Source organism: Pinus tabuliformis, chromosome 2_2, assembly GCF_031772625.1.
Source record: "Pinus tabuliformis cultivar Carrire ecotype Pingquan chromosome 2_2, CPIR1, whole genome shotgun sequence".
In the NCBI taxonomy this organism is placed as follows: domain Eukaryota; kingdom Viridiplantae; phylum Streptophyta; class Pinopsida; order Pinales; family Pinaceae; genus Pinus; species Pinus tabuliformis.
Genome location: NC_142300.1, coordinates 478,565,179 through 478,637,267, shown reverse-complemented (window position 1 = coordinate 478,637,267; position 72,089 = coordinate 478,565,179).

Below are 72,089 nucleotides of genomic sequence, written 5' to 3'. Positions count from 1 at the left end.
GAGAAACTGAGCGAGGTTTATCTAAAGAACATATTCATATACAATAACCTCTCTCATTTTTTACATAACTATCTCGGATTGAGATATACAAGGGCATGACTGGACCCTATTCTGCATGATTTCAGGAGGAAAATGCTCAAAGATAGTTAGGCCACTTCATCAACTAAGAGTTGCAATTCAATTCGAATTTCTCTTCTCTTTCAACATAGATCCTCAAGGATAGTATAAGAACTCTTCAAATATTTTTAGTTATATTTATTTGTGTTCTATTTTTGTAATACATTTTTCAGATATTTGTAATAGCTCTTGATATTTTTTATCAAGATATTTTGTGAGGAAATTGTATAAATACTTCATCAATTGAAGTAATATGTGTGGGATTTTGATGCCAAAATAAAATCTTAACTCTGTAATAAAGCTTATGTTGTAGTATTTCTAATGAAAGCCTTATGGCTCTAATTTTGACAGAATTTTGTGTTTCGAGTATGTTTTCATTTTTTCATATCTTATTTCTACACATGATAAAAGTGTTTATAGGAAGGTCTGCAAAATCATTATCTTTAGAAAGAGATTTTTTTATTGGATTGTTTTTTCATCATAAGTCCTCTTTAATTGGTTTTTTTTTTTGTGCTTTCTGACAACCATTACAAGAGATTATCTTATTAGGTTATTTATCTGAAATAGCTCCTCTTAGAATTGGTTTCAGTCTAGCCATTATGTTTCCATTTAAATATGTTTTGTTGGGTTGTATAAATCTTCTACACACATGAAAATCTTCCTAGTGGTCAAGTAATCAGTATGGCTACTTAATTATTAGGAATCTCCTTACATTCTTCTGCCAAATTCTTATACAAATCAAGTCATTCTGTCAGGCTAGAAGCTGACACATTTAAAAGTAACCCTATGAGAGAGCCTTTAAATCATGAGTAGGGATTATCATTGATAGCCAACCACCCCCAATTAAAACCATAAATCTGGCCATTGTGCTTCAAATGTTGTTGTTCAGTGACAAGTGAATAGCGTTAAACAAAGCCTCGTAACAACTGAGGGAGCCCCCTCTGGTTCAAGGGCCAGCTTGAACCTAAAGGCTGGTTGAGTTGGTTTCCTGGCATAGTTTTTGCAGCCAAGGACTGCCTATGGGAAATAGGTACAACACCACATTTCATCTGTTTTCATAATAGACGCACAGTAAAAAAAAATGGTTCATATATTAAATTTTGAATGCATGCCTTCGAACACAATCTCAACCATAATCAATACACCACCTCAACATGGTCAATGACATACATATAAATCTACAATACCATGGAAAATATGATATAAAATATACCAAACATCAAACCTCTAGCATACACACTCTCAACACAACTCCATCATTAGCATAACAAATTTTATCACAAAAAATTAGCCATGTCTCAACAACAGCAACCATACAAGACATAAACCATAATGCTATAGCCATCTAAAAATTTTACAATAATAAAACACAATCTACTCAGTTATGATCCCCTTCATATGATGTTAGCAACAAAAATGTACCATATAAAACATGCTAACATCCATTCTCCAAGGTAGCAGCAATATCCTCAAGAAAATGTCTTCATAAACTTACATAAAACATTTGTTGAAACATGCACACAAAATCTGCAATAAAATTGATCTCCTTTAGCAATCTGCTACAATTATGTATCTCCTCTCACCATTGGATCTTAATTTTCTAAATGATCCCCAATGTCTTACTCTCACAAAATAAACAACCTATCCAACGTGAAGCTACCTCCTATAAATATATGATTTAAAGTGATTGAAAAATGATAGCTCAGAGATATGGAGAGACAAACACTCATATTCATACTCTTGTATTTTTTTCCATTACATTATATTCCATCTTCTTCATTTAATGTGAGACTTATCCTTGACTTAATCAACTTCTACAATTAATATCAACTTGAATCGAACCTAAACCGTCAAAAACCTTAGGCAAATACCTTGGGAAATGCCCATGGTAAATTACATACATGCACAATATGAAAAATCCTCTCTATAGTTACAGTCGTGGGGGAAGAACTGGCTCCTAGAGATGTTTGTCGCTTGGATAATATATGAATCCCATCAACAATACTACTATCTTCACTCTTTGCATAACTACTTCATAGAGAAGATGCCTAGACACATGGAAAATCACCTCCTCCCCACCCAAAACTTTTCCATTTGACTTCAATGGTTCTCCAACACTTGTACATCCTCTACAAACATTAGACACACCTTAGTAACACATAATCAAGCCTCTTATCACCATAAAAAATAATCCAAACTTTTTGACATCAATGCCAACACAATTGACTGCACGGTTAACTCCTTAGGTAGACATCCTCGGTTGACATCAATGTCAACTCCATATGACCAACATGTTCCCCCTTTGGCATTGATGTCAACCTACAACCATAATACCAATATGATCTACATAGTAAACTCCTCAAAGTAGTTGTTCGCATTCTCTTATTTTTGTTGTCACTCTTCCCCTTTGACATCAATGGAAAAGGGAAAACAAATATGACCAAAACACATGTTGAACATTGTTGATATCAATTGATTTGCAGATGAAAATTGATCATCTTCTCATGCCAACAAACCAATAGGTCAACACCATGTCTTTATACCAACACCATGAACTTCCTTCTACTGCTAGACTGAACATGCTCCCCCTAAATATGTAATGGGGCTACAAACATCTTCTTTATGCTATTTTACATGCTCTTTATTGTTGTCATTACCTCCTTAACACATGAAAGAGGTCATCAAACGTACCAAGACTACATCAATCAAGACCAAATGGCATTCAAAGATGGTATAGGGATTTATAGAGTGAGTACATGGCAATATGAATGATATTCTATGTTGTTACAATGGCATTAATAGCCAACAAATGGATAAACTATCTCTCAAGACTCTCCTCAAAGTAAGGTAGACACCAAGATTACTACATGGCCTAAATATAAACTACTCAACCACAATACAAAATGATGACATGCAAGAATAAAATTTAAAATCCAATAGGTCATACATATTTGAACTTGACATAGCTCTTTTCATGCTTATCACCAACCAAAAGACATGAATGATTGTACCAGTGACTCTCTTACTTATGCATGCATGAAACTTGAACTATTCCAACATCACCCATATGACAAAGGCACAAATTTTACACAGATGCAAACTTGCACAGACATGTGCTTTACATAGATAACACAATCATATTCAAGCCCACACATCCAAAAACTCATAATGGTTGAAGCAAATCCCATGATTCACTACTTTTCATGCCAACCATGACTCATGAATCTCTCCAAGACATGGACCACTCAACCAATGGACCAATAATCAAAACAACGATGATTACAAGGTTGATCTTGCACACATTAGTGCATACATGCTTGAAATAAGATGACCATTACACAGAATTCCAAACCAAATGACTCTCCTATGCAGGCCTTGATCAAGACTACTAATCCATCATTCCCATAATGACAAGTACATACATATGGTTGACGTACCATTATCCTCTACACATGCCTAAATCAAAGATGCTCTTCTATGCATGGTTGATACAAAATATTTTTTAACCAATTGCCAATGAGAACTAAGAACATATATATGGCTAGAAATGTACTCTTTCACTCATGGAAACATACATGAAGCTTCTACAAATGAATGAGTGAAATCAATACGAGAAATGACAAACAATCCTTGAAACCTTCATATCATGTATAGCTCCCCCTGAGCTCATTATACATCCAATAGGAAGACACATCCTACAAACCTGAATATGCTTTGAGGATCACGATCACATCATGATGTTTTTGCCGCTAATCCCCATCAATTTATCATATTGTCATGCGCTCCCCCTGAGGTTATGCACCTCTCATGAATTTATGATGTCTTCTATGCATATACATGAGGTAACCATGGACTCCAGAGAGGGTTGGTCTCTCTACTTAATAGGTTGTTGTCCCTTCTTCTTCCATGTAGTCCTAGGTTGCTTCTTTTCATTATTCTCTAATTTTCTACTAGATCTTCTTTGTATCTGCTACTTATTTTTCTGATTCTTCCTTGAAGAGTTGGACATCATGCAATCTCTAGCCACATGACCATAGTTATCACAAGAATATCACCTCACATGAATGGGATATTATGCAAGGGAATCAAATCCTCTACTAAACATGCCACATGTTTTCCTTGCATACAACGTGAGTCTACTCCATGGGCTATGTATGAAATCCAAGGCATTATGGTGAAATAGGCTACATGAGAAACAAAATACATTAATGCATAAGTATACCTGATGGTTGATCTCCTTAGCTACTCATATTCTTTCAATCTATGCTAACTAAATATGTACAGTCTTCTCCTATAGTTAGTTACAACATATCCATAATTTTTGCAAGCATAATATTCCACATCATTCATCTAAGGAATAAAGGGGCTTTGAGTCCTTTGAAATTTTACAGATCTGCCACAATATTTAACCCTAGGAGTGAAATATCTTCCAGTGGTATATGCTCCTTGAGGTTTTATTTTTGGTTGATGTTGGATCTGATGTGTCATTCCTCCTTTGATACTCTTTTTGTTTTTATTATTTTCTACAAGACTTTTTGGTTTTTCATTGTTGTTCTTACCTGCATGTGAGCTATACTCTCCCTTTTGAAAGCCAATACTAGATCTGATCATGGGAGATATTTAGCTCTCAAGCAAACTATCCAATGCCTTCATACTCTTTTTCTGCTCCAACCGGTTGTCCCTTTCTTCAATCTTCTTTCTCAATTTGACAATTTCACCTTCAAGCTATTCAAATCGGCCCTCCTTCTCCTTTTGTTTACTAGCCATAACATATTCAATCCTTTTGGCTTCTTGAAGTTGAATCTTCATGCTAATAACCTCTTATCTCAACTCATTTTATTTTTCAACAAAAGTATGCATCAACTTGTCACATCCCCTACATGCATTTGTCAGTCTACTAACTTCAATGGATAATTTCTCTATTACATCCATCTCTGAGTCATATTCAACTTGAAGAAGTATCAATTTATCACATTTATTAACATGAGTGTCTGACTCAACAAGAATAACATCATACCTGTTTAAATCGTAACTCAAAAATAGTTCATTTAAATTTATATATTCATATATGTTGGATTGGAGTACACTTGGCACTTCCTTTTATGATCTCTTTTCATAATCTGTTAAACCATTCACACTATAAGGATGAGACTCTTTTGTTTGAGATTCTTGCTTCTAAGGGCCCTTCATCTTTTTCTTCTTCTTACTATGATTTTTGGCCTTTTCTCTCTATTTTTGTTTTTATCACCTCCAAACAATGCTTGTAGCCTGTCCCAAATCTCGTTGATAGATTTCAGATCTATTGTTTTCTCCAAATTTGCATTATGGAGATTCTCATAAATAATGCATCTTGCTTGAGCATTTTGTTGCATCACTTTAGGTGAAAGTGAATCCTCACCATATCCTTCACAATATACCATATTCCAAATGTTAGATACACAATCTAATAATTGAGATTTAACATTTTCATGCCACACCTTAAAATTTGCAACGGTGAAGATAGATACTCCTCGAGGATTCATCTTTAAAAAAAATCAATTTTTTCCCAAATATTGCCCAATTCAACTCTCCACCAATTAAGCTACAACAAAGAGCCCATGCTTTGATACCACTTGTTGGAATAATGAACAATAATGTGGGGGGGCGGTTGGGGGGGTGAATCAGTATTGTGCTCTATGGATCAATTATACCACTTTTTTCCTTTTCTTACAAACCTTAGTTTACTAATTCATTAACAACGTAATACATGAGAAGATATATGCATAAATCATAAGTGGCTAGTAAACATGAACCATGAGTGTATCAACAAACATTATCATCAACACATCAATGAACACATGAGACACAAGGTATAAGGTGGAAACCCAAAGGGTAAAAACCATCGTTGGTTGATAGTATTCATCTTCGTCTTTCTTATTAATCTTCAAAACTTATTTTACATATGATCAATGGTCACCCCATTGTGCAAGCCATAAATTTCCAATCACGCAAGCTGCTACTCACTCTAGGCCACTACCTATATGAACTTTACAAGGCACGACCTGCTGGAAACCACCACTCCCATGACTTTGTAGCCCTACACCTATTGGACACTCCAATGCCCAATAGTTTATCCAGCCACCATTAGATGGAAACCACCACCCCCAACTTCTTAAGCCTCTTCCTGAAGGATGCTACTACACCCTGTCACAGCAAGCCACTACTTGCCTCACTGAAGGCCCCAACCCTCAAGCTCTCCTATGGATTAGGTTTCATAATGTTTCATACTGGATCCACTGCTCCCTGCAATCAAACACTTTTGAGCCACATTTCATCCATTTTGATTTTGGACACACAATAAAATAATATGCTCATATTATAAACTTTGAATACATGCCATCCAACACAACCTCAACCACAATCAATACATCACCTCAACACAATCATCAACATACATATAAATCTGCAATGTCACGACAAATCTGATATAATATATACCAAACATCAAATCTCTTAAATTGGCAACTGGGGCAAAACTTCATGTGGGTCATCTTATTCATGGCTGATAATATTTTTATTAGATTCCTCTCGTCGAGAGGTGTAGGATTGATATACAGATCATTGATTCCTCTAAGTATTCATGGAGATATGAATTTATTTTGATTATGGAATTATTATCAAGCTGACCTACAACTCATGTAGGCTTAGAAGCCCAACAGTCGCATCTATTCAAACACCAACGTTGTGTATAAATACAGGAGGAATTTTCCTCATTTGGACTCACTCATCTCATCACATCTCTCTCTCTCTACTATGCAGAAAAGAGTCTCTTCTCTACTGCGCAAAAAAGGGTCTCTCCCTCACACATGTGAAGCCAAAAGCTGCTGAAACTAAAGCTGCAATTGCAGAAGTAAAGTTTGACCTGCGTGGACCAGAAGATCTCCTCATGTGAACTAATTTGTAGGTTCATCTAAACCTCCTCTGAAAGCCACAACTTTTGGTGGTCGAATCAAGTCAATCCGACGGACGGTTTACAAGATATCGACTGCCCTAGTTTGAAGGAAGCTGCTAAAACTGAAGCTGCAACTACAGAAGTGAAGTTTGACCTACGTGGACTAGAAGATATCCTCATCTGAACTACGCTATAGTTTCATCTAAACATCCTTTGAAAGCCGCAACTTTTGGTGGTGGAATCAAGTCAATCCGATGGACAGTTTGCAAGATATCGATTGCCCTAGTTTGAAGGAAGCTGCTGAAATTGAAGCTGCAACTGCAGAAGTGAAGTTTGACCTGCGTGGACCAGAATATCTCCTCATATGAACTGCGTTGTAGGTTCATCTGAACCTCCTCTAGAAGCCGCAACTTTTGGTGGTGGAATCAAGCCGATCCGACGGTCGGTTTGTAAGATATCGTCTGCCCTAGTTTGATGATGAAGCCGCTAATGCTGATGCTGCTAATCTAGGGTTTTCTACTGTTGATATAAATCAGATTTATTGTACTATTTCTCTCTGCTGAATTATTGAAGATAAAAGAAGATTTGATCAAAGGGTTTCCCCACACATTGTGGGGTTTGTCCCTGGCTAGCCGCCACATCTTGTGTCTCTTGTCTTGGCTTGTTTTCTGTCGATCATTTAATGTTCTATCTGCACTTTAATTTATGTACGTGCGATTGCTAATCTATGGAATATAATAAGAAAGAAAAGTAAACTGTTATAAGCATAGAACATACCATAACTTAACATGGTATCGGAGTTGAGGTGAAGACAAATCCTGAGCAAGAGCAAGAGCAATCACCGAAGAGAAGATTGGCAAGGCTATCCTAAAAGAACTATGGGGTCCTCAACACTCTTTCCTACAGAAGAAAAGCTCCGTGAGAAAGCTGACTATCACGGATGGAAGATGTCTATTGATCTAACCCTAGAAGATCAAGGAGTGCTGGACCATGTAAGAGGCAATATTGTTGAGCCTCCATCAAATGCATCTGCGGCTGCCTGGAACAAATGGAAAAACAGAGAAGTCAAAACAAAGAAGATCATCCGGGACTCTGTCGACAAGCACTTGGTGGCCTACATCTCTAAATTGGACACCTCCAAGGAAATATATGATAGACTAGTGAGTTTATTTAAATTTAATGATGCAAATCAAGTTTTGTTTCTTAGAAATAAACTGAGGGAAATCAAGAAGGGTAAAGATGAGAGTATGCAAGAATACTTCTTAAGAATCACTGAGATCAAGAACGATCTCCTATCTATTGGGGAGACTATTACTGATAGAGAAATGGCACTCATGACTCTTGGAGGATTACCATCCGAATGGTACATGTTCAGGACTACTCTTCTGAACAATAATATAATTCCTGGTTTCGAGGAATTAATGGCTAAATGCATTCAAGAAGAAACAAGGGTAGAAGAACAAGAAATGCCCATGCCTAAAGGTCCTCCTGTTGCTTTTTCTTCTCATGCTAAGAAAAGAAATAATTCCGGGACTAAATCAAAAAGAAAGGCTGGACCTAAGGGTGGAAGAAAAGGACGATGTTACATCTGCGATAAAGCAGGTCACTATGCAAGGGAATGCCCTGATAGAAAGGACTCTCACCATGACGATGATCAAAATCCCTCTCATGGTAATCGAAGGGATGGAAAATTCAATAGCAAAGGTGAAAGGAATGTTGGAAATCAAGGAAGAGGACAACCATTCAAGAAGGCTAGAAATTCCAGGATGTATTAAATGCACCTGACCTCCGAAAGAACCTTGTGTCCATCTCGGCAATGGAAGACAAAGGCTACAAGGTAACCTTCAGCGATGGCAAGGTACGTGTATTGAAAGATAATGTTAAAGATGCCTTTACTCTTGGGTTTCGTGTTGATTCATTATATCAAGTCGATGAAAGTCAGGTAGGTGTCATGTCTTATGACACATCTCTTCAGTTTGAACTTTGGCATTGGAGGTTTGCCCACCTTCATTACAAAGCTCTACCTGATGTAAGACAAATGGCAACAGGGATGCCCGAATTCCAAGTAGAGAAAGAAGGTGTATGTCCAGGATGTGATGAAGGCAAGCTCAAAAGGGGACCATTCCCCTCAAGCCAAAGCAAGAACTCCGATATATTACAGTTGGTTCACTTAGGCATATCTGAGGCTGGCATTAAGAGGGAGACTACTACACCACATACTCCTGAGCAGAATGGTGTGGCGGAAAGGAAGAACCGTATGATTGTGGAAGCTGTCTCTATGGGTAGATGATGTAACAATGCCCGATGTGGAGGAAACAATGGATCCTATTTATCCACCTGAGCCTCCTCTTCTAGGAAGAGGCCTTCATGGCTTAGGGGAATACTTGATGATGATGAAGGACATGTTGCACCTCGAGGAACCTTCCGTGAAATTAAGAAACCTAACAGGTATCAGGGATACCTGACCATCATGAGCACGATCATACAAAATGAACCTTCATCATTCTCAGATGCCGTCAAGCATCAAGTATGGAAGGATGCTATGACCAAAGAATATGAGTCTATTATGGAGAATTATGTCTTGGAAGTAGTTCCCAGACCCTAGGACAAGACAATTGTTACTTCAAAATGGCTTTACAAGATAAAGCTACAGCAGATGGAAGTACGGAATAATATAAGGCTCGTTTTGTTGCTCGTGGTTTCTCCCAGAAGGAAGGTATAGACTATGATGTCATATTTGCACCTGTTGCCAGATATACGACCATCCGCTTGATCATAGCCCTTGTGGCTTCACAAGGATGGAACCTACATCAGATGGATGTCAGGACCGCGTTCTTGCACAGTTCGATCAAAGAAGAGGTCTATGTGGAGCAACCCGAAGGATTTGAGATTTATGATTGAAAATCTCACGTATGCAGGTTGAAGAAGGCTCTCTATGGGATGAAGTAAACACCCCGAGCATGGTATGAGAGGATCAATAGCTACTTGATGAAGCTGGGATTCACTAGGAGTGAAGCCGATCCTAACCTTTACCTTAAGGTTGAAGATGACAAGCCTCTCATACTGGTGTTGTATGTGGATGACCTCTTTCTAACAGGTGCATACCCTCTCATTCTCAAATGTAAGAGGGAGTTGGCTTTTGAATTTGAAATGAAGAACCAAGGACTTGAAGTGTGGCAAAAGCCAAGCGAAATTTTCCTATCTCAAGGAAAATATGTGGTGAAGATTCTGAAAAGATTTGGTATGGTGGACTGCAAGTCTGTGACTACCTCGAGGATCTTAACTTTCAAAAGTTATATGGTAGTGATGTCGGACCATATTTGGGAAATGCCTCTGAGTTTCAAAAACTCATTCACGTTGATGTTCTTGGTGAACCTCCATCTGAACATATGTTTTGCAGTTAGCATTGTGAGCTCATATTTGGTTGAGCATCACTAGATTGGTGCCAAGAATCTTCTGAGATGTCTTCAGGACACAATCTCTCATGGATTGAGATACATTGTCGGAAATATGAAACTGCATGATTATTCGAATGCTGATTAGGTAGGTAGTGTGGAGGATCACTGGAGCACTTTTAGTGATGTTTCTCTTTGGATTCTGCTTCGATATAATGGTTGAGTAGGAAGCAGAATTCGGTTGCCATAAGCACCGCCAAGACCAGATACATATCTACGAGTATGATCTCATATGAAGCTGCCTGGTTGGGGAAGCTCTTCAATGAGCTGTTTGAACACATACCACTGTGATTCTCTATAACAACCAGAGGTGGGATTCGATTATTGAGGAATCCCGTATTCGTTGATTGCTCCATTAGATAGACATCATCTAGGATATGGTAAGTCAATGAGCAAGGAGGATCCATCGCATTAAGATGATGTACAGGTTGATACACCTTTTCAAAGCCCCGAGGAAAGATCTAATCTGTGATTTTCCAAAACGACTTGGATTCATCAAGAAACCCTTGTACAAGGGTCCTGCATGTTGCATACATTAAGCTCTGGGAGCTCTGAGGGCTTGCGGTTCTTACTGGAGCAACATACGACCACAGGGTGACTCACCCTCCCCTGGTGGTGCGCACTGGAACAAGATGATTCGCTCTCTTGTGGGACAAGATGATTCGCTCTCTTGTGGAACAGGATGATTCGCTCTCTTGTGTAGCAGGATGATTAGTTCTCTTGTGAGGCCTGGATTGATGTGTTCTCCATGGCGATTGTAGCAGGATTGATGTGTTTTCCTGTGAGGCCTAGATTGATGTGTTCTCCATGGCGATTGTAGCAGGATTGATGTGTTCTCCTGTGAGGCCTGGATTGATGTGTTCTCCATGGCCATTATAGCAGGATTGGTTTGTTCTCCTGTGAGGCCTGGATTGATGTGTTCTCCATGGCGATTGTAGTAGGATTGATGTGTTCTCTTGTGAGGCCTGGATTGATGTGTTCTCCATGGTGATTGTAGCAGGATTGATGTGTTCTCTTGTGAGGATAAGATTGATTAGTTCTCCTGTCGAGGCATCCTACCCATGCAGTCTAGGACTCTTGGGAAGTACCTCTCATTTGATCAATGAGTAGGGAAATGAATTTAGGGACCATAGTAGTACCGATGGACGCATCATTGTATCTACCATACTCCCTACGTTAGGATGACCTCCATTGATCTCAGATCAATGATACTGGTTTGGGATCAGTGGTAGGAGTGGTACATTATATGACACTAACTTCAGGTCAGTTGAGACTGGTCTGGGACCAGTGGTACGCACTCTGAGACTGACTTTGAGTCTGTGGAGGATGTTACTGGTTTGGGACTAGTGGTAGGAGTACATACTATGACACTGACTTTGGGTCGGTTGAGTCTGGTTTGGGACCAGTGGTACATACTCTGAGGCTGACTTTAAGTCAGTATGATACATCCTCGATCATTTCTTCTTCTTCATAATTCGAACAAAAGCAGAGCAGAACAAAAAAAAAAGCAAAGCAGAACAGAGTAGAGCAGTACAAATCAGTATAGGGCAGAACAAGACAAAGTAGAACAGGAAAAATAGAGCAGGGAAGGGCAAGGGTCAGGCTGTACAGGGTAGTGGATTTGATGGATGAATAGTAGCGACCGACAGACAGATTGCAGATGAAGTTCTCCCTAGTTGAGAGGGAGTGTTAAATTGGAAACTAGGGCCAAAATTCATGTGGTTCATCTTATTCATGGCTGATAATATTTTTATTAGATTCCTCTCGTCGAGAGGTGTAGGATTGATATAAATATCATCCGATTCCGATAAGTATTCATGGAGATATGAATTTATTTTGATTATGGAATTATTATCAAGCCGACCTACAACTCATGTAGGCTCAGAAGCCCAACAGTCGCATCTATTCAAACACCAACCTTGTGTATAAATACAAGAGGACTTTTCCTCATTTGGACTCACTCATCTTATCACATCTCTCTCTCTCTACTGCACAGAAAAGGGTCTCTCCCTCACACATGTGAAGCTAGAAGCTGCTGAAACTGAAGCTGCAACTGCAGAAGTAAAGTTTGACCTACGTGAACCAGAAGATCTCCTCATCTAAACTGCATTGTAGGTTCATCTGAACCTCCTCTGAAAACTACAACTTTTGGTGGTGGAATCAAGTCAATCCAACGGACGGTTTGTAAGATACCGACTGCCCTAGTTTGAAGGAAACTGCTGAAACTGAAGATGTAACTGCAAAAGTGAAGTTTGACCTACGTGGACTAGAATATCTCCTCATCTGAACTACATTGTAGGTTCATCTGAACCTCCTCTGAAAGCCACAAATTTTTGTGGTGGAATCAAGTCAATCTGACGAACAGTTTGCAAGATATCGACTGCCCTAGTTTGAAGGAAGCTACTGAAACTGAAGCAACAACTGCAGAAGTGAAGTTTGACCTGTGTGGACCAGAATATCTCCTCATCTAAACTGTGTTGTAGGTTCATCTGAACCTCCTCTAGAACCCGCAACTTTTGGTGGTGGAATCAAGCCGATCTGACGGTCGATTTGTAAGATATCATCTGCCCTAGTTTGATGATGAAGCCGCTAATGTTGATGCTGCTGATCTAGGATTTTCTACTGTTGATATAAATCAGATTTATTGTACTATTTCTCTCTGCTGAATTACTGAAGATAAAAGAAGATTTGATCAAAGGGTTTCCCCACACATTGTGGGGTTTGTCCCTGGCTAGCCGCCACATCTTGTGTCTCTTGTCTTGGCTTGTTTTCTATCGATCATTTAATGTTCTATCTACACTTTACTTTATGTACATGTGATTGCTAATCTGTGGAATATAATAAGAAAAATAAGTAAATTGTTATAAGCATAGAACACACCATAACTTAACAAAACCTCTACCATACACTCTCTCAACTTAACTCCATTAGTGGCATAACAAATCTGATCACAAAAACTCAGCCATGTCCCAGTAATAGCATGGAATCCAAAGCATAAACCAAAATGCTACAACCATATAAAATTTATGCAATAATAAAACATGATCTGCTCAGCTATGTTCCACTACATGCATGATGTTACCATTATAAATATGCCATAGAAAACATGCAAACATCCAATCTCCAAGGTAGCAGCAATCTTCTCAATCAAATGTCTTCATAATCCTACATAAAACATTCGCTGAAGCGTACACTCAAAACTCTGCAACACAATTGATCTCCTTTAGTAATCTACTACATCTATGTCTCTCCTCTCATTATTGTAACTCAATGTTCTCAATGCTCTCCAATGTCACTCTCACAAAAGGGCCAACCTCTCCAACATGAAACTACCTCCTATAAATAGATGATCTGAAATGATTAAACAATAATAGGTCAGAGATATGGAGAGACAAACATTATTGTTCATACTCTAGTATTTTGATCCTTGACTTTATCCTACATCTTCTTCATTAAATGGGAGACTTATCCTTTACTAAATAACCTTCTACAATGAAGACCAACTCAAATCGACTCTAAACCATAAAAACCCTTGGGAAAAAACCTTAGGAAATGCTCATGGTAAATTATGTGTGCATAATTTGGAAATTCCTCTCTATAGTTATTATCGTGGGGACACAACTAGCTCCCAGAGACAATTTTTCCTTGGATAATATAGGAATCTCAATGACAATGTTTCTATCTTCACTATGTGCATAACTGCCTCTCAGAGAAGATGCCTAAACACATGGAAAATCAACTCCTCCCTTCCAAGAACTTTTCCGTTTGTCTTCAATGGTTCTCCAACACCTGTAGAGCCTTTGCAAACATTAGACACATGTTAGTAACATGTCATCAACCCTCTGATCATCATGACAAATCCTCCAAACTTGTTGACTTCAATGCCAACACAATTGACTTCATGGTTGAATCCTTAGGTAGACATCCTAGGTTGACATTAATGCCAACACCATCCATCCAACATACTCCCCCATTGGCATTGAGGTCAACCTACAACCATAACACCAAGTTGGTCTACATAAACTCCTCAAACTAGATGATGTCATTACCTTCTTATGGCTTTCACTCTCCCCCTTTGACATCAATGGCAAAGTGCAGACAAATATGGTTGAACCACATGTTGAACACTGCTAATATAAACTAATTTGCAGATGAAAAATGATCATCTCATCATACCAGCAAGCCAACGGTTCAATACCATGCCTATATTCCAACACCATGCACTTCCTTATGTTGTTAGGTTGAACATGCTCCCCCCTGAACATGTAATGGGGCTACAAACATCTTCTCCATGCTACTATACATGTTATCTATTGTTGTCATTGCCTCCTTGACACATGCAAGAGGTCATCAATCGTACCAAGACTCCATCAACCAAACCCAAATGAAATTCTAAGATAGTACAAGGCTTCATAGAGCAAATACATGGAAATATGAATGATATATAATGTTGTTACAATGAAACAAATAAGCCAACATATGGTTGAACCATCTCTCAAAACTCTCCTCAAAGCAATGTAGACACCAAGATGACTCCATGGCCTAACTATAGACAACTCAACCACAATAAAAAATAATGACATGCAAGAAAAAACTTTAACACCCAATAGCTCAAACATATTTGAATTTGACACACTTCATTGCATGCTTATCACCAACCAAAAGACATGAATGATCATACCAATGACTCTCTTACTTATGCATGCATGACACTTGGACTATTCCAACATCACCCATATGATAAAGACACAAATGTTACAAGCCTACAAAATTGCACACACATGTGCTTTACATAGGTAACACAATGATATCTAAGCCCACACATCCAAAAACTCATATGTGATTAAAGAAACTCTCAAGGTTCACTACTTTTCATGCCAACCATGAATCATGACTCTCTCCAAGACATGGACCACTCAACCAATGCACCAATAATGAAGACAGTGGTGATTACAATGTTGATCTTACACACATGAGCACATACATCGCTGAAACAAGATGACCAGTACAAAGCATGCCAAACCGGATGACTCGCATATGCATACCTTGAACAAGGCTACTCATGCATCATGCCAATAATATCAAGTACATACATATGGTTGAAGTACCACTCTCCTCTACACATGCCTGAATCAAAGATTCTCTTATATGCATGGCTGATAAAAAAGCTTTTTTAACCAATTATTAGAGAGAACCAAGAACATATATACGGCTAAAAAATGTACTCTTTCACTCATGGAAAATTATATGAAGTTTCTACAAATGAATGAGTGAAAGCAATAGGAAAAATTTCAAACAATTTTTGAAACCTTCATACCATGCATAGCTCCCCTTGAGCTCATTATACCTCCAATAGGTCGGTTGATCCTGCAAACCTGAATATTCTCTAAATCCCATGATCAAATCATGATGTTGTTTCCACTAATCTCCATCAATTGATCATATTGGCATGCACTCCCCTAGAGGTTATGCACCTCTTATGAACTTTTGTAGTCTTTTATGAATATGCATTAGGTAACCATGGACTATAGAGAGGGATGGTCTCTCTACTTAATAGGTTGTTTTTCCTTCATCTTCCCCACACTGCTACGTTACTTCTTTTCATTCTTCTAAGATTTTTTACTATTGCTTTTTCCGAATTTTCCTTGAAAAGCTGAAAATCATGCAATCTCTAGCCATATGACCATATTTATCACAAGCATAGCACCTTGCATGACTGATATATGATGAAAGGAGATCAAATCCTATGTTAATGTGCTAAATTTATGCCTTTCATACAATGTGCCTCTATTTTGTGGGCTAGATCTACAATCTAATGCCTTATAGCCAAATAGGTTACATGAGAAAAAAGATCCATTAAGTGCATAAGTATACCTGATGGCTAATTGTGACCTGAGTGAGGCCTTATGTATAAATAAATAATAGAGAAAAGTGAGAAAGGATGGAGTGGGGCAGATGGGCCATAAAAGGCCATCATTGGTGTATCTTGGAGCATTTCTCCTAAATGTGACAACAAGAAAGAATGAGTGAATATAAGTGGGCTAGAAATTGACTATGTGAATAGCAATAGTGGAAAAAAATAGTTGGAACATTGGTGATAGCAGCAAGGTAAAAAGGTAAAGGGAGGAATTTTGACAAAGAATTCCCTTGGAAACTATTGTTGCAATTCTATGCATGTTTTTCATAGGTGCAAGGATTTCTCCTAACTCTGACCTTCTTGACCTATGCAATTATGTGTGTTATGTCCATGAACATGTTGATGATCAGATAAATATATGAGAATTCCATTGAACATGACAAGTTATTGTCAGGGATTTTTTTATGAAAGAAGGATTGCATGTTAAGGTCCTGGTTCTGTAAGGAATCAATTGGGCAGTAGGAAGCCTTAATGATTTATGATTTTATTATCCTGAGATTATGACACTCATGTTATGACATGGTTGTGAAATGAGAATGTTGAAGCTTATATCAATAGATAAATAGGATTGTGATTTGTGGTACACTAAGAAAAGTGTGGACAAGTTGAAGGGCCCAAAGACCCGGGACTTGGGATGTGGGCATACACGCCAAAGTGTGGGAAAGACACTACTCAGGTGAACAAGTAGAGTTCTTTAGATTCCCAGTTTTGGGTGGAGAACATATACCCTTTGGATTATTGTCTTGCAGAGTTGTTTTCTATGTCTTCATTATTTGACTGCAACCTTGCAGTTGGTTACAATTTTATTTAGGATCTTGGTATTGAGTAGAAACATTGGAGGAAGTATTTCCTGGTTTACATGGGTGGAGCCAATGTAGTCTATAGATTCCCGATGATATTTGACTGCGGGCTTCGTAGTGGTATATCAATGTTCTCTGGGTTACTAGTATTAGGTGGAAACATTGGAGGCAGTATTGCCTATTTTATATGGCTGGAGATGGTGTATTATTTGAAGTCTTTTTGATATTTGGATAGGTATGCTACCGAGAATTAGGATCTTCCTAGGCTTGTGATGATATTGGGACAGGTATGTAACCCAGGATTAGGGGTTACTTGGTCTTGTGATGATATTGGGATAGGTAGGCCACCCCAGATTAGGGTTTTCCTAGGCCTATGAGGATATCAAAACAGGTAGAGAAACTAGGATTGGGGGTTACTTGGGCCTAGATCAAAGATTGAAGATCATGTGGAACATATCCACCATTTAATACTTGTTGGGTTTGGAAACTAATATAATATGTGTGATTTGAAGACTAAAGATTGCATGGAGCATGTCCACCATTGGATGTGTTATGACAGTTTGAGTTTTGAGATTAAAGTTTCAGCAATTTGAAATAGTTGTTTAAATTTTTTCTTCAAAATTTTTTGAAAGCGCTCATAATTAATTTTTCAATGCTGGTTTAAAAAAAATAAAGGAATCACTAACAAGTCAAATGACAAAATATGGTCCATATGCTAAAATGAAGGTGCTTCCAAATTAATGATTAGCGTAGCCTATTATTCAATGACAGTTAGAACTGACAAATCAAATGAAAGTGACATGATTCGATAATTGTTATGGAGTATTGGGCTGACAGTTGATATGATTCTCTCCCAAACTACAATGTCTAGTCATCATGAATTCGTTATAAGTGAGTGACAGATATGATGATTAAGGCATAAGGCATATATCTCTTTATCATTCCAACCAAACGGACAATGAATCAGTTTCTTCACAACATAGGAGGTTCATGAATTTTGTTTTCATTCCAAATATTAGCACCACCATTTCAGCATCATCTGCAGATTTTGTGGCCTATTGTTAGAAACCATGGGGAAAGGCAGTCATTTGCAAAGAGAAGAATTGGGAGGCCCAGATATCCTTGAAGTCGTCCCAGAACTTTGCAAACAATTTTGGCAGGAATGATGGGAAGAGTTTTGTTTTAGATGTGATGGCTATCACAATGGAGTGGCTCAAGCTTTTGCAAAGCGGTTTGATGGGAAAAATGTTAACATCGTTGACATTTCCTTCTCGGTCACAAAGGACACCATTTTAGAGGCAACAGGCCTCCCATTTGATGGAGACCGATGGTTTAAGAACTAAACCCTAGAAATTATCAACATTCCATTTTCCCTCAAAGATGAGCATAGAGATGAACCCTGGTGGTTAGGGTGTTATGGGAAAATTTAGTGTTTCTTCAAATGACTAACCCCTAGACCTAGTAGCAAGTCTAGAACAACAACCAAACTAATTCCAATGCTTTTCCTATAGCTAACAGATAAAAGAAAGAGAACAAAAGAACCAACCTGTATCTCTCGCTCAATCCCTCTTCCCTTTGACTGCTTTCGCCACTCCCTTCCGTACTTAACTTGCTTGGAAGGTACCTGCACACAAGCCGAGACAGAAAACCATCAAAGCATACATATTGATCTGTTAACTAAACATATTATAGAATCAAAAGTACAATATACATCGTATAACACATGAATGGGAAAAAGCATAGAACTCTTTATTAATAGAAGGAAAGATTACAACCCATGTAGATGCATGTCCGATTCAATGTCATCCTTCCAGCTTCAAACCCTTCTCTCCTCATGAAACAACAATTTGACATGATAACATTACTCTCTCTACTAATCTCATTCAAACAACATTTCCTTAGCTCAAGAAGTTTCAACCTAGACCAGCCTTTGAATGCTTGGTCCTTTTATAGCTGAATGGAGGAGGTTAAGCCATTAATGGCCCTCATGAATGCTTTGCCAAAATTGGGAAGTGGTTCCATGGAGGAAGGGATAATGGATTAAGGTTCATTCATCTCCTTCCTCATCCAAAAGCGAGCTCTATCCTTCTAGAAACCTCCAGAAGCATCCATTGGATGAGGAATCCAATGGATTCATTTCAAAAATTCGATGGATCTCGCTCAGCGCAGGTAGAACAAAGGCTAGGTGCGATGCATAGCACCCAGACAGTGCAGTTCCTGCAATGCATTGCAGCCAGATAGAAGGCCACCTACGCTGATCTCCTTAGGGAATTTTTTGGATGAATGGTGTCATGAAACTCTTGGGAGGAAAGCATGATGTAGGTTAACTTCATTAGGGAATGAAAACAATTGAATTAGGGGTTGATGGACCCTAATAATACGGATTTGGAAGTCGAGGTTGATGTGCCCAAATTTTCCTGTAACAGTTGCCCCCTAAAGCATGAAGTCGAAAATAAACATGTCGAGTGAGATGCTTTACCACTTGGAGAGAAGGTTTCGAAATGGAAGGTGACTTGCATCAGTTACAATACAAATATCATGATACTTTGATTTTTTCTCATAATCTAGCTGAGGGAAGGCATACCCATGCTCAGCTTATAAACTTTCATTACATGTACAAATATAGTCGTCTACAGATATAGACCCATGAATGGATGACCATGAATGTAAGGCCATTGTACATTTGATATAGTACTCCTGAAAATATATCACAGCTCGAATGGATGAAACTAGATCCGGGTCTTCAATCTCGTCTAATCTTTCACTCAAGTACAAGTCTAACCATGTGAATAGATGATCTGAAGTTGAACATGGAGAGACATCGTCTGATTACCAGCCAATGATGTAAGCCGTTAATAGACGCGAGAGGAATCACTGATAATGATAATGACCCTCAAGGTACTGCAGTACATTTCACATGGTGTGAATAAATGATTTGATGTCGAACACCAAACGAAGTCTTTCGGTCGAAGGCCATTGATGTCAACCTATCGCTGGAAGCGAGAAACCTGCCATTGATGTATGCAAGCCTCAAGGTACTGAAGGGGTGTTTCTAAGTCAACTTCTTGGATGATGTGCTGATGTTGACAAGAAGCGACTCATTGCAAGAGGGCCTTGATGTATCCCACATCAACGACACGAAACGAGGTAAATGATTTTTGGAGATGAAACATCGACTGACGACACAAGGTTTAGGAATGGTGGGCATGAAAATGAAGGTTTACTGTATTGTAAAGGATGAAGTTTTGAACTGAATGACTTCTCTTGAACATATCGACGACACTGAAGTGAATTGGTAGCATTGACCCAAAACAAAGTGATGGATGGTATGATAGACCAATGGTGTGATAACCATCAAGCTGAATGACCCAACCCACATAGTCACGGTGATGAGGTGAAAGTGTCATGTTCAAGAGCGACCTGCTACCATAAAGTGTTCCCAACTTTTTCCCATTTTCCCCAGTCATTTCTGACTAGTACCTCTTTATTTTTAATCAAGCTTGAGGAGGATAACATATGCTTGTTGTATAATTCCACCCTTCGGGTGAATCCATTGCTATTTGATGTTTTAATGAGTCTAGCGAAGGTGAAACTCGGTCTTGTCTAGATGGACAAGTTTGTCGCTATTTGATGTTTTTAACGAGTTTAACGACAAAGATAACTTGGTCCTTTTCACATTTAGAGAGTCTGAAAAGGGAATAAAAGAAAACTCCAAAAGTTCTTTTTTGTACATTTGTCTCTCAAGCCCGAAAAAGCATAAAACAATACAAGAGAGAACCTATTGATCATGTTTGACCAACGAGTACCTTTTTCGTAGTTAATCTATCTCAGCCCAAAGAAGGGGTAAAACTATACTGAGTAGACATTGATTCTAATCCATTAATGATCTAGAAACGACAAGTGCTTGGCAATCTTTTCATGTTTAGAGAGTCTGAAAAGAGCTTAAAGAGGACTCCAAGGGGGTTCCTTTTTCGTCTTTAACAAAGCTCAAAAAAGAGATAAAAGTTTGCTTTGTGGTCAAAGGTGTTCAATTTACACGTAAGCACATCATAACTGCTTTCCAGTTGTTAATCCTGCTCAAGATACCATCAAAAGATTTAAACAATACATGTTCATGGATTAAAAAACCAATGTTTACTCGATTAATGTGTAAGAAATAAACATAAAAACTGGTTCTTACCATTCATTTTCACCATCTCGTTTTTACCTTCTAATTTTTGGAGCAGTCTTTTCCTGAAGTTCACCAGTTGCTTGTGGAGGATTGAAGGGATCATTCCTTGTGCTATTTAGATCAGGTAGGAACTAACTCGGTTCTCTTTCATTTCATTTATCTCCTGTTTTAGTCAAGAACATTTTAGGGTTTTGAGGTCCCTAGGGTTTCTTTTTCCAATTCAGGAATTTGAAATGGTACTCATATGGAGAGAACGAGAGCATGAAGAACAAGATGTCATAGCCTTGAGTAATCAGGGAATAGTCGAGGCCCTAAGAAATTGTGGATTACTCAAGTATTTTAAGCTATCCAACCTGCGGCAGCAGATGGATCTTCTACAGTTTCTTATTCAATCATGGGATCCAACCGATCAAACTTTTCACATTCGGGACAAAGAAATCCCTTTTACCATCGATGATATATACTTTCTAACTGGACTATCGAGGCGAGGTGCCCCCATTTCACTAACAGGTCTTGCCCATGGAGGTAGACTGGTGAAAGATTATGTGCGACAGTTCTGTAGGCAAGGTGCCCAGCCTAGCAGAGACGGAAAGATACTTATCAAGGATGTTAGTGATTTACCACTAAGGACGATCCTTTTTACCATTTCCAAATTGGCTGGTAGTTCCGCGGTTCATTTGGCCACCAAGTCATACATGCAGTATGCCTTAGAATGTTTAGAGCCAAAAGTATTCAACTGGTGCGGGGCTGTCCTTTCATCTGTGAAAGAGCAACTGACCAAGGTGAAAAAAGGAAAGCTCATAAATTTTGGCTATGGATCAATCGTGATCTCTTTTGCCTTGGAGAGAATACCTCTCTTGTAGCCACAGCTCATTTCACTGGGTGTATCTGGACCAAGAGACCCATGGTTGCGGAGGTGGACAGATCTAATGGCTAGGCATGGTGCCTACTCTACGATTGTTTTTACCTCTACATTCTTTGAATGGTTCAATCGACAAGAGATGACTTTCGCAGAATATCCATATTCAGGAATGGATTTCCGTGGCGATCCAGATTTACCACTACCAGCTGGAGCAATGTGGGGTGCTATTGGTAAACTGTTTGACCAAGTGTTTTTAATTTTTAAAGTTTTTGCATTTTTTGTGTTTTTGATTAACTCCAAGACTAAACAAAATCAATTTTTTATGTACACAGATATCAGACCTGTTCGACCTGTGGGAGACCCATGAGATGTAGCCGGACTAGCACAGAGATCTGTAGGGAGAGCGATTCTCCGAGACTTGGATTTGGTTGAGACTCTAGCTAAATTGAAAAATCACATAGAGGGTTTAACTCTGGGTATTCCAAATATCTAGATCGAGGAGCTACCTATGCAATTGCAACACCACACCATCGATGTGCCTAGTCATTGGATGATACTTTTACGCATGATAGCATAAGAAGTGACCTGCTATCATGAGCACCACTAGCTTACTAAGATCTTTTCTGCATACATTTTAGTTTTTGGGTCAGATGACCAATTTTTGTCTTGGACACAAAATGTTTGTAAAAAAAATTTACAATTTACTTTCAAGGTTTTATTATGGTTGAGTGATGCAATCCTATTCAACTGATGATGCTAATTGAAAATATTTACTTTACATATGTTGCAAATGTCTATTTAACACATAATTTGCTAAAGAGTCGGTTAATGTGTTTAGACTTCTGGAAATATGTTGATATTGAATAAACTCGAAATACCTTTCCAAAATATGAACTCTAAGGAACATACAATGAATTGTTGGGTTTCAGACAATATAAACACCAGTAACTTGTAGCACAATGAGCTGTGAGTCCAGCCTAATGATAATTCGGCGAATGCCAAGTGAAATGGCATCAAAGAGAAGTTCAATCAATGCGCTATACTCAACGATATTATTTGTTGATCGACCAATACAAATCCCTCTAAAACTCATTAACTCACCGCTTGGAGCAAAAATGGCCCATGCTGCAGAAGATAGGTTCTGCGTGCTATGACTAGCACCATCGGCATAACCAACACATGGTTCCGAAAAGTTCGACATCTACAATAAATGCAAAGTGGATTACTTAACCAAATAAAAACCCTTAAAGAAACACACTCACACATGCAATCCAAGCATATTTACATGAGTTTTACCATACTTAATTAAGCATAGTAACATTTTAAATACAACCCATTTCTGGGCTTAGACAATGGAATTCCGTCATAATCTACTAACTCATAGGCACCTTTTGTCAAAACACGCTTAACAATATAAGGGCCCATCCAAAGTGGTTCAAATTTTCCTGCACCAATTTTATCCGACTCCTGATCATAAAGCAAGACCAAGTCACCTTCTGAGAAGACTCGAGGCTTGACATTTTGATCATATTGCACCTTTACCCATTTCTTATGTGCTTCGTTAGCCAATGCAGCATCACGATGGGTTTCATCCAGATGGATTAATTCCAAGAAACGTGCTTCTTCCTCAGAAGTGTCAGGTAGCAGGTCAATTGTGAGTTTGAGTGACGAAATTTCACATTGAATCGGCAAGACTACTTCCAAACCATACACCAACTGAAAGGGTGTGAATCCGGTAGCATTTCTCACCAAGGTTCGATATGCCCACAAGGTCGAGTACAAGATTAAATGCCAATTTCTTTTGTGAACTCCAATCATTCATTGTAACATGCGCTTAAGGACCTTGTTGATAGCCTCAACTTGTCCATTAGCTTGTGGATAATATGGAGTAGAACTATCATGTGAAAATCCTAATTTGGCAGCTAACTCAACCATCATGTGATTGCGAAAATGCAACCCATGATCTATAACTATGGCATATGGTACACCAAACCTGGCAACCACGTGGTTGAAGAAAAATAATGCAGTCATTTCGCCGTTGTTGTTTAATGTAGGCATTGCCTCGGCCCATTTGGTAAAATAGTCAACGACGACTATAATATACCCATGCCCCCTAGTCAAGGTGGGGTTACATGTCATGAAATCTATGCCCCATTTTGCGAATGGTCCAACAACAACTACTGGATGCAAAGGTGCAGGTGGTAATCTAGTTTTCCGATCAAATATTTGACATGCATGACAACTTTTGACAGCAATTATGCAATCTTTGAATATTGTTGGCCAAAAGTATCTAGCACGGAGAATTCTCTGTGTTGTTGCATATCCGGATAGATGTCCACCACAAGCACCTGAATGACAATCATTCAAAGCTTTCTTGGCCTCCTCATGAGTGAGGCACCTACATAAAATCGTATCAATACCATGGCGATAAAGCATGTCACCAATGATCAGATAATTTTTGGCTTGGTATTTGATATGTCGCTGTTTAGAGTGAGAGGTATTAGGTCAGAAAGCTTGGGTTTGGAGATAGATCAGTATATCTCCATACCATGAATCACTTGACGAAATGAGAAATAGAGACTCATCCACGATTGATGTTTCTGATGTTAAATCGTTGGAGGATGAGGGAAGGTTGCAAAGTAGTTTGGAAAATACAAGAGATTTCTTTGACTTAGACTTAACGAATTCCAAATCAAATTCCTGCAATATAACTATCCACTTCGAGTATTTGCCCCCCGGCAATTGACGTGACAAAATGTATGTCATAGGGTTGCAATCAGAGATAATTGTAGTTTTACGCAGGAGAATATAATGACAAAATCTCTGCACAGCTTGAACGGCCGCCAAAGCTAACTTTTCGACATATGAATATTTTCTTTCTGTATCATTGAGATTACGACTCAAATAATATACAGGATGTTCTATTCCATCTACTTCTTGGACTAAAACCATTCCGATGGTTGTATTTGCAGCGGCGAGATATAGGTAATAGTCTTGTTGATAGTTTGGGGTGTACATTAATGATGCTCTAATCAAGGAATCTTTAAGATCACTAAAGGAAGCTTGCACAACCTGATCCCAATGGAAGGGTACCTCTTTCTTCAACAAACGTGTAAAACCTTTAGCCATCTCTGCATAGTTTGGAATGAACCTCCTCAGAAAGTTTTCCTTCCCTTGAAGTTTCTGTAACTCTAATAAATTCGAAGGTGGAGGCAAGTCAAGTATTGCCTGAACCTTAGTTGGATCGAGTCGAATTCCATCTTTTGAGACCACGAATCCAAGAAATCAACCAGAGCCAACACAAAACACACACTTGTGCGGATTGAGTCTTATTTTGTAGTGTCGGCACCGTAAGAATATTGCTCTAAGATGTTGCGGGTGATCAGTCCACTTTCATGAATGAGTAGGCAAATCATCAAGATATGGTTGTACAATGTTCTTAATGTCATGGAAGGCATAATTCATTTCCCTCTGAAATGTAGCCCCTGCATTCTTCAAACCAAAAGGTAGCTTTCTATACACGAATGTGCCCCAGGGACAAATAAATGTAGTTTTTGACTGATCCTCTAGGCGGATATTGATTTGATTGTAGCCAGAAAATCCATCCATGAATGAAAAGATTTCACATCCGGCACATTCATCAATAATCTGGTCAATAAAGGGTGTAGGATAATTGTCTTTTGGACATGCTTTATTTACATCCCAATAATCAACACACACTCGGATTGTCCCTTGTTTTTTCATCATGGGAACAATATTTGATACCCAATCAGTAAGAGGTACAGGGTAAATGAAGCCAACATGCAAAAGTTTTTCAACCTCTGTCTTAATGGCAATAGCTTTCTTTGGATGTACAGGTCGAAGCCGCTGTCGTACTGGTTTGACATCAGGGTACATTTTGATTTTATGTTCAACAATGCTTCAATCAATGCCTAGAATCTCCTCATAAGACCATGCAAATACATCTCTAAATTCATGAAATAGAGCACGGTAAATATCGAGTTTCGAAGGAGAACAAGATTTTTCGACATGAATGTTTTCTACAACGTTAGGCTTGGTCGAAATGTCTATAGAAATGGTTTCTTCTATGTTAAACAAATTATGCTCAAAATCTACTGAATCTATTCTAACAGAATTCGAAAAGAAATCTACAATCGAAGGGTGTACGAGTTCATATGAGTAATCTTCTTTGGAATCTAGAAAAAAGGAACGATGATAATCTTCCCAAGGTTCTTCTCCTGTCATCATTGATTGGGTGATTTCGTCATCTGTAGAATATATACAAGCAAAAGGATCAGAAGAAGTACCGTATTCAAGTGAACGATCTACCCATACAATTGGCAAATGTGGATCTGGAAATGTCGCACAAGCAAGAAAAATTGATTGCTATGCGAGTTCGATAGGACTTAGCGGCATAACCTCAACAAAACTCTCATCTTCAACACTATTGGTGATCCTCTTTAAATCAGATGAAGTAGAGGATAACATATTACATGTCTCGACTCTCACAACTTCCAATGTTCCAGATGGTGGCGGAAGTGTGAAAGTACCCATTAAGGAGGGATCTTTAAAAATACCTACACCAACAGATTGAAGTGAAAGTGGGGGTCCATTAACAAACAGAATGCTTCCCATAACTTGAGAACTAGAGGCAAAAAATGAGGTTTGGTCGATAACTGTTATTCCACCTTTATGAGGAAATGTAATCGTACGAAAGTACGTGGAAACAATAGCAACCATAGCATAAACCCATGGTCGTCCAAGTAAAATGTTGTAATCAAGGGGTCCATCAACCACCTCAATCTCAACAGTTACCGTTTTTCCCCCTAGTTCTACTTGCAAATTATTCAAAATCCCACATGAAGTATAAGTCCTTCCATCAAAAGCCTTCAATGTGGTTGGTGATCTTGACAACGTAGGTGACCCCAGTGTTTTCTAGCATCTCATTGACATAATACAGGTAGAAGCTCCCTCATCTACGATTGTTCGATGAATATTTTTGTTCAGAGATTTAACCTGAATTAGAAAGGCTAATTGATCTGGTAACTGTGGTGTATATCCTAAGTGGTTAAAAACCACAAGATAGGAATCCGTTGGATCTATTCCACCTATTACTGACAGTACAGCCTGCTTCTGGGAGGGGCAATTTTGTAATACCTCAAGTGTCGACATAGAAGAAGGAGACTGAGCAAGATCTTCTATTATGTTATAATTTTGACCCACCGAGTTATCTTTGAGTTATAAGGGAGTTGTACTTATCGGTTTAGAGAGGAGGAATCACCCAACCTCAATGAAAACAATAGCCACTAGGTTTTAAGACGCTGGAACACGTCTCTAGCCTAGACACCTCTAGATGTTTGCGTTAAATTCCAATGCGTTATTAGGTTAATTGAAGTTAATTTTAGGTTGATCTTGCTTAAAATTTGCCTTTGGGTTTCACCACGAGATGTTTTCCAAAATTCCTAAGAATGCAACTAGAATGAGAAGCACTCTTTTCATTTGTTTTCAACAATGAAAATCCTAGCTATAAGGGATAGAGAAAACAAGTACTTTTTGGATCAAACAACAAAGAGCACAAACTAATGCAATTCCCTAAACCATTCCTTTTGAACACACAAACTCAAACTCTAAAATGCAATTACATGTATTTCTTTTTCTTTTCAATTCTTCTTAATGTGAATTATGCACTAAGAAAAACTAATGCACAAACGATTCAAAATCTCTTTTCACAAAAATGTCGATTTATGACAATTTCTCTTAAAGGTAAAGGAAGACTAAACGACACTTTCAACTTTAAGGAAACAAAGATTTTCGACACTTTAAATGAAAATATGAATCAGATGCACAAATAGACTAATCGATTATTTATGAAGGAAGACTTTACGACACTTCGTTTTTTACAAAACAATCGATCAAAACTACTTTTTGACAATGGACTGTAAATGATAAAACAAATACATAAAAAAAAATTCAACAATCTAGTCTAAATCAAGTTGAAATAAGGAAACAAAGATTGTTTTCAGAGACAAGACCTCATCTACATCCAATAGGCAATTCAAACAACTGAAAATTGACTAAAGGTTTCAGCTCCTAGATGGGAAAATTGATCCTAAAGGGATCAACGCAGGCCAGAGTGAGGGATAGTGCGATGCATCTCACTGAGTCTCATGCAAAGGGTGCAATGCAGTGCACTGTGTCAGTTACAAAGGTGCTTTGATTACAGAATGACAATTTTATACTCAAAACTGACTTAATTTTTAGTGAATTGAATATGAATTCGATGAATAGCAAAAGGTAAAGTATGTCAAAGTGTTTTAAGAGATTGATTAGCTACTATAAGGGATAGGATTATTCCCCAATGGAGTCACCATTTTGTTAAGGGAAAATTTAGTGTTTCTTCAAACGACTAACCCCTAGACCTAGTAGCAAGTCTAGAACAACAGCCAAAGTAATTCCAATGCTTTTCCTATAGCTAACAGATAAAAGAAAGAGGAACAAAAGAACCAACCTGTATCTCTCGCTCAATCCCTCTTCCCTTTGACCGCTTTCGCCGCTCCCTTTCGTACTTAACTCGCTTGGAAGATACTTGCACACAAGCCGAGACAAAAAACCATTAAAGCATACATATCGATATGTTAACTAAACATATTATAGAATCGAAAGTAAAATATACATCATATAACACATGAATGGGAAAAAGCATAGAACTCTTTATTAATAGAAGGAAAGATTACAACCCATGTAGATGCATGTCTGATTCAGTGTCATCCTTCCAGCTTCAAACCCTTCTCTCCTCATGAAACAACAATTTGACATGATAACATTACTTTCTCTACTAATCTCATTCAAACAGCATTTCCTTAGCTCAAGAAGTTTCAACCTAGACCAACCTTTGCATGCTTGGTCCTTTTATATTTGAATGGAGGAGGTTAAGCCATTAATGGCCCTCATGAATGCTTTGCCAAAATTGGGAAGTGGTTCCATGGAGGAAGGGATAATGGATTAAGGTCCATTCATCTCCTTCCTCATCCAAAAGTGAGCTCTATCCTTCTAGAAACCTCCAGAAGCATCCATTGGATGAGGAATCCAATGGACTTATTTCAGAAATTCGATCGATCTCGCTCAACGCAGGTAGAACAAAGGCTAGGTGCGATGCATAGCACCCAGACAGTGCAGTTCCTTAGGGGCATTTTTTGGATGAATGGTGTCATGAAACTCTTGGGAGGAAAGCATGATGTAGGTTAACTTCATTAGGGAATGAAAACCACTGAATTAGGGGTTGATGGACCCTAATAATATGGATCTGGAAGTCGGGGATGATGTGCCCAAATTTTCCTATAACATAGGGGTGCAAAGGTCTTGGCTTAAAAAAGAGTGGCACGAGACTCTGAATGTTTTTCAAATACATTTCACCTATGAAGGGCACAACCATAGAATGGATATGTACCACTTTAAGTTTCTAGCACACATTTATGGGCAAGTGTGTATGAATATGCCATATTTTTTGTTAATGAGCTTGAGAAAAATGTCTGCTAAAGTTTGAGCCAAGCCAAACTCACCCTCTCACTCTATTTTTCACAAAGACATGATTAAATTATTGGTTGTTGATCATTTAAATAAGATAAATAGAACATGGGAAAAAAATTTATTCTAGGGAGGTTTCCTCAAGACAGTAAACACTAAGCCTGAAACCAGAAACATAGTAAACATAAGGTTTTTGTTAAAGTTGTTAAAGCTGCATGGGAATCCTCTTCCATTCAAACCAAAAGTAAGGGGAAGGTGTCACAACCTGAAACCCCTATTCCAGTACCTACATTGAAAAGTGTTTATACTAGGAAGGCCAAAAGGGCCATGAGAGAGAGAACATTGTCCCCTCCCTAGCAACTAAAACAAGCTAAGGTTGCAGACCCTCCAAAATACATTCCTAAATATGAATCAGTTGAGGTTGCATAAGTTGGACCTAGTGAAAGAGGGGAGGTTAAATTTGATATGGTGCAGGGGAAGAGGAAAAAGGAACCTACCATGGCTGAAATTTATGGGATTTGAAAGCCCCATATTAGACCTGTAAATACATTGAGGTTCAAGTTTAAACTGAAGCAAAAGTAGGGCTCCAAGGTCAAGGCCAAAAAAACTAAAAGGGTGAAATGTAGGTTTCAACCCTATACAGAAATTACCTGCATACGAATTCTTAAACACAGAAAATAAACAATACGAGAGCGTAAAACATAAAACACATATACACAGATATTTTCCCCTGGATCCCAAAACCAGGACTACCAGCTTGATTTTTCATTATGTTCCTTTCAATGTTATAATACATATTTATACATACTAAAGCATCCAATACCATGGACCGAAAACCATCGCATCCAAAACCATGGACCGAAAACCATTGCATCCAAAAGACATGTGCGAAAATCATGCACAAAACCATAGGTAGGTCCGTCCAACCTACTATAGGGTCCAAAAAACAAAATTTTTTGGGGCGCTACCCCGGACCCCATAGAGGGGGGTTACCTGCACCCCTCAAACACCTTGTGACCCCCCCGCTACGCAATCAGCGCAACAAAGGGGGGGCTCCGCCCCCCCTCTAACCTCCCAGTTAACTACGTGGGCTAGTCATGGAAAGAATATAACACAACCCAACATTCTCCCACTTGTTGTTTTCTTTCTAGAGGGGGCCACAAGAGAGCTTATTCATTTATCTAGCCCTGCAATGCCCATTGTTTCTCTACACCAATATAACTTCTCAAAGCTCACAAATTTTGTCAATGCATCTACAATATTCTTCAAAGTGTCCACCTTTACCAGCAACACCTTTTTTCATTCTATCATATCCCTCACAAAGTGATACTGAACATCAATGTGCTTTGTCTTTGAATGATATGTAGGGTTCTTTGCCAAGAACATTGCACTTTTGCTATCACGGTCTATCCTTATAGCTCCTTGTACTAACCCCATACTTGAACACAATCTCTGCAACCAAACTACTTCCTTTCTTGCATGAGTGGCTACCATGTATTTTGCCTCTGTAGTTGATAGTGGCACTACAGATTGTTTCTTACTCATCCAAATGACTGCACCTCCAAATAGGTTAAACATATACCCACTTATAGATCTTCTCTGATCCAGATCTCCAGCCTAGTCTGCATCAACAAAGACACGAATATCCAACACTCTGTCTAATCCTGGTCTTCCTTGGTAGCACAAACCATAATCAATAGGGCCATGCAAATACTTGAAAACCCGCTTCATTGTTGTCCAATGCTCCTTCCCTAGTTTTTACATAAACCTGCTCAATACTCCCACTGAATGTGCAATGTCTGGTCTAGTACAGACCATTGCATACATCAGGCTACCGACTGCACTTGCATATGGAACAGCGGACATATCCTCTTCCTCTCTTCTTGTGTCTTGGGACACTGTTCAACAAATAACCTCAGACCTACAGGAATAGGAACCTTCACCAATTTACTATCCTGCATATTAAACCTCTGCAGTATTGTCTTGACATACTTCCTCTGGTTTAACCAGAGCTTCCTCTTTTCCCGGTCTCTTTTAATTTCCATGCCCAAAACATAGTTTGCAGCACCAAGATCTTTCATGTCGAATTTGGAGGATAATTGGGTCTTCAAATACTAGATAATTTCTTTGTCATTTCCAACCAGCAACATATCATCCACATATAAGACCAGATAAATAACACAGTCACCAATTAATTTAAAATACACACAGTGATCTGCTTTGCTTCTGGTGAAGCTAGGTCCTCGTATAAATGTATCAAATTTCTGATACCACATCCTTGGTGACTATTTTAACCCATACAAAGACTTATTTAACTTGCATACCATTTCTTTCTTACCCTTCACTGCAAATCCTTCAGGTTGCTTCATGTAGATCTCCTCTTCCAGATCCCCGTGAAGAAATGTTGTCTTCACATCCATCTGTTCTACCTCAAAATCAAAAGCAGCAACAACAGATAAAACTAATCTAATAGAAGTTACCTTGGAAACAGGAGAAAAAATATCACCAAAATCAATTCCTAACACCTGGGAATAACCTTTTGCTACCAACCGAGCTTTGCATTTCTCCACCTTTACTTATGCATTTGTCTTCTTCTTGAATACCCATTTGTTGCCAATGGGTTTCTTTCCAGCCAGAAACTCCACCAGATCCCAAGCCTCATTTTTGTGCAAAGATGCCATTTCATCAACCATGGCCTCTTTCCAGAGTTTGCCATCCTCTGAATCTACTACTTCCTTCACAGTTCTGGGATCATCATCAGTAACAGATAAAGAAAAATTTCAACAGAAAGCAGATGGACTATACCTTTCTGGCTGCATTCTTTCCCGAACTGATCTTCTCACACTCAGAGTTTGTGGCTGTTCATCTTCTGATTCCTCCTCTGTTGTAGAGTTTGATTCTTCCTCCTTAAGCTCAAACTCTATCTTCTCAGGTTCCTTTGGTTGGACTTCATGTTTAATAACATCTTTTACCTCTCTGAACACTACATCTTGGTTGTACACAACCTTCCTTGTTACTGGGTTACAAAGCTTATAACCCTTTAAACCATCCTTATACCCAATAAAGATGCACTTTTCAGATTTACTATCCAATTTGGTCTGTTTCTCCTTTGGAACATGTACATATGCATCACATCCAAATACCCTCAGATGTGAAGGAGACGGTTTCTTACCAATCCATACCTCTTGTGGAGTCTTATCCTCCAACGCTGATGAAGGTGATCTGTTGACCAGGTAACATGCTGGCTCCACCGCCTCTGCCCAGAATTCCTATCCTAACCCGGCACAACTGAGCATGCTTCTTGCCCTTTCCATCAACGTCTTGTTCATTCTTTCTGCAACTCCATTTTGCTCAGGTGTGTATGGAATAGTCTTATGTCGTGCTATACCACACTTCTTACAGAATTCTTAAAATTCCTTACTACAAAACTCTCCACCGTTATATGTCCTCAACACCTTTATCTACTTCTCTGTCTGGTTTTCCACCAGTGCCTTAAATTCTTTAAACCTGTCAAAGACTTCAGATTTCTTCTTAAAGAAATATATCCATGTATTCCTTGAGAAGTCATCTATAAATGATACATAGTACACAGAATTACCCATTGATGGAACCTTCACAGGTCCAAACACATCATTATGCACAAGTTCTAATATCTGTTTCACCTTCTTACCACCAAAGGGGAAACTCACCCGATTCCGCTTCCCATATACACAATTTTCACAGAAATCAAAATCCAGAGAGCTATTACTCATACCTTCTAACATACCTTTACCATGAAGTATTCGAAGACCCTTCTCTCCAATATGTCCAAGCCTTTGATGCCACAGCATGGTCTTCTCTCCAGAGACCACTAGATTTTCTGCTCCACTTTCAGGAACCACAAAGCTGTTGAACCCATCAACAATAGTGCTACCTTGCAGCTTGTACAAAGTTCCAATCTGAACTCCTCGCATCAATACTAGTGCTCCCCAAACCATCTTGCAAGTATCCTTCTCGAACACTATTTTTACACCTGCATCATTTAGCTTGCTTACAGAAATCAGATTTCTGGCCAATGCAGGAATATGCAAAACACCCGGAATTGTTCTAACCCTTCCACCTTGCAACTTCAACTTTACTGTTCCACGACCAATTATTCTAGCCTTTCTATCATCCCCTAAGAAGACATCACCACCATCGTATTTCTCATACTCGTAGAACCACTCCCTATGGGGAGTGAAGTGAAAGGATGCACCTAAGTCAATCAACCATGCCTCATGATCCACATGTGTACTTGAAGAAGCCAAGTACGCATCCCCACCTTCATCTGAGGTGGTTTTCACCTCTGCAAAAGGAGCATCATCAGATCCCTTTCCTTTATCAGGAGCTTTAGATTTACAGTCCCTTTTGTAGTGCCCTTCCTTTCCATATTTCCAGTACACCACCTTTACAGGTTTTCCTGGAGATTTAGATCTCCCTCTAGATTTAGATCTCCCACTCAATGACTTCTTTTTTTTTTCTGGGACCGTCCTCGTACAGACAAGGCATCACCATTCTAGCTCTCCATATTTTTCTATCTCATCTCCTCCGTCAACAAGGATGAAACTATTTCATCAAACTACAAGGCAGTTGCATTGCTACCTATTGCAACAACTAAACTATCCCACGAATCTGGTAGAGAACACAAGAAACTGATGCACTTATCTTCATCTGAAATTTTAATATCAACAGATAATAACTGACTTACCACAGTATTAAATGCATTGAGATGCTCTTTCACCAAGTCTCCATCTTTCATCCTCAGGTTATACAACTTTTTCCATAGGAATAGTTTATTCACTAGAGACTTAGATTGGTACAAAGTCCCTAACTTGTCCGACAAAGCCTTCACCGTAGCTTCCCCTGATACATTCAACAATACTGAATCTGAGACACACAATCGTATTGTGCTCTTTGCCTTCTGATCCAACTTCTTCCATTCTTCATCGGACACTCCCATTGGTTTAGTACCTGGATCTACCATGATCCACTGATCTTTATCCACCAACAGATCCTCCATCTTGAGTTTCCACAACTCAAAACTCTAACCATTAAATTTCTTGATCTCTATCTTTCCACTGCTCGCCATCTTCTTTCACCACCAGAATCAATCTCGTAGATCTCCCACTGAACGGGGTCTACCACAGGCCCGAGCGAAACACCTCAGCAACAAAGGCATCCCCTTGAAGCCAAAATAGCTCTGATACAAAATGTAGGTTTTAACCCTATACAGAAATTACCTGCATACGAATTCTTAAACACAAAAAGTAAACAATGTGATAACATAACACATAAAACACATATGCACAGAGATTTTCCCCTAGATCCCAAAACGGGGACTACTAGCTTGATTTTTCATTATGTTCCTTTCAATGTTACAATACATATTTATACATTCTGAAGCATCCAATACCATGGACCGAAAACCATTGCGTCCAAAAAACATGTGCAAAAATCATGCACAAAACCATAGGTAGGTCCGCCCAACCTAATATAGGGTCCAAAAAACAAAATTTTCCGGGGTGCTGCCTCAGACCCCATAGAGGAGGGTTACCTGCACCCCTCAAACCCCTTGTGACCCCTCCGCTACGCAATCAACGCAACGAAGGGGGGGCTCTGCCCCCCCTCTAACCCGCCGGTTAACTACATGGGCTAGTCATGGAAAGAATATAACACAACCCAACATGAAAACAAATCAACATAATGAGGTAGACCTTTTACTGACTGCAGCAAAGAAGCTCAAATGAGATTTTCTGAACCATGCTACCATTTAATTTGTCAGCATTTCTTTTGATGGTTTTACACATAACGCTGAAAATTATTTTGTCAATGTTGTTTTGTTTTGTTTTGCGTTGAAAATTATTTTGTCAGTGCCAATTTTTCTCTATTTTGACAGCACATTGCAATATTTCTTCCCAATCTACATTGCCAATTGTTTTTTTAGTGCTCTTTACAGTTTTGATCCCACAAAATATGCCAATTATTTTGTCAGTGCCCAAATATTTTACAGGATTTTGGCAATGATAAAAGGATTATTTTTGTTAAACTTATATGGAGGATATTTTTACATAGTTGTTATCGGTTTTTAGGATCATACAAGAGGTCTAAGAAGATGGGTTATTCTAAGCATAAAAATGAATATTTGAGCAAGATTTAGAGGCACATATCAAGGGATTACTAGATTTTATGGCAGAAAATCAGTTACCTGTTTCAGTTCCTTTTCTTCACCAGTTTTATTGGCTAAAACTCCAAGTTTTATTACAATCAGTTTATCATGTACCATGGAGACAAGAGACGACGCATTAAATATTTATTTTTGTAAATGCATATTAATTTTTAGTATAAGAGATAAGATATATTTCCTAATAGATAGTTGGTATTAAATGTTCCTAGAATCATGGTTTCAGTTTGTAAACATTTCTCTATAAAGTTATTCCAAAAGACAGAACAAGGGTTCGGAATTTTGTGAGAAAGCAGACCGTGTGTTTGCCTTTATTAATATAATTTTGTATAAGCAGGTTTACATGTGCAAATTTCCAGATATTCATGTGTGAAATGTTTTTTGTTAATTTTCCTACTATGTTTCTTTTCTCCTTAGTAAAAACTTTAATCATTAAGTCTTCAATATTTGGAAAAATATATATTAATTAGAATTCTTACTAAATGCTCAAGTTCATGTTTTTCAAATTACTTATGTGTTTTCCAACTTAGATATCATTTGCATAAATCATATTGCTTTGTGTTTGGTATTTATTTTCTACATTCTTCTACCATACCTTGATGATGATTTGTCTAAAAAACTGTAATTTATCTTTCCTTTGCTAAAGTTGTTCATATAACCTATGGCTAACATCTTTTTCTATCAAAGACTCCATGCCCAATGGTCCCTTTCTATCCATTCCAAACCAATTTCATTTGATACAAATTAAAATCTGGCCAATGAGCTTAGTAACCTGTTGCTAAAGTGACCTTGAGTGGTAGAGTTAAGGAGAAATCCCTCTCCATATTGAAGGGCTAGCTTTCAATCCCAAAGTGGTTTAAATGTTTCCTCAGTGAGTTTCCTTCCATAGCAAAGCAAAACTTATGAGTGATAATATGATGTTTATCAGGTTTGGAAACCATTTTAATGTGTGTGAGTCAAATATTGCATGGAGCTATATGAGCACTATTGAATGATAACCGAGCTTGGAAAATCACTCAGTATGTGTGGATCCAAGAAGCAAAAGAAAACTAAATATGAGTATTCACAATTTAATTTAATAAAATTATAATTGTTTCCATGATTAGGCTTTAAGTAAAATTTTGATTTATAATGATGTGAATTATGGACTGATCGGTTTTGTTGTGATAGGAAGTAATATAAGATTGTGGAAATCACCCCATGAATAAATTTTCTAATGAGGTATGATTTAAATTTATTGCAATTTTTTTACGATGAGTCTCATGAATATTTGTATGCCATGATGTAGAGAGGACATTGGATTGCTTGATTTTGGGTGAGTGAAATTGGTTGAAAAGTTTAATATCAATAGCTTGAAATTGACAAAGTGTGTAGTAGCAAATAGGGTCGTTGTGGTTACACAAGAACTCAATATTAACCATTGATTTCCTTGAAGCAGTCCATGACGGATGCAACAAGTGTTGAGGAAGGTAAATGCATCAGTTATGAAACTCTTCTGATGTGAGGAAACCTTTCCAAGGGAAGGGGGTTCCTAAACTTGGAAGGTGAGTGACTGCACGAAAGAGGAACCAGATCACCTTGGGGACTAGGAATCGGAGAAGGGGATTTTGGTACATGAATTGGTTTCCAAAATAGTCATGGATATGTGATCTGGACTTATGCAGGGACGCAATAAAATACAGATATAAACATAAACACATAGATGCAGCAGAAATAAAAATTCATTTCATTAATATCAAAGAACTAAAATATGGTTAAAACAGAATGGAAATAAACTACTCAAACGATGGTAGCTTATCTCTGAGAAAAGATGTGTCGGCTACATGCCTCTAAATTGTATTAAAATGAGGCTTGAAGGCCTATTTATCATTGTGAAACAATGGAAAACCATAAACATCCAAAAACCTAAGCCTAGGAGATGAAGCACCAAAATTATGGCCCCGTTGGGGTAAATTGGTACATCAACTTCCCAAGTCGCAACTTTGGCATATGATCTATGTTTAATGTGTACAATACCTTTTTAGAAATATCTATCCAAGGACTACAAATTTTGACCACAAATGTTAGTCCAAAGACTCGCATTTTCTTGTTTTCCAAAAAATGTCGTTTAGGGCCTCAAAATAGCTCCAGAATTTCAGGACCCAAAAAACTGCCAAAAATAGTAAATTGTGCTACAATTAAGGAAACTATAATTGTGCTATAATTAAGGAAAATGAAAGAAACAATGGTGGGGGTCCAAGTGGAATAGGTGGGTGGCCACCAATATCCACCTGTATTAGTCCTCCCCCCTTAAGAAGCAATGGTCCCCATTTTTTTGAGTGCCTCTATGAGATGGGGAAACTTTTGCTAAATTTGGTCCCTGGTGAGCCACTTGCCTTAGTACAAAAGTATCCAGGTTTGAAAACATGATACAGTTAGATATTCTCCCAGAGAGTGTTCTTGATCTACGTGTCCATGATCTGATTAGTTGTAGCCTATTCCATGTAGTTTGGGTTTAGCTTGGTTGGTGTGAGTTGTTCTTCAATGTCTGATGTGTCTAGTAATTGTCGAAAGTATCGTCGAAGGTTGTCCACATTGAACATCGGGTGCAGGCCAAGGAATGGTGGGATGCTGAGCTCAAAAGAATTGTATCCTATAGCCTTAGCGATGGTGTATGGCCCATATCAGAGAATGAAAAGCTTGTGGTTGGGCCCAGCAAGGTGCTCCTTCTGCAAATGTAACCAAACTTTGTCACCCACCTAGAATTTGTGTGGAACCCGATGTTGATCATGATGTTACTTGTACTTAGCATTGGATTTGTCCAATATGTCATGGACATGCTCGCGGATGTGTTAAATGCACTCAATGAATTTTTTATCCCTCTCAACTTTAGACTAGACATGAGTTGAATCTGCTTGAGTAGTTGCAAATGGTATGGCTACATCAATGGGACATAATGGTTGGAATCCTAACCCCACCTGAAATGGGTTGTGGTCAGTTGAGCTATGGAGAGATTTGTTTTAGTTTTGCTAGGCATATGGGAGGCTTTCATCCCATGTGTGAGGACTCTTCGAGTTGTACATGCACAGAATGTGCACGATCATCATATTTACGACCTCTATTTGGCCATCAGTTTGAGGGTGGAAGGATGTGGACTTAGTGAGATTGGTATCCAACATTGACCAAATGATCGACCAAAATTTACTTAGAAACCTGTTGTCTCAATCTAAGATGATGAACTTTGGGGTCCCAAAGTGTAGCCACACTCATTCAAAGAAGAACTTAGTAGTGGCTTATGTGGTGATACTTTTTTTGCAGGAAGCTAGAATGGCCATCTTAGAGAATCTATCTATGACCATGAAAGCATAGTCGTTTTCATGCTTAGTAGAAGGAAGGCCCGACATGTAATCAATGGAGATGGATTCCCAAGGCTGACTAGAAGTAGGTAGAGGAGTATATATGCCTTGCTTCTTGATCATCGGTTTGGAAATGCTGCAAGTAGTGCAAGATCTGATGTACTTCTCGACATCCTGTCGAAGTTTCGGCCAATAAAAATACTTTTGCATCACTGCCACTATTTTCTCGACTCTGAAATGTCCAACGACTAGACTATAGTGTGCCTCCCAAATCATCTTGGCACTCTTGCTTGAAGGAACATAGAGGTGTCCTGGGTGGCATAATAGTGTGCCCTAGAGGTGAAAATCTGGAACTTTCTTTCCTTCCAAGACCATTTGGTATGTGTTGTGGAATTCTAGATCACCCTTGTAAACATGTGGCCATCCTGAAGTCTCGTGCCCATAAGAGTCAAGCACAATGTTTAGTGCCATAACCAGTGGTTGGCTAAGATAGTTTGTGACATTATTGGTGTTGCCCTTCTTGTACTTGATGTTCAAATGGAACTATTGCAGATATATGGACCATTTCTGATGGAGATCATTTTGTAACTTTCCTTGTGTTTGTATGAACTATAGGGGTCGATAGTCTGGCTGGATGACCATTTCCTTCCCCAAAATGTAATGCTTCCATTGTCACAGTCTTGCACAATGCAATACTTCTATTTTTCATAAGTGGGAAACTTTCAAACTGTATCTGAAATTTTCTCGCTGTGATATTCCACTAGATGCCCCTGCTAAGTAAGAAATGCACCAATATCATAATTGAAGGCATATGTTTCAATTTCAAATGGTTGTTATGGGTCTGGAAATGTGAGCACTGGTGCAAATCAGAGGTGATGCTTCAACTCGACAAACACCTTCTATTGGGATTCGTACCAAAATAACTTTTCTTTCTCTCCACCCTTGGTGACTTGACTCAAAGGCCAAGTGATATGAGAGAATCCCAACACAAACTTGTGATAGAAATTGTCAAGACCCAAGAAGTTGCGGAGCTCTGTTAAAGTGGTTGGGGCTGGCAAATCTTGAATAACTTGTATCTTTGTTGGTTCCACATGCACACCTCTCTCATCAATGATGTACCTCAGATATTGAACCTGGGTCATACCAAAAGTGCATTTCTCCAAATTGGCACACAATTTGTGTTGTCATGGGGTTTGAAGGACCTGTCGAATATGGTGTATGTTCTTTTCCCAGCTCCGACTGAAGATCAAGATGTCGTCCAGGTACACTATTATGAACGAGTTGGTGAAGGGCTACAAGATGTTTTCCATCATCCACATGAAGGTTGTGGGGGAATTTTTCCAATTAGTTCTTTCATACATCAAAGGGTTCAATAGGTACCTAGTTTGAGTCCAAGGAGGGCCTTGGAAAGGTTCAATATGGTGTCTTGCAAAGGTCCAACCAGTTCGATCCCTAACTCTTTATACCCTGACCTCATTAGGGACATGCAAAGAAAAACAGAGAAAGAGTAGACCTCTCTGATACCACTGATCCGAACTTACGAAGGAATTCAACAAAATACATATATAAACATAAACACAAAGATGCAATAGAAATAAAACTTCATTTCATTAATATCAAGAACTGAAATATGCTTACATACAGAATAGAAATAAACTAGCTTAGGCAATGGTAGCTTATCTCTGAGAAGATATGTGTCAGCTACATGCCCCTGAATTGTGTTATAATGAGGCTCAAAGGCCTATTTATCATTGAGAAACAATGGAAAACCCTAAATATCCAAAAACCTAAGCCTAGGAGATGAAGCACCAAAACTATGGGCCGTGTTGGGGTAAATTGGTACATCAACTTCTCAGGGTCATAACTTTGGAATACAATCTTTGTTTGACGCGTACGATGCCTCTTTAGAAAGATTTATCTAAATACTAGAACTTTTAACAAAAAATGTGAGTCAACAACTCATTTTTTCCTGTTTTTCAAAAAAACGTCATTTAGGGCCTCAAAAAGGCTCCAAATTTTCAAGACCTGAAAAAATGCCAAAAATAGTAAAATGTGCTACAATTAAGGAAACTAAATTGCGCTATAATTAAGGAAACTAGAAGAAACAATGGTAGGGGTCCAAATGGAATAGGCAGGTGGCCACCAATATCCACCTAGATCAATAGGACAGATTGAGATCATGGGTACATTGGCTGTGTCCTAGATAGCAATGAGCCAAAGTTGTCCATTGAAGGAGCCCTAATTGCGGTAAATAAAAACACTGTACATGGAGAAAAGAAACACTTTGGAAGGAAAGCTATCAAGCTAGATAAGGCATGTCAAGAAGCATTAAAAACCATAGATAAAGTGGTTGTTTTAATGAAATTTTGTATTCTTTGAGTTGTTGGGAAAGAAATTGTGTATGTAAAATATGATTGTATATGAGCTACATTTATCAATCTCGCGGTGATTTATGTTGGGTTAATCATATTTTGTATTTTCTTTTAGGATTAGAACACCAAGGATGGTGTTCTTCCAAGGGGTTTGGGTTTGTGATAACCCCTTTAGGAAAATCCCCCTCTTGTAAATAATTGTAACCATTGTTGTAATAAATCATGAAAATATAAGCATATAAATTGGTTGAGATGGGGACATGGATTTCGAAGTTTAGGGAGGAAGTTTCTTGGGAATGGAAGGAATTGGTTATTAATACCAGTAATGGACTAAATTTTGGGCCTTTAAATTGGCTAACTACACATTGACTTCAGCTGGAGGAAGAGAGGATGAGCCTATACTTCTCTTGGGCAATTCCACAAGTAAAATGGGCAAAGAAATTAATAGTGGGTTGTGTTGGCAAAGAGACTGCCCATGGGATGGACACACGACCACGCAACCACCATATGTTTACAATGGTGGTAATGGAGTGGTCAAGGAAAACACAGTTCAAAAACTGAGAATGAATATGAAGACGACGAGACTCAGCATAAGCAGGGGAGAGCATTCTTGTGAATAACAGAAGGAGAAAGAGAAAAAGAGAAGAATACATACAGGGAGGAGAGATCTTGGCCTCAAGGAAGATCGCATGAAGGATTAGCAAGGAAATAGCAGTGTGGGAGAACAAATGGGGCTAGGACAATCCTATTGCAGTGCTTAAAATGACAAGAGACATTGTCTCGGGTAAAGGAAAGCTAAAATACTAGTTTGTAGGGTGTTAGTGTCCTCAAGGTTTCTTGTTCTAGGGAGGAGGAATTAGGGTATCGAAGTATAAGTTTTGGGTGGATACAGTTGATCTCAAGATTCCCAGAAGTATTTAGTTTCTAGGTGGATATGGGCGAATCTATAGACTCCCAATGGTATTGACGATGTGAGAATTTCCTTTGAGAACCCTTCCTCAAGCTCTGAAATATGGCTTGGGGGTGATTGGCAACAAGAAAGATTACAATGCAATCCAATCTAAGGTTGGGTGGGGAGTTGAAGTACCAATCTCAATTTCTAGATTCTACATTAAAAGATAAGTTCTTATCTAAATCCCTGTGTAAGTACTTATTGTGTGAATTCTCACTATGTTGTTAAAATGTATATGTTGAAACTGAGGAATGTTATATCCTGTAAAAATAATGAGAAATGATGATTCCTATGTGTTTTATGAGGAATGGCTAATTCTTGTATTTATCTTTGACGTTAAAATTAAATATAATCACTTGAGTATAAGAGGTGGATAAATCTGTGTTGATTGATTAAATTCATGCATTGAAATGAATTGTAATAGTAGTCCCTATACTATGAATTTGTTGGTAGAATGAATGTATTTTGTGTAAACACACACTATGTTAATTGAAATGGGTTGAATCCCATACAAGCTCATGAGAAGTAGTGGGATTGGTAAATATCAAAGGGAGGAGCCTTTGTAGTTTAAATGTGCATTCATATGCATGTACATATCTAAAATATAAGCTTAGGAGAAATAGGGCTATATGGTTGGTCACTGAGGGTGTCCTTATCCCTATGTTACATATATATGTTGGCAACATTGTGTTCACATTGATGTCAACAATGGAGTTACTTATGTGTTGGAATTGATATCAACTGGATGTTCATCTATGGTTTTGATGCATATCTAATTTGTTGATGATACTGCAGCTACTTGATATGTTGTTTACAGGTGGTTGATGTAGGTGTTGGTAGATCTAGTTGGAGTAGATTGTGAAGTTCGAGTTTTACAATCCATACATGAATCTTTTGTGAGCAAGTCATGTACACATGTGGATGTCATGAAGGATAGTCACATGAATGACCTCGCATGTGCATAATAAAAAACATCGAGATTTCCCAAGGTTTTTTCCCAAGGTATTTGGAGGAAATGAGTCTATCTAGTCCTCAATGACTTGACTTGTTCCACGTTGATCTAGTCCAAAATAATTAAAAATTATGGAATTCAATGAATGCATGTTGATTTGGTCGATTAGGTAAATAGTTTAAAATGGTTTTATTATGGATCTAATTGAGGTTAGATACTATAGTGTATAATCATAGTTGTGTGTGCAGGGATGTAGTAGATTTGAAGATCATGGGAATGTGCAGAAGGTTTAGATATTATATATGAAGGGGTATGATTCACTTGCTAGTTGTTTTTTTGTTTCTACTGTTATGCTACAGACAGAGTTGTTATTGATATAGATTATCTGCAGAGAGGGTATGTTGTTGCTGAGAATATGTTGTCCTATCATGATTTTTGTATTGATGGCAGAATGAGAGTATGGCTGAGTGAGTATGCTACTGGTCAAAATATTGTTGAGGTGTGATGTTAGGATTTTTCAATGAGTGTAGGGTGAGCATATTTGGTTGTTGTGCAGAGGTTTGATTGCAGAGAGGTTTTTTATTCAAATTGAGCAGATAATATTATGTGGGTCTAGTATGAAAATAGATGAAATGAGGTCCATAATTTTTTTAGCAGAGTTGATGGACCCAGTCTGAAAATGTATGAAAGGTGGTCCACAAAGTTTTGAAGGTGGGGGCCTTTAGTGGCACGTGGTGGCTTCCTTCAGGTGGTGGCCTAAGAAAATATTGGAGGTGGAGGCCTCCAGTAGGTTGGGGCTTGCATAGTTTTAGAAGTGGTGGCTTCCATTAGGAAGCGACTTGAAGTGGGTGGTTTCTCGCATACATCACAAGTCAAGGCTTACACACTAGTGGTGGCCAATGAATGACGTAAAATAATTTTATATCAAAGAAGAAGAACAAGACAAAGTGTCGGTGGTTTTTCTCCTAGAATGGTTTCAACCTAATATCTAGTGTCCATATGTGTTTGATGGTGTTTCCTATGTTTTATGTGCCACTCATATAGATATGTTTCTCTCGTGGTTTACTTGTGCATGTGTCATTTGTTTCTTATGCACCATGTTTAGATTCATCTCACAAATGTTATGACTTCATCATTGTACAATTAGGTATGATATTCATATGCGTGTTATTTCCTATCTAATGATTCAAATAAATATATAATAGAATCAAAGTAAGAAATCAGAGTATACAGAAATATATGTTATTTGTGTGTGAGAATAATGTGTATATACGCATATTTCCTTTAGTAAAGTTGCATATATATTCTTGGGCACACTAAAAGGTAGAAATATTAAATTGGTGATGCATTCTACATTATGTTGATTCACCCCCCACCCCCTAGTATAGTTAAGATACCAACAATGGTATTGGAGCAGGTGTCTTCAGGTTTATCTTGACCGTTGGAATGCAGGTCTAGTTAAAAAAATGTGATGCATCATCAGAGTGTCTCTACTTAGTGTTGAAAGCTATCAAGTATGGAAAGAAAAAGTTAAATATAAATTATTAGATTATGGATCTAATGTCTAGAAGTTATTCTTTGAAGGTTATGGAAAATATCCCCTCTCAGCGAAAGTGCAACAACAAAATGCTCAAGCAAAGTGTATGATATACAACAACCTTCACAATGCAGATCTTAAGAAGGTAATGGATCTAACATCTGCTAAGGACATATGGGATAAATTGCAAGTATTTTATGGATGATATATTAACAACAACAATGGAGAGAAGAATAAAAAACAAGAAGAGAAGAATAACAAACAAGAAAAGAAGAATAAGGGCTCTTAGAAGAAAGAGTCTCAGCCTTATGAGTTTAGAAAATCATAAAGAGGATAAATCAAAAAATGAAGACACAAGAGAACCATATGTGATGTAGCAAGGTAGATATGAAGGTAATGGTGGTTGTGATTTATTTCCTAATTGTGTATTAGACGGATTTGATGTTAGCCATGATGAGTCAAATAATTAGGATGACAATGAATGTGATAGAATAGAGGTCCTTGAAGCTGAACTAGAGTCAGCCATGGTTGTAATAAAAGACTATCAGATGAAATAGAAAGGCTAAAAATTGTGAACAAAGATCAAGGAAAATTATTGCAAATCCTTGATGTCAAGGAGGTTGAGCTTAAACAAGAGAACATTAGCTTGAAGACCCAGTTAGAAGAGGAAAAAGGGATTGAATATGTGATGGGAAGCTATCTAAAATAAAAGAGTAGTCAATGTGAAAACCTAGAGGTTGAGGTGGCCTCCATGAGAAAGGAGCTAGAAAAGGAGAACAATCAACTGAAAATGGAGAAGTGTATGAATATTTTGGACAACATGCTTAGCAGTCAAATATCTCACTTGAAAAAATTTGGTCTTAGCTTTCATAAGGGATAATTTAGTTCACAGGTAGGTGGAAACAAAAATGAAGTACCTAAGAAGCTTGTAGTAGATAAGGGCAATAATATGAGCCACAAACAAGGAAGGAAGCAATAGATCCAACAGTTAAGAAATGTACCAAGAGGAGCACCTATGACAAGAATACCATTCGCTCCAAGAGAATTCTATGGTATATTTCAAGGGAGAAGCAATAACTCCTTTGTTCCTTTGATGGATGAGGTCAAATGTTATATATGTCATAAATATGGACATGTTGTAGCCAGCTGTAAAAGTGGATTAATCATATCTTATCGACAAAGCATGCAATAGTTTTAGAAACAAAGGAGATCAACAACCTTCATGTATAATAATGCATTTCATGGTTATTATTTTTCATGTGACTTGTTTTTCCACAAGGCAGATGATTTGCAGATCTCATGCATGGAGTAGAAGCACAACTAATGCAAGAAAAAGATCAAATATGGTTAGAAGAAGATATGATCCTCTCACATCATATCTTAGTCATGTGAGGTGCTAAACTTGTGACAATTTTTTCCACATGACTAGAAACTGTAAGTTTTCTAGTTTCTCAAGGAAAATTAGGAAAAAGGACAAGCTTACATAGACTAGGCCTAGCAAGAAGCTAGAAGAGAATGCACATGTCAGAAAGCATCCTAGCAAGATGAGGAATAAGAAAGAGGACTAGCAAGTGAAGTGTGGTATTTCTCTATGCATGCTTGAAGAAGAGAGGAGCAGATTTCTCTCTTTGAATAAATTCAAAGATGGCCATGTTATTCTTGGAAATAATGCTCCAGCAAAAGTGTTGGGAAAAGGTAAGTCCAATCTTGGTGAAAAGAAAAAAATGCAGTTGATGTGTTGTTGGTAGAAGGATTAAAGCATAATATCTTGAGTGTAAGTCAGATGGTTGATGGAGGCAAGGAAGTGATCTTCAACTCCAAAGGTTGCAGCATCTTGAAAGAAGGGTCCAAGAGGATGATTGCAAAAGGAATCAAGATCCTATACAATAAGTATGTGTTGAAGGGAAGAGCATGCAAAAGCATGGCGTTGAGAAAAATCACTTCCTTTTTCATATTTTGAGTGAGATACATTAGTCCCCACTGTAGTCCATTGCTACCTAGCATATATTCATAAAATACTGCATAAGAGAAATGTGGGGTGCATAGATTTAGGGGGAGCATATTGCATAAACAAAAGCATGATGTGGTCAAGAGCATAAAAGAAATATTAGGTTCACAAAATCAATAAGAAGGTTAGATCAGCAAAAAGGTAAATGAGCTTAGCGGGATCTATGTATGATATTATGTTTTCAAGGGTTGCATATTATTTTTATGTTGCTTTCACTCATTCTTTCGCAGTAGATCTATATGTTTTATGCATGAGTGGAAGAACATGTAAATAAACCATATGTATGCATTTGTCTATCATTAGAATCTTGGTTGAAAATCTCTTTTACTAGCTATACATATAAGAGCATAATTTGGTTCAGCCATATATGTGAGAGAGAGTCATTTGTGCTAGGCATGCATGAAAGAGAGTCATTTTATTTCTACCATGTAAGCACCTTTGAGTGCATTGATGTAGCCTTGTACTTGTATATCATTTGTAGTGACTTATTGTGAATTCCATTGTTTGATTAGTCTCTTGCAAGAGGCAAGGAGGCTTGAGTAGAGAAGAAAAAAATTATTGTACAACAACATTGAGTTGATGATTATAGCCTAGCACTTGTTTAGGAGGAGCATGTTTAGTAAGAGGAAGGTCATTATGGCCTTGTTGGCATGATGTCGTATTGTCTCCAACTATGAGTAGATGTTTTCCTTAGTTCTAATTTTTATTTCGTATAATTTTTTGTAGCTAATTATGTATTAGGAAACAATTGGTATCAGCATAGTACAATTGTTGTTAGTGTGGTGTTCCAAGAGAGGTTTGGCAACCCTTTTCCATTGATGTTAAATGGGGAGAATGAAACTAGCCACTAGTGGAGAATGAGACCAACCAGGCAACAAAAAATGAAGGCCAATAAAGAAGATAAGTTGGTGGTGTGGTTGTGGTGTTTCCATTAATACCAAAGGGGTAGATTGTTGGCAGTATGGTGTTGGAATTGATGTCAACAGTTGAGTTAGTTGTGTTTGGATTGATGTCAAATAGATGTTCATGTACGGTTTTGATGCATATATGGTGTCTTGATGATACGACAAGTGGTTGATATGTTGCTTACAGATAGTTGATGTAGGTTTTGGTATATCTGGGTGGAGTACATTGCAAAGTCTAACTTTTTCAATCAATACATGACTCTTGTGTAAGTAAGTCACATACACATGTACATGTCATGAAGGACAGTCGTGTACATGATACTGAACACACAAAATAAAAAACCATAGGCTTTCCTAAGGTATTTTCCCAAAGTATTTGTAGGCAATGATTCGATATGGTCCTCAGTGACTTGACTTGTTCCACGTTGATCTAGTCCAAAATGATTAGAAATGATAGAATTTAATGAATGCATGTTGATCTGGTTGATTGGGAAAATAGTTTAAAATGGTGTTGTCATGGATTTAATAAAAGTTAGATATTGTAGTGTATTATCATAGTTACATGTGTAGGGATGTAGCAGATCTGAAGATCATGGGAATGTGTAGAAGGTCCATAAATCGGATCCCAAGAAATGTGATTTGCTTGATGGTTAGTATTGTGTTCATGTTGCAGGTTTTAACCCTGTACAGAAATTACTTGCATATGAATTCTAAAACACAGAAAATAAACAATGCGAGAGCATAACACATAAAACACATATACACAGAGATTTTCCCCTAGATCCCAAAACCGGGACTACCAGCTTGATTTTTCATTATTTTCCTTTCAATGTTACAATACATATTTATACATGCCGAAGCATCCAATACCATGGACTGAAAACCATCGCATCCAAAACCATGTGCTAAAATCATGCACAAAACCATAGGTAGGTCCGCCCAACCTAATATAAGGTCCAAAAACAAAATTTTCCGGGGTGCTGCCCCGGACCCCATAGAGGGGGGTTACCTGCACCCCTCAAACCCCCTGTGACCCCCCTGCTATGCAATCGGCGCAACGAAGGGGGGGCTCCACCACCCGGTTAACTACGTGAGCTAGTCGTGGAAAGAATATAACACAACCCAACACATGTTGTTATCTTCTGGACAGACTTACTATTTCTATAAATCATCTGCTGAGAGGATATGTTGTTGTTGAGAATATGTTGTCCTATAGCTCCCATGTATTGTGCATTGTTGTATGTCAAGAGATTGATTTATATGTTGTTGCTAGGTTCTATCATTATTTTGTATCGATGGAAGAATGATAGTATGGTTGAGTGATTATGTTGTTGGTCAAAATTTTGTTGAGGTGTCATGCCAATGTTTTGTTAGTGAGGAGTATTAGGTGAGCAGATTTGGTTGTTGGGCAGAGGTTCGATTACAAATAGGTTTCGTATTAAAATTGAGAAAAGAAGATTATGTGGGTCCAGTATGAAAATAGATGAAATGAGGTCCATAGTGTTTTGCGGCAGAATTTGTGGGCCTAGTCTGAAAATGTATGAAAGGTGGTCCACAAAGTTTGAGGGTTAGGGCCTTTAGTGGAAATTGGTGGGTTGTTGATTTAGGGAGTTGTGGCTTCCTTTAGGTGGTGGGTTGAGAAATTATGTTAGCCTCACTCTCTTAAAAATCAATAATAAATCCAATTATCAAATTAAATAAATAAAATCATGAGAATTCCTCAAACTAAGGAGTCTAGTTTGCATGAGAGATTCTCTCCAACTAGCTGTCCTAAATTAGTGTGTAAGTTGAGAAACTGTCTCAACCAAGTGAGTCTAAGATAGATGCACTATCTTAAGACCACTTACTCATGTATTTAAATGTATTATTAAATTTTTTGAATAATGTGAATTACATGAGAATGAGATACCACATGATGGCTCTCTTCCTTTTCCGCCAGTTTAATTTTTTGTGTTAATTTGCTGTGCATATGGTTATATGGCTTTGTGATTCTTCTTCATGTGGTATCGGAGCTTTTCGAGGGAACTTGTGTAAGGAGTGTTCAGCAGAGCCTGTGCGCAGATTGAGCCTAGGAAGTCCGTCGAATGTGGAAGCCGGTTTAAGTCAGTCATAAAATGTGAAGTCTGCGTAAAGGAATTGAAGTCCTCTTGGTGTGCGCCAAATTTCCTGAATTCTTTCATAATTTCTTATGTTTTTATCCATGTCACCATGGGTTGCAGAAACTGTGTAATCACAAGCTCGCATTGCATCAATACCATCATGATTTCTTGTAAGGTTTTGTGCTCATAGCAGAAGTCTTCTGCGTTAAAATGCATAAAAATGGACGTTGTCAATGCCGCAGATGGATTCAAAGGCCTCGAAAACCAGCGCAGTGAATATATCAATTTCATAAAACAAAAAGTTGTTAAATTACAGTTAAAAAGTCTTGGAAAGGGATGCCGATAAGGACAAAATAGCTAAGCTTTCACGAGGCCCTGAACAAGAAGCATCAACGAAGGAGAATGAAGAGGGTAACCAGAAATTTCATATACGTTGGCCTTGTTTTTTATTGTAGGCAATGCCATTGATTGTAGGGACAACAGTAGCCACAACTGTATTAACAGGCAAATACGGCATTCAGGCTTGGAAAGCTTTCAAAGCCCGTCCCCCAACTCCTCGTATCTGTAAATTCTATGAAGGAGGATTTCAACCCACCATGCACTTGACAATTCGGTTAAGATCGGCAACAACCTCGGGAGGCAGCATATCGATAGTAAAATTAAAATCAGTGACTGGCTGTGCAATAGGTAAATCCTCCTCATCACCTTCATCCTCGGCAAAAGTGTGATAGGCCTTTTCATCGTTATTAGAGTTACTAAAGGAAGGCTGAGAAATCAGATCGTAAATCCATTCTGGACCAACTGATTCACTGTGCTTTTTTAAGAGCATCCTTAACTCCTCTTCAAGGCAAGCCATGGCCTGTTGGAGGAAATTCTGTGCACGATCCAAACATGCAAAATCCTTTTGATGATCTGGTGTCAAGTTCAGCTTGGTTGTCATGTTTTGCAGATCATCAACAGCCTCAAGATAGGAAGAAGCCTCACTGGGCACATCAAACCAAATGAAGCGCTCTCTGCCCTTCAGAACTAGGATTGACCATTCCAGTAACACATGGTGTCTCTCTACTCTTGTTGAACTGAAAAGATAGCTCTGCACCCTCAAAAGACACTCTACAAGAGCCGGGGAGAAATACCAAGGATCTTTCCGAAATCCCGGTGGTCAACAGTTCAAATCATATGGTGGACAACTCTTTATGGTAAAAATTTAATTTATATTTTACATGCTTAATTTAAAAAAAAAAAAAAAAAATCCATTTATTTGTTTTAATGGGAAGCATGTAAAATAAGATTGGAGTGATAAGATTGTGGAGTAATAAGTGCCTTTGGAAGGAGTGATTGGTAATATGGAATGATGAGTGATTTTTTTTCTTAAGGGCAGCTTATTGTAGAAATCCAAAAATAGTATTTTACTTTGAGGTAGCTTAAATTCATTTCAAAGTCAAAGTCAAAGTTAAATTGTAATTGAGAAGTCACAATGACAAGTGAGAAAAGTGAGGGTTGATGTGAAAGAAAGGTAAAACAGATATTAAAGTTAACTTTGACGCTAGAGCTTGGCATTATCATTGTTTTAAAGTCAGTTTTTGAAGACAATTTGATGCCAAGGAGTTCTCAGTTTGTGCTTGAGACGCCTCACTGAAGACATTGTCATGATGATGTATATTGAAGGTTAATAAAAACATCTCTTTTTGTGGTGATCGTGTCCTAGATCCGCTCGAAATTGAATAAGGGGATCATAGGTACACTCTGTGTCATGAATGTGCTTGCTTGATTTGAGTCGAATTTGTAAAACATTCTATTTATTATGCTTAAACAAAACAACTACATGCACATAAGAAAGTTTACGTATACAAGTCACCGATCAAGCTCCTGAAATCAAAGCTCCCATAATCAATTAAGTTCATAAGCACAAAGTATCACATCATTGACTTGACAAAAGTAATATTCTGCAACAACATTTCACATCATGTAATCAAAGCAATCAAGTTAAGGACGCTACAAAATCAAGCATTTCAAGTCAAGACATTTCTACATCAACATCCAATCAAGCTGTCATCTACATCAACAATTTTTGTAGCAATTCAACAACAATTTTTTGGCAATTGCACTTGCACCAGTTTTTAACAAGCTCAATACAAAACTGTAACTTGCAAATCATAATTTGTAAGTTGGATTTTAATCAAAGCCAAATTAAGTTGAATTGTAAGGGTGCATTCTCGGTTGAAACCGACACCCACGCTTTGAATTGATAGGGAATCAATTAAACCAAGTGAATACATTAAGTCAAGTAAGTCTTCGACTAAGTCATCAAGATTGAACTTGTCATTTGTCTCTTGGGTGCATTTTCGACAATGTTTGACACCCTTTCTTTTTTAAAATCAACACATTCAGTGAGTACATTCAAGAAAGCACAAAGTGTCAATAATCAATCAAGTAAGTGCAAGAAAAGCAAGTGAGTGTGTCATTCAAACAATCAAAGCAAGCGAGCGTGTCAATCAAACAACCAAGTAAGCGAGCATGTCAAAATCAAGTGCGAAAGTTCAAAGCACGACATCTACAACAAACGAGCCAGTGTGAAGTTGATTGAAGCATTCAAGCAAAGTGATCGTCATCAAGCGAGCGTGACATCAAGAGTTCAAACAACCAAGTTATAAAACTCTAGCAAGTAAAGCATCAGAAATCAGCAACAGTACAAGCAAGCTTGAATTCAAAGTGAGTAAGGAAACATGGCAACACACATTTAGTTGTCCCAAATTATTAACAATTTAATGTTATCATCAGCTGGCGACATGGTGAACATCAGCAAAACAACTCTTGATGATATTCAAGTGCATCTTCAACATGCACATGAAATGATCAAGTTTCTTCAATTGGAGTCGCAACTTCAAAGAGATGAGTTGCAACAGAAGAGTAATGTTTTCACGTCTTTCATCCATACAGATGAAGATAAAGATGTTAATTCCAAGTCATTGATCCAACCAACTTCAACTGTCGAAGTGGTCCCTGATCCAGTTCAACTTTCTTCCAAACCAATCATCAAGCCATGGGAAGAAATCCAAAGTAACCAAAATCAACAAGGCCTAGGATATGTCAAAGATGACGCCAACTTGCATATCCCAGATTTTTCAAGGCCCATTAAGTTTGTCAGTGCAAGGTTTCTTGCACAAATCACATCAACTAGTTCTGAGAAAGTTGAAGCCAACCTGAAATACACACAAACTGAAGTTGTAGACAAACAGAAATGCACACAAACTCAAATTGCAGACAAACCGAAATGTTCTCATTGTCAAATAACTGGTCATCTGGAAAATCAATGTTTTGATCTCCATCCTTGTAGCCATTGCGGCAAGTCAAATCATACTTCAGAGAAATGTTGCAAAAAACGACATTTAGCCAGATTGAAGATCAATTATTCATGGATTGATCCCTGGGAATGGTCATCCACAGCCAGAAGACTGTCCAAGTTTTACAATCGGATTCACTCACACATATTGCAGCCAACAGTCAAATGAATATGGTAATCTCATTTAGTTGAACGGGGGAGTACACCAGTGAAATACTCCTCCACCTACAGGGGGGGAGTTTAGATATATTTTGGAGAAGATTGCCTCTCCTTTCAGCTAAAAAAGGGGGTAAATGTCAATGAAATTAACAATGGTTGTCAAACTGAAAGTCTCGACAACATCAACAAAGCAACTAGTGGGAATTTTCATCAACGAGTGAGAATCAACACATTCTCCAGTGGGAAATCGACAACAAAGTCAACAGTGAGAAGTTTTCAAACACAAAAAAAGAAACAATGAGTTGTTTTTCAACGTCATCAGCCAGTGGGCGATCATCATCAGCAAATACGCTAGTGGGCGTTCATCAAATTGTGTCAGTGGACACTGGATGTTGTTTTCAAGCAAAGGACAGTTGGATCCTTTTGTGGCTTGGCACATGATGGAGTTTTCAAGCGACATTCAAAGATGAATCAGTCATGTAGTTGACTCATGGTCTCTTCATATTGTAGTTTCTTCAACATCCAACTTTGGTAGTTTTTCAGGCAAATGTTTTTTGAGGATCAACTTGAGAACTTGGAAGATGGTTCCTTGTTGGTTTTGGATTTATCATTGAGGGGGGGAATGTTAGCCTCACTCTCTTAAAAATCAATAATAAATCCAATTATTAAATTAAATAAATAAAATCATGTGAATTCCTCAAACTAAGGAGTCTAGTTTGGATGAGAGATTCTCTCCAATTAGCTCTCCTAAATTAGTGTGTAAGTTGAGAACTTGTCTCAACCAAGTGATTCTAAGATAGACACATTATCTTAAGACCACTTACTCATGTATTTAAATGTATTATTAAATTTTTTGAATAATGTGAATTACATGAGCATGAGAGACCACATGATGGCTCTCTGCCTTTTCCGCCAGTTTAATTTTTGTGTGTTAATTTGTTGTGCATATGGTTATATGGCTTTATGATTCTTCTTCAAATTATTGGATATTCTAGCCTTGAGCATGTTGGGGCCTGCATAGTTGTGAAAGTGGTGGCTTCTATCAAGTAGTATCGTGAAGTGGGTGGTTTCTCATGTACATTGCAAGTTGAGGCTTGCACATTGGTAGTGGCCATTGAATGGTGTAAAATAATTTTATATCAAAGAAGAAGAATAAGAAGACAAATGTCAGTGTTTTTTCTCCTAAAAGGATTTCCACCTAATAACTAGTATCCATATGTGTTTGATGGTGTTTCCTATATTTTATGTGTTGCTCATGTATATGGTACTCTTTTCGTTTACTTGTGTGTGTCATTTGCTTCTTATGCATCTTATTTGGATTTATTGCACATATGTTATGACTTTGTCCCTGTATAGTTAGATCTTATATTCATATTTCGTTGTTACCTATCTAATGATTCAAATAACTGTAGAATAGAACCAAAGTAAAAAAATCAGAGTGTACAGAAATTCATGTTGTTTGTGTATCAGAAGAATGTGTACATACATGTATTTCCTTTGGTAAAGTTTCATATATATTCCTGAGCACATTAAAAGGTAAAACGTTTAAATTGGTGATCCATTCTACACTATATATATATGTTCTACAACAAAGCTCGGGAAAGATAGGTGTTTCCAAGTATCGAGAGTCCTCAATGAAGGCTCGCACATATATATAAGTCCAAGAGTGACATATAAATATTTTAAGTGTTTGAGGGGGAGTCTTGATGTCTGTATATATATATATACCTCAACAAAGGCTTGTATATATATAAGTCCAAGAGTGACAACTAAATATTTTAAGCGTCGAAGGGGGAGCCTTGATATATCTATATATATATATATATATATATATATATATATATATATATATATATATATATATATATATATATATATATATATATATATATATATATGCACACACACACACACACATACTATAGAGATAAGGAGACATTATCCAGAAAGGTAGGGCATCGAGGCAACCCCATTCATGCATTTACGTCTATTATAAAATATCAAGAGGGATTCGAGCAAGAAAAATGACTAAGTGTCAAGAGTTGCCACTGTTATGCACACACACACACACACAAATATATCTATATATATATATATATATATATATATATATATATATATATATATATAGATATAGATATGGCAAAGGGCCATGTGTCAATGGACAGCAAATATTCAACTGTGGACTCCCCCCCACCATGTCATCAGGGGGAAGCGACCGGGGGGTACGCGTTTTAATCAAGACCGTCAGATTTATTAATAATTTATGGCCATTGGATGGGGCCTTGGAACCACAAATGGGAATCATGATAGTGGACCCCCCGTCCCATGTCGGCAACAAGGGGTTCCACATTTTAATATGGGTTGTTGGTGATTGAACCATCATAGTCATCCAATACGGGACTAAGGCTGGAAACGTTAATTAATCTTATAACGAAGAAAATTTTTTTGTATAAAGGGTCAGGATCAACGGGACCTATGCTAGGTGGTGATATGACTGGCCATGGGTTGACATGGTGGCATGGTGGAGTGACACATGGAAACCAAAATTGGCCATATCAGAGGGTCAAATGGGCCAAAAATGAGTGACATGTGGTAGTCCTAAAAAATGACACGCAGATGATATGACATCAATATGACATCATCTCAAGTTTAATTCATATCAAGGCCTCGGCATGGTTGGAAATACACACTAAGGAGCAGTGGGTGATATTAACGACCAAAGTGATGGACATTATTCCCTGCAGCTAAGACAAAATTCATCATCTCAAGATAATTCCATCTCGAGGTCTCAGACCTTGGGGTGATCATGTTGTGCAATTTTTGGGTGAGGTTGAGATTGACAACAGATATTGATAGCAAATTTTCTCTGCGATTTATGGGAACAAATCCATGTTGGGATCTCGAGCCTTGGGGCCTTACTATGGTGGTGGCTAAGAAAATGCATCGAGAGATGTAGACTAAGATGGTAAATCCCTTCCATCATTTGACATGAAAGGATCATCGTCTCGCCTCGAGATTTTTTCTATGTGACTACGCAGTAACCCAGGGAGTTGGGTTGAGGGCTAAGATTTACTATAATGGGAATTCAACAATTTAAAATCCCTAGAGGGGGTTACGTACTGGCCATGTGTGGTGACATGGATTATGCCACGATGGTCTAGTATAATATAGAAAATGACATGGATCTTCTTGGGTGATGACATGGTAGTGAGGTGGAGTGCCATGTGGTAGAGCGCGGTGATGTGGCAAGAGATTATTGGTTGAATTTATAAATGGCAATATATTTTGATTTGAGAATCATATTGAGGAAGAAATTGTGTCATTGGAAAGCTCTCAATGAGACAAATTTAATAGCAATGTTTATTTTAAGTTTCAAGGAGTTTGAAAAGTGACAAAACTTTTAAACTCTATTTCCATAACACGACATTGGAGGTCAGGTCAATAATAGTAACACCTTGTACCACCCTTATTTTAGGCTATGAGGTGAAAGGAAGGTTGTTACACTCAACTACGAGTACCCAAAAATAATCATCCAAAACAACCTCAGATGCCTACCTAACCAAAACCAAATCCCAAAAATAAGCATGCTCTACTAGGTATAGTGGAGAAATTCCTATCTAACTTATGATGTAGAGATTCAAGAGATCAACATTAGATCTGAGAAAGTCCTCTTGGATGTTCACCCACATTCTCTAATAGAAAATATAGAGAAAGAGAAGGAAGATCTCGTACCTGAAGTCACCCAAACAAAGACTCCATATCCTAAAATATTAACCACCCACAAATCACTCACCCTAGAAGAAGTTTAACTTCTGGGAGAATTGAACAATATGTGTGTCAAAATCCCTCTCGTTCAAGTCATTAAGGATGTTCCTATCTAAAATAAGCTCGTTAAAGAGGAATGTCTTAAAAGGCAAGGTGTTGATGTTGTGATCAACACCCTTCAAAAGTCTTCCCACACTTGAATTTTGGAGCCTATTTAGGATCCTACATTTTTTCATTCCATGGTCAATTGATGTTTGCGATATGCTTACTTGTCAAAGTCACTTGCTCACACATGCTCAGTTCTTGATAGACTTATAAGTGTGCTTTCCTTATTCAAGCTCTAGTAAGCATAACAAAATCCACCAAGATAGTGCTTATGCAATTTTCAACTTATGTCAACAGTCAGTGTGCACTTTTGTTGACGGTCTCCCTCACTTTGGTTGCGTTTGTACTACTAATTTGGTGAGTACTTTTCCCAACTCTCACTTTTGGTTCGTCTTCACTTTCACAAGTTACACTTTCACATTTGTGGCTATCATTTTAACTTTATTTCACTTTAATAAGTGGCATTTTTATGTTACCTTTTCTTGGGCATGTGTCGCTTTTAAGGTCATTCGCATTTTACAAGTGTCGTCTTCATATTTTCCTCTTGTCACATGTGTCACTTTCATTGTTTTCACTCATGCGTATGTTTCACCTTTGCATATCCCTGAAGTTAATTATGGCACACTCTTCTGCATTATATGGTTTTACATATCATCGGAATATGTTTCAAACACATTCTTACAGCTTAGTGCACCTATAGGTCACAATTGTCATTTATGTTGTAACTTGTGTTCTAAGTAATGTAATGTGTCATCTCAATTGTCGCACTTAGAAATAGGTGTCACTTTGTTGTCGTTTCAAGGTATGATTTTTATCCATGAGTCTTTTGTATCTTTCTAGATTTTATTGATGGTTTTATGTGTTTGATCCAGGTTTGAGTCATGTTTGGATGCATTTATCTCTTTTACTCTTTTGGTCTCACACTTATCCATTTTGGGAGCTCTTCGTGTTTTCCTCCGGCTGAATGCAAGTTGTAAAGTCATTAGCTCTCTAACTAGGAAATGAGTGTAGCTTATTCATGAGCCTCATTGATTTATATTTCCTCCCATACTTGTGCACTAAGTATTTTCTAAGGTCTCCTCCTTCTCACAGTGCATTAGTACTTCCTACGGATAAGTCACTAGTCTTTTGTTACCTCCCTTAGTGCAAATTGCATTCCAAATGAACTATGCCTCTACCATCTAGGCACACTTTGAAACTATGAAGCACACTTCAAAACAATGAGTCACACTTCGGAATAATGACGCGCACTTTGAAACAATGAATCACACTTCGGAACAATGAAGCGCACTTCGAAAGAACAAATATTTGTCTCCTCTTGAGTGCATGGAATAATCCTGAAGCCTAAAGCATTTGAGCACATGGTTCACTCTCGAAGCATAAATCCTTCATCCCTCCCTCTTCCCTTAAAGCGCATGGCATATTCATGAAGCATGAGCCAACTGCTTTGACTCGAAGAATTGCACCCTCCTTGAGCGCGCAAGCGCACTAGGAAGGCTTGAATCCTTATCTCTTTTTCCTTCAGTGCATGCCCATGTTCTCTCCTAGTTCCTCTTGAGTGCATGAGTGCACTTGGAAGGCTTGAAGCCTGACCCCTTTGTCCCTTCAGTGTGTGTCCTTGTGCCCTCCTTAGCTTCCTTGAGCGCATGAGAGCATCTTGAATCAACAAATGATTCTCCTTCATGCTTCAGACCTATGCCCTATTCCCTTGAGTTCTCTCTCTTGCTTGAGCATACAAGTGCACCTTGAAGGCCTCTTGTGAGCATTAATGATTTTGATTGTTCCCTCCTAATCAAGCCTCCTTCTTTTAACCCTCTCACGGGTCTATCATGAGTTGATCATTCCATGAGCTAGGTAGTGATAGAATAGATGTTTTTAATACTGATTTCACTTTGTCATGAATGATTTTCATTGGAGGGAGTACCTTCCTAGCATGGAAAGGTAATTCTTAAAGCATATAGCAAGGAGAAATCATAAAGAAACACCTGCAGAAAATAAGAACAAAAGAGAGTCATCATGGAGACATGAAGCAGATCATGGACCAAATTAGAAAGTTGACATTGCATGATGACTCAAAGGATTCCAATATTGATTAAAGACCCTTTGGAGGGTGAAGGAGAATAACAAAGTAGATCTTCCATGAAGATGAAGTGTAGATCATATTTATCATACAATATGAAGCAGCAAGGAAGACATCTTGGCATTGTGACCTCATCATGAAGTCCATGTCATCATTGACAAGTTGTATCTAATACAAGATTCATCATAATAGTCAATGTGTGTCCATGTGTCATGCCAAATCATCATGTGGAATGTAATGATGTATTATAAAAAAAAAGGACAAAATGTAATGTGTGGAAGTCCAAGAGTCATATGTGGAATATTAAAAGTCACTTAGTCATATATGGAAAAAATGTCTTTAGGAGAAATCCAAAAGTCACATGGAGAAGTCCAAAGGTCATTTAGAAGTTCAAGAGTTGTTTAGAAGTCCAAGATTCATGAGGGTAAACCAAGAGTCAAGGGGAGAAGAAAGGTCATTCCTCTTCTTATAAAAGAAACCTCATAACTTAAGCAAGGGGCTTTTGGAGGCTTATGTTGGGAAAAATAATGAGAAGGGGGGGTGAATTAGTATTTTCAAATCATTAAATTTTTTAAATTCATATCCTAATTTTTGTACATGACTTTACTAAAGGTAACACGCATGTGTACGTGACTGTTATTATGACAACTAGCGTATATGCAGTAAACTTAATTTTCAGTTAATTCATCTTCTGCTTATCTTGAGCCAGTGCATCAGTACTTCATTAACTATTAAATAGACAGTAACCATGTGCAGTAAGAACAAAATAAACCATCACACATAAGAAACACACATGAACACCAAGATTTAAGGTGGAAACCCAATGTGTGAAAAAACCACCTGTTGTTGTCGTCTCTGTTGTATTTTAATATAAAAAAGATTTTACAATCTTGTACTGGCACAAGCTCATATCAATACACAAGAACCCACCTGCAAAAGGATACAACCTTTGTTTGTTCTCCATCTCCTACTAGAAGGGAGTTCCAACCCCTTGAATCTTGTACTAGCGTAAACTCATACTAGTACACAGGCACCTACCTGTAGAAGGCTACAACCTTCACTCATTTTGTAGCTCCTACTGGAAGCGAGCTCCAACCCCCTGATCTCGTTTACCAGATACCATTGGAAGGAAGATTAAACTCCCTTATTGATGGCTCCAACCCTCAACACCTTTGGGGACCATGATTCATAAATTTTCATATTGGGTCCACTTGCTACAATATATCACAACTTGTAGGCCACGTTTCATCAAATTTTCAGACTGGAACCACTACCAACATTTATTCTCAAAACCAATCATCAAAACTAAAACTTATCTTTGTAACTTAATCATGAATATCTGACCCATCTGAAACCCAATCACTGAATCAACCAAATCAATCAAAACTCAATCAATCAACAGAAACCCAAATCAATCAACTTAAATAACCAAAACAACCATATCACATAAACCAACATATTGCACATCACATAAACCAAATTATGTTACTATAAACCCTCATTAACCATATGTCAAAATATGTATGCTACTTTACAGTAGAAAACCCATGTGTGTATGCGCTTTCCATGAAGCATACCCCTGTATAGATCTTGAACCATTGAATCCTGAAAACTGAACCATTGTCATTCTGAAACAAATAATGAATCACACACATATCCACTGCATCATTCAGAAACAATCACATAACCTTTATTGAACTTCAATCACAACCATCAAGTATCTTTATCATTCTTCAATCAGCCAATTCATCTTTTAAACATTATTGTTAAGCCCAGATCATCAAGAAGACGTCATTCATAGATAGCCAAACTGATTAAACTAATCAGAAATTATTTTCATCAAAACCCTACTTTCTGTATGCTATTTCCTCAAATCATATCCAAATGTATATGCACCTTTTAGGAGACAAAGCCACGTGTACATGACTTACCGGTATCACATTCACATGTGTATGTGCCTTATAGGCTATAAAACCTGCATGCATATATATAATTTCATATTCAAACCTTCGTGCAACACAGAACTTCAGACATACCTAGACCTCAGCATAAACAGAAAAAGCATGTGTCAAGACACTATCAACACAGATCAAATCACTTCATAACCAAGAGTGTCATCTTAGATCTATTGGATCTGATCCATCATCAAATTATTTGGTGCATACTTAGTTTTAGATCAAGCAAAACATCAATAGCCCATTACATGTATATTTTCTTCAAATCTAACTATTCATAATATATTCATTACTTGCACACCTACTACCACTTTGATCTTCATCTCTTTATATAGCTTAGCCCTTATCTAATACCACAGGTCAAAACCATACTCTAGCTGATGGTTTTCTTAGATGGTATCAAAACATCTGTTACTGAGCTCAATACCATAGGGAAATACCATGGTAAGTACCCTTGGTATTTAGAATACCATGGTGCGGAAATTGTATGCACCTTTGCTTCTTCATAACCGCATGTGTACACGACTTTTCTTAACATAACCCACATATACTTTTTCAAATTTCAACTTTATCATTCCCTTGCCTCTGAACTGCTATGCCTTTGTCAAAACACTCTACCACATTTGTAGACACATCTTTTCGACATCTATATCAAGTAGGTTTCCATCAAAGGACAACTCATCAAGTAGGTTGTCATCAAGGACAACTCAACAGGTAGGTTTCCATCAAGGAGAACACATAATTCATAATGCCAATTGTTGGTGTTCAGATATGAATCATAAAATTCACCTAATTCCACATTAATTGTCAACCTAGGTATTTAAAGGCTATCATGCAAGGTATATGCAGGGCAGAGTTTGCCTACCCAGTATTGAACATTCAATCATAACATAACAATGTGTAACCACAAGTAATAACTATAACAACAATCAGAGTAACAACAATTTTAGACTCACAACAACACATTGAAATCATTACATGGCAAAGAAATAACACAACAGAAATAAACCTATGCACACAACTAATCCAACAGCGCCCGGTCAGGAGAGTGGGCCCAACTCCCTTGTCAGGGTTGTGGCAAGATCAAGAACTATAAAATGCTCAGAAGATCAAAAATTGCATTAATCAAAATAACATTACAAAGGTCTGATGTTATAGCTTAGAATCCTCCTTTATCTCTTAGCAGAGGCTTTCCCAGCCCTGTAACACTACTTATACATTTCATTTAAAAATTAACAATGCCTAAGATTACAGTAGTTGTCTTCCTACAAATGCATAGTGATTCTTAAGATATAACAGAATATAAAGATAGCACTTGTGTTGGTCAATAAGTTGAACCACCATTGCAGTTGATATCCAAAGATAGCATTGCCATCTCGATAGTCATCACGTTGAATCATGGTCTTGATCATCATTCCTTCAAATCTACAAGGAAACTTAAGTTAGCAAGTCACTTTAGGCAATAATCCCCTACGACTACGCTTCATCGATTAACAATTCATAAAGGCGTGATAATAGGTATACTTTTGTTGCTTATAATACAAATCGACCAACAAGGACATGAAATGAGTACAGGAAAGGGATAAAAAGGCAGGTAAAAAGTAGGAAAATTTAGCAACCAACATCTCCCCCCAACTAGCCTTTCTGCATGTCCTCATGCAACTCGTCTTTTGTGCAGATCTGGGTTAGAGCTACTGTGGTCAGCATGGAGCTATGCGAGGTCATATTTCATGGCCATTTTTGTTCCAAGAACCTTATATCCATCTGTGTGAAGGACTTCCTTCCACCAATCCTTGTGTACCACATAAGTTGGTGTGTACTTCTCAGCTGGCAACCAAACAATGGGAAACTGAAATCTCAGACCCATCCATCGGGTCCCACAATGTTGAATACATGCGATATATCGTGGTATTTTGTCCAAATCCTGAACAAAATTAGGGGCCCCAAAAGGTTCGCATATCCTTATTACAGATGACGACAACACCCATCGTTTCTAACAGCCAGTCCGGTCCTCCTCCTCCAGCATCTAACCCTTCCATCCTTCTATTCCCAAGAAGGTACGATGTTTATTAAAAATATTCACAGCTTGACAATGCTCCACTCAAACTACAAGTGGCTTGTTCGCTTGGTTCTCTTCAAATGTGTTGAATCATTTCTTCCATTTAACCTGGTTAATCGTGAAGGAGGTGAAGGATATTAGTTGAATATCCCCCACATATGGCACTGGATTAAACGATTGATCGGTCCCCATAAAATAATCGTGCATGTAGAGTTCGCACATTAAGTTTTGGTTCAGGATATTATGACCCCTTAGGATCCGCAGAAACTGTATTGGATCTTGGATTTCATGGCTTATCTCCTGATGGATGCTCTCCAAACATAAGAATAGGTAATTTTCATGGAGGAACAGAGCATAACTATGAGCAGGAGGTTGACACGCCATCGCCTGCTATGCCAGAGCAAACATTTCATCTTTGTCAACCTTTAGTAGCTACACTTGCTCTTCTAATTCCTCAACATTGTTTTGCTGCTTCTCTTGCTTCCGCTTTTCTTTCTTCGTCTGGGTCATATAATTAGTCACTACTTTCATAGCTTGTTCCCGAATTCCTCTCACTCCTTCCCAGTGGGCTTCCAAAGAGATAGACCCTCATTGAAGGTGAGATGTAGTAGCCTGCCATTTCTGAATTTTTGTGGTGAACAAGAATTCCCGTGACTCAAACAAATGAAAAAATGACTCGGTCTGTGCGGCTGTTGAAGTTGTAGGCCTGTCTTCAGTCTGCACTGCTACTGAAGTGGTTTCGGCTCCAGGATTTACGGCAACCCAACCGACATTCCTCTTATGCTTCCTCACCTGTCTCCGTAAGCGTAACACTTGCTTCCTTAGCTTAATAATTTCCATTTTTAATTGCATATTCTCCTTAAATTGCGACCAGTACCTTTCCTGGATGGGGGCCCTTCTCTTTGCACATTGTTCAATGAATTCTTGTTTGATAACGACCTCCTCCATTGGTCTCATGACCGGTGTTGGATTTGGTGGATTGACGTTAGTAAACTCATCAACTGGCTCCTGTTTCACCCTTATTTCTTTTATCTTCTCCACAACTTGGGGGACAGCCCCAACATCTTCTTCCACAAGTCTTGGAACCTCCATATCTTCCCTGAATAATTTTTGAGCCACTGTAGGCCCTTGCGAAGTAAAATTTTCAACACCCTTTTCCTGTGGCTTCTTTGTTGCCTAGTCATCTTCTTCCATTTTCTTAGAAATTGGTTATGGAGCTTGCGCGTTGATACCAACAACGACATTTTCTTCCAATGTCTCTCTGCAAAATGCATCAGCGATTGTTTCTTCAACTTTCCCTTCGGTCGACACTGGTTCTTGTGTAACAGTGTTGACCACCAGTTCTTCAATTTTCCCAATTTGTCCACCAGTCGACATTGGTTCTTGTGTGACAGTATCGACAATGGTGCCTGTAGTTGTCCCTACAAATCTTAGTATCGAGGGATAGAAATTTTCTTTCACCGAGCGTCTGGGGGAGTGAAATTTTCTAGCCCCTCTTAGCAGGGAAGCGGAAAGCAAAGAACGAGGGATATCCTCCTTCATTTCCGTCCTTTCAGTGCCTGTTGTTTCAATTATTTCACCTTCCCCTCTTTATACTGTATGTTTCGCACTCTCCTCCTCTTCTTCCTGTGCCACCTGTTTTTCTATTTCAGCCTCTTGCTCGGAAATCGATGTTGGTTCTTGTGTAATAGCGTTGACTATGACTTCCTCTTCTTCCACCAGTTCCTCCACCACTTTGGCAAGCGATGTTGGTTCTTCTGTAACATCGTCGCCTGCAGTTTCTTCCAATGTCAGCAATTCTTCCATCAGTTTAGTATTCGATGTTATTTGTTGTGTAACAGCATCGACTACAGCTTCCACTTCTTCCACCAGTTCCTCCACCACTTTTGGCAGGCGATGTTGGTTCTTCTGTAACATCTTCACCTACAGTTTCTTCCAATGTTGAAAATTCTTCCATCAGTTTAGTAGTCGACGCTGGTTCTTATGTAATAGCATCGGTTGCACTTTCTTCTACTTCCATTTCTCCTGATTCCAGGTTGGCAGTCGACGCTAGTTCATATGTAGTAGTGTAACTTGCACTCCCTTCTACCTCCATTTCTTTTTCTTCCAGGTCAACAGTCGATGCTAGTTCTTGTGTAACAACATCATCTGTGACCACTTCCTCTACTAGTGTTTCTGTTGTAGCCTGTTCCATTGCCAATTTTTCCAATTGTTCCACAAACGACGCTAATTCTTTTGTAGCAGTATGGTCTGTGGCTTCTTCCTCTGCCACTAATTCTTCTTCCTCTCTTTCCAGCATCATGGCCGCAAGTTCCTCTTTTGCTAATTTAGTGAATTATGGCCAATCCACAAAAGTTTGTGATAGGGTATGCACCACCAACAACCTAAGAAGCCCGTGGTTTGTGAGGACCGCCAACGGTTGACGTGACCACAAGCAAACCGTGCCATTAACTGAAGGTTATTCCATAAGAAATATGGCATATCTAGAGAATTCACATGATGGAACCGAAGGCATGAAAGAAGTTTAAAATGGTATTTGAACAAGGTAGAGAGACGACCTTCGCAAGTAATGTATCACACAATGAAGTACGCAACCTCAGCCCATGGATGTGGCAAGGATTTCTGATCATATCCCCTTCCCTTCTGAACCACAGTTTCTCCTTCTTGCAAGAATAATTCTGGAAATTCTGGTAAGGGCAATTTTCAGGTGAACCATTTCTGCCCTCCTTGTGAAAACCTGCTGACAGTCGAGATAATTTCTTCAGTGATGGGAATGTCCAACCCACGGACTCTGGAATAATTCCCATCCAAATTCAATGCAAATTCAATTATAACAACTTCATCGAATCCCTGCAACCTCTCAAAATAGGTGTGCCATCCTGCATCTTGAAAAACCTGCCATACATATGGATGGAGTTGGACTTGCATTGTGTATTTTGGTTCATGCCTAATAGCTTGCCCACCCATTCCTCCAGTTGCTCTGTACTAGCACTCATAGTAGTAGCAAAACTATTGAGAGTGTTATTCGGTAAAGTTGCGATGACAGGGATTGTGGTGGCAAAGGATGTGGTGATAGGGAAATTTGAGCAAATGTTATGGGGAAAATCCATGGTGGATCGTGGTAATGACAGAAATTATTACAATGCATTGGGAAGGACCGTAATTCAATGCAATCATATGTAGTTCAATTTCCAATGCGCATGGATAAATGTGCAAGGTATGGTGGGGATCGGAATAATGATCGTGGAATGTACGAGTTGGTGCGAGGTTCAAAATGATAATGACAGATCATCATTGTTATTAAATACAACATCTTTAACATTAAATATGATACCTCCCCCCAACTAAGGGATGACCGTCCACAATCATGTCTAGTCATGTCATAGGTGAAATATCAATCAAATCCACGAAGTCGGTCAGGGACATACCTAGCAACTTACCTTCATACAGTAACAGAACCAGAGGAGTAACAACATCAGATTTGTACTTAGACCGAATTTCTACGAATGGAGTAACGGCACTGGAGGAGTAACAACACCAGTGTACTTAGACACAATCACGACGGATGGAGTAACAACACCAGTGTACTTAGACAGAATCATGACAAACAAAGTAATAGCACCATAGGAATAACAGCACCAGTGAAGTACTTAGACGAAATCAACATCCGGAGAGTAACGAAACCAGAGGAGTAACAACACCATTGAAGTACTTAGATGAAATCAACATCCACTGAGTAACAACATCGATGGAGTAGCAGCACCAGTGAAGTACCTGCAAGAAAAATAATGATAGAGTAGTAACAACATTTTATTTTTTATTTTATATATATATATATATATTGAATTAAACAAGAGGTCCAAAGGAAGAGTTCTTTGCACTAACAATTTTAAAACCAAAATTATTAGAGAGATGTTTAATAAAAGAGTCTTTAGAAAATGGACGGTGATACAGTTTGAGGCGAGGCCCATTTACAATCAGGAGAGTATGTGCCTCATCGATTGTTACGAGTCTAACAATCTCGTTATCAAACACCGTGTCAACTTCATATGGTCCCATCCATCTAGAGCAGAGTTTTCCTTTAAAATATTTGAACCAAGAGTCATAGAGCAACGCCCAATATCCTCTTTGAAACACCTTTTTCTTGATAAATTTATCATTCCATTTAGTTCGTTGCTGCTGAATCGCAACAATGTTCTAGACAGCTATCAAATGAATTTCATCCAACTCATTTAATTGTTCTAGTCGATGTTTCTGCACTTCTGGAAGATCCAAACCTACTTCAAGGGTTATCCTGAGCATCTTAATTTCGAATTCCAACAGAAACATAGGGGAGATCCCATAGAAAAGCTCGTATGGTGAAAATCATGTTGTGTTTTTCCATGTTGTTCTATACGCCCAAAGTTCCTCAGGAATATTTTCGGCCCAATTTCGGCAATAGTTTGCTACAGTCTTCGTAAGGATATTCTCCAACACTTTATTCATACTCTCGACTTGACCATTCTCCTAAGGATGATATGGAGATGTCACCTTGTCCTTGATTCCATACTTCTTCATAACTCCTACTATCAGATGTGATGTAAACTTCACCCCTCCATCAAAAACTGTCTCTCTAGGAGCTCTGTACCGAGCAAAAATTTCTTCGAATAAGAAGTCTGAGACAACCTATTTTGTTTCTTTCGCAACAGCCTTGGCCCCTACCCACTTTGTCACTGTAATATGTGCATACGAGAATGTGGAATTTCTTATGTGAAGGCAGATTGAATGGCCCAACGAAATCGATTTCCCATTTCTCAAAGGGCTCCAGAGCTAGTTGAGGCTATAACAGCATCTCATCCGACCAACCAGGCTATCCCATCTGCTAGCAACTATCGCACCCTCGAACATATTTCCTTGCATCATGAAAAATAGAGGGCCAATAGTACCCCATCTGTAACACCTTATGAATTGACCACTTATCTGCAAAATGACCTCCATAGGGGCCATCATGAGAAACTTTCAAGACATCATAGATTGTATCTTCACCTATGCAGTGTTGGATTTGTTGATCAAGTCCTATATAAAAGAGGTATCCCTCTATCCACGAAGAGTGGGCACTATGATGGGTAATCTTTCATTGCTCTCTGTATGACAAGTGTTGAGGTACTTTTCTTGTAGAAAGATAATTATCAATATTTGCATACCACGGAGTGTAAGTGTAAATTGCAAAAAGATGTTCATCTGGAAAATGATCCTCTACAGGTGTACCTTCATCACTAGTATCCAGCCTAGATAGCAAATCTGCAACTACATTATCTTTCCTTGGCTTATCTACAATGGTCATATCAAATTCTTGAATTAATAATAACCAGATCGTATAAGACCAAGAGTTATCGATTTATTCATCAGCTACCTGATGGTTGTATGATCTGTGTGCACGAAAGTGGGATACCATGTAATGTAATGCCGAAATTTATTAATAGCATAAATAACAGCCAAAAACTCTTTTTCAGTTACCATATAGTTCAACTCAGCAGGAGTTAGATTCTTGCTGACGTAATAGATCGTGTACAGTTTCTTGTCCTCCTATTATCCCAAGACTTCACCTACTACAGTGTGAGAAGCATCTTTAGAGATATGAAACAGGAGCTTCCAATCAGGACCACGTAATATCAGAGCTTCACAAACTAGTACTTTGATTTTCAAAAAGGTTGTTTCATATTCATCTATCCACACAAACTTCGCATCCTTAGGTAACAATTGAAAAAGTGGAAATGATATATTATAAAAAAAATCTATAAAACGTCTATAATGGCTCGCATAACCAATGAAACTATGCACCTGTGTTGGTGTCTTAGGTGTAGAAAAATTTAATATTACCTCTACCTTGGTAGGATCAACCTAAATTCTCGCGGTTGAAAGCAGGTGTCCCAACACTATTCATTCTTTCATCATCATATGGAATTTCACTGTACTGAGAGAAACATGTGTTTTCTTACATCTTTTAAGTTCTTTCTCTAAGTTTTCCAAACCTTCTTCAAAAGAATCCCCATATGGGGTGAAGCCATCCATGTAGATATCAACACTATCATTGACTGATCAGGAAACAATTCCTAATATTGCGCATTGAAAGGTAGCGAGTACATTACAGAGACAGAATGGGAGGACTTGGTATGCAAAGGTTCCCCAAGGGCATGTGAAGGTAGTTTTATCTTGATCCTCGGGAGTTATTTGGATCTGGTTGTACCCACTAAATTCATCTAGAAAGGAAAAGAACTTCTTTTCAGCTAATGTATCAAGGACCTAGTCAATAAAGGGTAAGGTAAAATTATCTTTTTGAGTTTCTTTATTTAATTCCCTATAATCAACACAAATCTTCCACTTTCCATTCTTCTTCGGAACAATGACTAGTGGGGATACCCATTGACTGTCTGAGATTGGGTAAATAAATCCCACATCTAATAGTTTTTGTAGTTCATCTTTGACAATGTTCTTTAAAGCAGGATTCATTCTTCTCTGTGGTTTCCTAACAGGTTGACATTCTTCTTTAATGTATATGTGATGAGTACATAAGTCAGTAGTGATTCCTTTCATATACGTATATTCCCAAGCGAAGGCTTCTTTCTGTTCTTGAAGGACTTTCAGTAATCATTCAAACTAGGAAGGTGAAAGGTCAGGATTAACATTCAGCATCTTCCCTGGTTCAATTTCTATAGGAACACTGTTACGGGGTACAATTACAGGAATGTTTTCAACTTTAGTCTCTGGTTCAATGGCTTCCTGAACATTGCAACTCATAATAGATTCTAATAGTTGGCGGGTTGAATCAGAAACGGAGTTGGGGCTGCTGATAAAGGTACTAATGGCATCATCCTCCATTTCATCCTTAAAACAGAGGGCCTCACCAATAGTAAGAATTGGTCTAATTTCTTCATTTTCAGGTTCAGGCCCTTTCGTAGGTAGAGATTTTTGTATTAAGGTAAATCTTGGTTTATCTGGTGAACTCAGTTCTGTAGGGGGATAAAGGATAAGATTCTTTGTGACTTCCCCATTAGATATTACCATATTTCCTTATCGACACCCAATGTAAGCATCTACGGTCGCAAGCCATGGTCTTCCTAAAATCAAAGGATGCCCACCGGCTAGGGATTGGGTATGTAATACCAAAATATTGATAGGGTACTGCCATGAGTCTACTGAAATGATTATATCTTCCAACTTCCCTATTGGTCTTATAGTAGACCGATCTGCCAATTCTAGGATGGTGGGAGTTGGTTTAAGGTTTCGCAAGCCCAAGGTAATCACAGTTGCAGAAGTTATGACATTAATTGTTGCCCCCAAGTCTACCAGCACATTTGGGATATCAACCCCATTAATATGTACTATAAGAATCGGGTTCCCTAGATCCCCGTACTTAATAGGTATAGGCTTCCCCAACATTATGTCTGATAATTTTCCCATAACGTGAATAGTGAGTGGATCCTTTGGTTTTCTTCTAGGTTTCTTAGAGCAATATTCTTTTATCATTTTGGCATAAATCGATATGTCCCTCATAGCCTGAAGTAATGGGATTTTGACAAATAAATTTTGCAATTCCCCTAAAAAGTCAAATTCAGGACGAGGACTCTGTTTTCTCAAGGATAGTCTCTCAGGATAAGGTGGACCAGTCTGACATCCTCTAGTAATAATTGTTTGAGAAGGGGGTTGTTGTTCCATAGGAGTTTGCATTGACTCATCCTCGGTTTTTCCAGCATAATTCCTAGGTTCTCTTTTTGAGACTTCATTATCAGTATGTTCAACAATTATTGGTGAAGTCTGAGTATTCAACACCCGACCAGACCAAAGATTTAATTCATTACATTTCACAGTGGCAATACTGTATGTCGGAAGGTTGAGTGTCTCAACCTGTTGAGCCCCCTATTGTTTGGATTTGGGTTGGATTGAACAGGCAGTTGTGGATGAAGAGGAAGATTACTGGTGGAGGCATTATAAGGCAACTGTAACTATTGTTGTGGTGTAGGCTAGGAGAACTATCTTGAAGGATGAGGAGGTCCACGCAAATTATGGGACCATGAAGGAGTTGGACCAGATTGAGGGAACCATGGTTGCTAGGGCATTGGATATTGATAAGACTGCAAACATGAAGGTGAAAAAGGTACAGATTGAGGCCCAAAATTCAAATTATCAAAATATTGAGAGGGGTCTTGAGGCATACCTTGATTCATGTTATATGGCCTTGGTTGCCATGGTTTCCTTGATCCCAGGAAGTACTGCTAATCTGACTCTTCATTTGCTCCCTGAAAAAACTACCTTCAGCCTAGAAGAGATGTACAGGTGCTAGTGGAATGACTTTTCTCACATATCGCATAGGTCTTGACAGTATTCAGTGGACATTCCTTCAGCGAGTGCTTCTTCCTGCATTGAGGGCAGAATATAGACATATCCTTATTTGCTTCCATATGCTTCTGTTTCACCTATAAAACATCCAGCTGTGAGGACAATGTGCTC